General features: G+C 34.2%; 4 pseudogenes; 1 reads left to right on the top strand and 3 right to left on the bottom strand.

Annotated features, from left to right (window-relative positions):
- Window positions 1-14,281: 14,281 nt before the first annotated feature.
- Window positions 14,282-23,016, bottom strand: LOC120135703 (annotated as a pseudogene).
- Window positions 17,725-18,789, top strand: LOC120135540 (annotated as a pseudogene).
- Window positions 23,017-38,515: 15,499 nt separating the features above from the next.
- LOC120135705 lies at window positions 38,516-39,478 on the bottom strand (annotated as a pseudogene).
- Window positions 39,479-40,572: 1,094 nt separating this feature from the next.
- Window positions 40,573-41,148, bottom strand: LOC120135706 (annotated as a pseudogene).
- Window positions 41,149-72,089: the final 30,941 nt, after the last annotated feature.

Genomic DNA, 72,089 nt, shown 5'->3' on the forward strand with positions numbered 1-72,089 from the left:
ATTATAATTTAAAGCTTTGACATATTAAGGTAATATCAATAATATGATAAATGACATAAATATCATGCTGAAATAAACAAGTAGGCTCATCGTAAGTCTTCATGATGATGTATAAAACATCCATCTATAATGTCATGTATGCATTTCACTCACCTTGACACTTTTTATATATAGCAAAATATTAGTCTCACTAAGTTTCATATTTGCTCTTCGATCTCGATTCGCTTCTATCACAAATTCAGTCACGATCTATACAAAGTCACAAATACATATTGTAAACATATGTTAGTATTGTACTAACATAATTAATTTCCAAAAATAACAATTCATAAGGTATAATCGAAACTTATTCGCTATCAAAATACTTCAAGGCTTATGAATTCTTTTAATATTGACACTAGCTTTTCTAATTTGTATAAAATGGCCCTCCACTATTTTACCACTTAAATTTTCAATACCAAAATTTCAACATTGAATTAGTTGCCAACCAAGTACATTTACAAAGACATAATTACATTTAAACACCCCAAACTATTTGAATATTGCATATAAATCACTAAACTTTCCAAGTTTCCATAATAATCCAATTTCACATTCTAACACCCATTTTAATTCCCAAACATTAATTTCCAGCATAGTACATCAACTATTAAATAATTACACAACAATCTATAACTTTTCCAAAATTATCGATTTGGTCCCCTAACTATTCAAAAATTACATAATGGTCTTTAATTTTTTCCAAGTCTTGTAGAATACTTCCTACGTAATTTCCAGCCCCTACATAATTTTTCCAAAATTTCTATCATCCATTAAAGCCAGGGCCAAATACTTTAAATGTTCATGACTAGGGTTTTCATGATTTTGATTTGACCCGAGCCTGAAATCAACCTCAATGCAACTTATAAAATCTCTACAATAAAATACCTAATCAAATTTCATCAAAGCATAAAGTTCCCTTAACTTTAGGGTTTGGCCAAAACTTTAGGATTCATTTCTAGGAATATTAAACATATTTTAATCATCAAACAAGCTTGGAAATGAATCTACAACCTCAAAAATCTCAAGATGTATCATCAATTCCATAAAACCCAAAAATTTAGGAACTTTGAAATCAAACAAGATTATCATACATAAATGGTACCAAATGACAATGATTTTCGAATATAAAAATTTTCTATTTCACGGCTCGATCCAAAATCCAACGAAAATTGCTCAAAAATCAAAAAGAAATTTTCTCTTAGTTGAGATGGCGTTCACGATTGAAATGGAGAAAATAAACCAAGTTTACATGAAATTTTAACTTAATTTCATGCTAATTTACCTTTATTTAAGCTTAAATGAATATTAAATTCATTTAATTGGGAAAAACATTTTACCCTTAATGAAACCTTATAATTACAAAACTATTCCACATAACCCTTATCATCTTTCAAAAGTCAAAGATGAACAAAATATTTCACCCTTTACCATTTTATCCATGCAACCTTTCAAAAATTGTAATCTTGTCACTTTAATCTAACGATCCAAATTGAATATGGAAATAAATTCTCAAATCCAAAGGTTTATATTATTTTCCATCATTTTAAAATATGGAAATAATATTTGTAAGCTTAATTTATCATCCTTCAAATTTTCCCAAAATTTATCCGATTTACTAAATTTTACTAGACTTTAACCTTTTCTAGTTTTAACATAGTTTCCGGATCAAAAATCTGATTTATATAAAACCCCATTCTCAAGACTAAACTATCAATTTATGGAATAAAAATTCTTTTTGGTAAAATTACCATTTAGGTCCCTAATTTATTCCCCAAATTTTATCCTTTGGCCACTAAACTTTCAAAATTTACATTTTGATCACTAACCAAAATTTAGGGTATTACAAAGAGGATGTCCACAATGCTTTTCACCAGTTTCCAAGCTTACCACTATTCTATTGATTTTAGCTCTTGCCTCCATTTTTTACTGGCCTTTATGGCAAATGGATGTCCACAATGCTTTTTTGCAAGAGGACTTGGTTGAGGAAGTTTACAAGCAATTACCTGAGGGATTTTGCAGCCAGGGGGAGTGTATGATTTGTCGTCTGCAAGAGTCCCTTTATGGGCTTAAGTAAGCTTCGAGACAGTGGAACAAGAAGCTAGCTAAATCACTTATATCAGTTGGTTTTTTGCAAAGCATGTATGATTACTATATGTTCACAAAACGAGTAGGAGATAAATTGGTTCTCATTATTGTTAACGTTGATGATTTATTGATTACTAGGTATGATGTTGGAATGATATATGAGTTAAAATTTGTTTTGCATACTAGTTTTAAAATGAAAGGTTTGGGAGAAGTGAAATATTTTCTTGGGCTTGAGGTTATGAGGTCCAAGGATGGGATTATTTTAAACCAACACAAATATGCTTTATAGCTTATAGAGGATATTGGAGTGGGAGGTGCAAAGACTTCATTGACGCCGTTAGAATAAAACAGTAAATTGTCTAGTAATGATGAAAATTTGAAGCATATGGTGAAGACTTGGTTGACAAAACAATTTTTCAAAGACTCATACGGAGACTAATATACTTAACCCACACTACGCCTGATATAGCATATTTAGTGCAACACTTGAGCCAATACATGCATGGTCCGAAGAAGTTACACTTAGAGGTAGCCTTGAGAATTGTTAGTTATGTAAAAAAAAAAACCCCAAGGCAAGGGCTTTTTTTGGCAGCATCAAGTGCTTGTGAGTTAGTAGCCTTTTGTGATTCGGATTCAGCTTCTTGTCCTTTGACAAGAAGGTCAATTTCTTCATTTTGTATTAAGCTAGGTGATTATTTGATATCTTGGAAATCAAAGAAGCAAAATATTGTGGCTGGTTTTTAGGCAGAGGCGAAGTATAGGAGTATGGTTGTAACCACGACTAAATTGGTTTAATTGAATGGACTGTTGAATGAATTAGGAGTGGATCAGAAACAACCAGCCAAGTTATTGAGTGACAGTAGGACATCATTACAAATAGCTCATAATCTCGTTTTCTATGACAAAACATATCGTGATTGATTGTCGTTTTGTTAAGGATAAGATACAATAAGGCTTAATTCAGACAGAGCATGTACATACAAAAGAGCAGCTTGCAGATGTCTTCATTAAAGCTATGGGGACGTTACAATGTGAATATTTAGTGACCAAGTTGGGAGTTGCAGATGTGTTTCAACCGCTAACTTGAGGGGGGAGTGTTGGAGTATTAGAAGTTAGAGTTTAGTTAATCTGTTAGTAATTTGTTGAGTGGTTTGTTAGGAACAGTTAAATTAAAATGTTTGTATATATACGCATTCCCTTATAAACTTATGATTATGATTGGACGAAATATAAGTTCGATGTATTCTTTTATCTTCCCTCTTAGTTTTAACAGTAAATTATATCAAAATATCATATTAATAAAAGAAAATTTATAAATCTTTAAAACTTATTTGTTCACATAAAAAATTAAAGAAACAAAATGCATTGATAATAATATTATCTACGTTTGTGTCTAATTTTTTAGATATAAAATTCATGAATAAATATAATAAATATAAATATTTGAAATAAAATCATAAATATAAATTGAATTGAATTTTTTCCTTAAAAATTACATTCAACTAAAATAAAATTAAAAAATGAATATTTGATATCTTGATTAAAGTCCTCAATTTAAATCAGAATAATTCAAACAATAAAAAACAGAAAAAAGTGTATCTTAAAATTTTAAAATAGGAAAGGAAAATATATTTTTATTCATTTAAAAAATTATAATACAAAATATAGAGGTTAATTTTTTTAATAAACTATATTTAAGTTGTTTTTCAAAATCTAAGTAGTATTTACATTTTTTGGTAAACTACACGGGTAATCACTCAACTATTATCCTCTTTCCTTTTGATGACTTATATTTTAATTTCATCAATCAAACTATCTAATAATTTAATTGTTTCAATCAAGTCATTGACCGTTAATTTTTAACGGGAAGATAACGTAGCAGTTGATAAAATTAGTTTAATAACATTTTGATCCATAATAATTATATATTTTATTAAATTGATCCTAATTTTAATTTTAATAAATTTAATCATTTAATCAAATCATAACGCATCACCATTTGATTGACAGTTCTTTTCTTAATTTACACCATGTAATCGGAGGAAAACAAAGCATAAAGATACGAGTTAAAAATGATTTCAGAAAGATTTAAACCTAAGTGGGAAGAAGGGTGGACGCCTCAACCACTAAGCCAACCCCATCCACTTACTTTTATTTTACAAAATAAAATATACTACAATTTATACTGAAATTAATGCCAGAAAACAAGCAATGAAAAATTGACATTATGAGATTTGACTTGGGCCAAATAAAATAAGTAAGAGCACTTAACCACTGAAATAAATTTTATACTTTGATATTAAATGAATAGAGTTTATACATATTTTAAACTCTAATTGCTACAATATCAAAGGAAAAATTAGGTTGAAGATTTTAACATTTATAAATTTTAATTTAATATTTCTTGTCTGACATTTATAATTCATTGGTTATATATATAATCAATAAATTGAGTCTTTTAATAATAATTATTTTTTATTAAAAAAATAAAAGTTTTGAATCATTTATATTTTAATGAACCTTTTATTGAATTGTGTAGTTAAAAATTTGTAATTTAAGTTATAACATTAACATGATTAAAACCGATTTTAAATTACACATTTAAATTATGTAATCTATTAAAACTTAACAAAAAATATAACTAATTTGTATATTTTATTTTTTAATAAAAATATATAAATATTAATTAAATTAAAATAATAATAATTATATATATAACCAATGAATTATAAATGTAAAAGGGAAAGAATTGTTAAATTTACTTTATAAATATAAAAATCTTCAACACGTCTTCTCTTTTAATCTTGAAGCAATGAGCGTTTAAAATATGTATAAACTCTATACATTTAACATCTAATTATTTGATTTATTTAAGTGGTGAAGTTCTCTTTAGTAATTTATTTGACATAAGTTCAAATTTTATTATCACAATTTTTCATTTTTTTCATTTTTTGCTTTTAAGATATATGAGTAATTGTGCAAAATAAAAACTAGTGGCTGGGTTAGCATAGTGGCTCGGGTGTTCACTGTCCTTCCCATCTTTACTTTGGTTTCATTTCTTGTTGAAACTTTTTATAACTCCTTTCTTAATGTTGTTTTGTTCCTCCAACTAGATATATGTCATCGTCTAAAAATAATTAAATTTAAATAAAGTAAAATTAATAAAATGTTTTCAATCAAATGATGACTCGTGTCATTAGGGGTGGAAATCGGGTGAGGAAAAATCAAAACCTGTGGAGATTCGAACCGAAGGGAATGGGGAATAACCAAAATCTTCACCTACGGGGATGGGGACGGGGATTGCTATATATGAACCGTAGGGATAACTGAACCGTACCCGTGTGAATAATTGTGGGGACCCCCGAAAAATAATCATAGAGATCACCGATATTTTACAAAAATAACAGTGGGGAGCCTCGAAAAGTATCTTTGAGATTACGTGTTGCCACTGTTACATCTCAAAGGAACTAAAATTAAAGTTTAGATCTTTTCTCATTTAATATACATTGATTTGTTGAGATTGAAAATGGTTAAGATTGTACATATACATTGGGTGTTACATGAATATTAACGTTTGAAACTTTCATATTATAGATATAGACCAATTTGAGACAATCTGATATATCTTAGTGGTTTTAGGTGTTGCATTGATTTCAAATATGTTTGTTTATTTTTTGGGATGGGGATTAACCGAAACCCGCAGGGATCTGTAAATGATGGGTATTGTAACCCCCTCAGACCGATACGGATAGCCCGATCTGATTTGGAGTGTAACATTAGGGCCACCGGAGCGATCCATTGTAAAAATAACGGAAAATTTAAAACTTTTCTTAAAACATGTAAACTCATAAAATCATTTATGAGTACAAAATAAAATTTATCAGTATTCGAAATAAAACATATTTTTAGACTCGTATATAAAACAAAATACAATTACATGCCCCCTAATCACATGTACCATACTCTGTAACAACGCCGGAAGAGCTCCCTTACTGAATTCGATAGATGCACTGGTACAATTTTTTTAACCTGCAATGGTGAGTAATTGAGTGAGCTTCGAAAAGCTCAGTAATACAGAACTACCAGATGATGCTACATGACATGCAGATAAATGGGAAACCATAATTTCGTTATTGAATCAAACGTATACCAATTGCGGAATAATCTGGAGTTCCATTAGTAGTTCATCAAGTAGAAGCCATGAATCTCAGTTCATAAGAAATCTTTCATACTATCACGTTTTCATGAGGTCGAAAAAGATGTCTAGTGTGTTTCATCAGTACGATAAAATCATAATAGGTACACTAATCAAATGATAGTTCAGTAAAATCCCATAAACCATACTATAGTGGAGCTTTTTAAACTCGTATTTTAAAACCATCTTATAAAGAGTTATCCTAAGGGAACATCTTAGGGCCTGAGAGCCTACCCAAGAAAGTTCGGGGCCACGAGGCCTACCTAAGAACATATCTTAGGGCCGCAGGGCCTACCCGAGAATGATCTCAGGGCCGCAGAGCCTACCTAAGAGTCACATTAGGTCCATAAAAAAATTTCAGCTTGATCAGAGCTGTACTTTACAAATCTGTATCTCCAAGATACAGTTTATACAATGATACAAATCCATAATCCATCATCGTTAAGTCGGTGCATCCATAAAATATTAACCATATATTTCAGTGTACCACATGTTAAAACAATAAAACAATTTTTCAAAATATAAGGAACACACTAGAGAATCCAAATATTTTTCAGATGCATTTTGAAGTTATCAATAAGGATAACATGAACTTGTGCAATTTGATCGGATTCCAAGAAAAAGATCTTATTGAAGAGAATCGATTTCTAACCGATCTAATCAGACATTTCAGATTGATACTTTAGAATTCCACTAAGTTTTCATATGCATCAGGAAAACGTTCAGGAACCTTTATACATAATAATTATAAATTCAGATTTACTGCAAGTCATTCCATTACTCAAACAATCAGGGGTATTCAGGAATATACTTTGAATTCATAGGATTTCAGTCCAATTGAACCAAATGAGGTATTCAGAATCTTTTCATTCTACGTTACTTGCGTTTTCAAACTTGACCGAAGTAATTTTAGATGAAAATATAGAATCGAAGATTCAAGACAATTACAATCTATGGCTATCGATCGTATTATCAAACAACTCGAGTTACACAACTCCCAAACTGATGCATGTCAACAAGTCAATTCATTATCCTTCCAGTGTATTCACTCTTTAATACCATAATACAGATCCACAGATCATCCCCATAATCAACGTTGAATAGATCTTCCAACGGTCTTTATTTCATTTCCACATTTCAATGATATCAGGAAATACGGACGTACTTGATTTATGGTTCATAACCCATAAGGACAATTCATCATGTAATTTTAACAGTGTTTCCAAACTCATCCAATCACCTATTTAATCCTCAATCATTGAGGTTACTTAGTTCGTTTAGTAAGAAAGTCTATCTCAGTTACTTTAGAGTTTTCCAGAATAATTCAGACGTTTCTGAATTTCAAATACATGTATTTCCGCTCCATTTAATTTGGTCTTCGTGGTTGATTTGTCGAACAAACATCCAATTCTTAGTACTGAATGTGATCTAGAGTTAAGCTGAGCTGAATACTTCCAAAATTTATCATCGAGCCAAACTTGAGAAGACGAACACGTATTCTAGTAATATCTATGCCATTCAGGTATTGATATAGCTTTAGGGTTGATATATTCACTTAAATTATGATCCATTACTTTTAAAGGTAGTCCAATACCTATGCTTTTTTGGATTCCTTAATTAATCCAAGATATTTACTTAGTTTAGGCCATAAGGTTATTTTGGTAATTTTTGGTTTTCAATTTTATTCCATTCATTTCAGAGCTCGAGGATATCCAATCATTCCTGAGCTTAGTGATATTCTTAGGTCATTTCCATTACAGGGGTATTCTGGTCATTCTACAGATCCGATGTATTTCAGGTATTTACTCGTAACTCGGATATTGTTCTTCAGGTATTTACTCGTAACTCGGATATTTTCGGGTCAAGTGCCTTCTCAATACCAACGGAATATCAAGAATTTTCTGCATTAAGTGGATCTTAACAATCAAATTCGTACTTAATCAAGTTAAGTACAAATCCTCAAAGTACTTTCTCATTCAGGGTCAACTCAGACTATTTTACCTCTCAAGGGCATTTTCGAAATTTCTTAACCAGATAATTTCAGTATTAACTCTTAGCAAAAACAATATAATATAGAGATCCAATGATTAATTGCTTCCTCGAACATTCTCTAATCTTGAAATGGCTCCTTAACAAACTTCTAGTATCTTGCATAAACCCTCTTGGTGTTAAAAACCGTTTATCCAAATTTTCTAAGTAAAACTAATATTTCCTATGCACATCAATAGTTTCATCAGATCAATATGTCTTTTCATATTTATTAATTCACTTTCAAGGATAATTCTTGTCATTTTCCAACATAAGGGTAATTTTGTAATTTTACCTAATCGAAATATTCTCATAATTTATCATCTAAGTAGCTTTAATGAGATAAATTATAATCTACATATCCATGGTTGATTCCTTTATCACTTAATTCCAGAACTTGTAATTTAATTCTAAGTGTCCTCCAATTTCTTATAATAGTCATCTGAACCATATTCAGTTACCTACTTCCTACCGATTTCGTATCGAATGTAGAACTTCATTATTTACACATATGAGACCAAACATTTACATTCATGTATTTACCAAAAACAACATGTTCTATAAAGCATAAATAGGAAGTAATATATTACCTAGATTTTTGTGCAATACTGATCGACCAATAAATTCCATTTGAACCCCCTCAATCTTGAATTCAACTTCTAATAATTCCTCATATACATATCAACATATATTATATAAAAAACGGAGCTTAATTACGATAAACGGATCGAATCTGGTGATAAATCAGTGAAAAATAGCTTACCCGTTTCGAATTTGGCGAAACGGACTTCGGATTCGGATTCCGGACGTCGAAAGTATAAAATATGACTTTTCGGATTCAGAAATTAATTACCAAATTAGCTCTATTCTGCAAATATTTACGAAACTAACACCCAAATTTTACACAAATAGCACCCAAACATAAATTAATTACAAAATTATCACCCAGACGATGACCACTCTCGGGGGCGGCGCGTGTGGCGCGTGAACAGTTCTACGGTGTCGGAAAATTCTCGAAAAATTCCTAAAAATTATTTTAAGCGATTTCGAGGTACTTACAAAGCTCGGTTCATAATTTTGAACGGCGAAGAGCTCGATTTCAAAACGTCGGAAACTTTGACCGTCTCACCTCCTCACGCGCCGCCGTCGACGGAGACCAAGGATGACACCGGCGAACTCGAAACGATGCAAGTAACACGATGGTGCGGGAGGTGTCGTAAATGGATGACTGGATCATCGTGAATCGACTAAAAACCAATTGAAATCAAGTTATTACCGACGATACTTCCAACTGAAATTAACGACGAACGGCGATGATTCACGACGAAAGGTTTGAGGGGTTTTGTTTCTCGGTTGACAACGAACACGATGGTGGTTTCGGTTCGTCGATCGGAGGTTGGACGGCGAGCAGATCGGAGTTGTAAGGAGGGTTGAAGGGAAGGGAAAATTGAGAATTTTCTGCTGAATGATACGGGAAATGGGGGTTTATATTATCTCTAAAAGAAAAATGGGTAAACCATGAGTTTATTTACTGAACTTCCTGCACTTCTTAAAATGGTCTGCTAACTTTAAGATTTTACAATTTAATCCCCAATTTCTTCCAAAAATACCAATTAAATTATCCACTTTATAATTTCTTAAATTTAGCCCCTAAATTGGGGTGTTACAATTCTCCCCTCCTTAAAAGAATTTTGTCCTCTAAATTCATTCATGTCACAGAAATGCAGAACTGAAACTTTCATCAATTCTTTCATAGCTTCAATCAAAGAATGCGAACGAAAAATTCCTTGAATAATCAATTTAGTATTGGTCATGAGAATAGGCTCATAGAGCAGTAGCATATCCCAATTTCATTTTCGGAGTCGAGTTAGAATTTCTCAGATTAGTAACTCTCACATGGCTCGTGAGGTACTTTACAGCGTTTAAACGGACATTACCGATATTCCTTTATGCAATGGTAGAGTCCAAACGGATAGAAAACTTAGATTTGCTCGTTACAAATAAGGACTCAATCTTGGAGTTCCGACTCAAAGAAGTACGATTGTAGTCTAGGGGCATGTATTGATCAGACATATTTTGACATTCAACCGGCCGGTCTATCTTGAAAAATTTTGACTCAAACCATAGCTATGATACCACTAAATGTAACCCCCTCAGACCGATGCGGATAGCCCGATCCGATCTGGAGTGTCATATTAGGGCCACCGGAGCGATCCATTGTAAAAATAGCGGAAAATTTAAAACTTTTCTTAAAACATGTAAACTCATAAAATCATTTATGAGTACAAAATAAAATTTATCAGTATTCGAAATAAAACATATTTTCAGACTCGTATATAAAACAAAATACAATTACATGCCCCTAATCATATGTACCATACTCTGCAACAACGCCGGAAGAGCTCCCTTACTGAATTCGATAGATGCTCTGGTACAATTTTTTTAACCTACAATGGTGAGTAATAGAGTGAGCTTCGAAAAGCTCAGTAATACAGAACTACCAGATGATGGTACATGACATGCAGATAAATGGGAAACCATAATTTCGTTATTAAATCAAACGTATACCAATTCCGGAATAATCTGGAGTTCCATTAGTAGTTCATCGAGTAGAAGCCATGAATCTCAGTTCATAAGAAATCTTTCATACTATCACATTTTCATGAGGTCGAAAAGGATGTCTAGTGTGTTCCATCAGTACGATAAAATCATAATAGGTACACTAATCAAATGATAGTTCAATAAAATCCCATAAACCATACTATAGTGGAGCTTTTTAAACTCATACTTTAAAACCATCTTACAAAGAGTTAACCTAAGGGAACATTTTAGGGCCTGAGAGCCTACCCAAGAAAGTTCGAGGCCACGGGGCCTACCTAAGAACATATCTTAGGGCCACAGGACCTACCCGATAATGATCTCAGGGCCGCAGAGCCTACCTAAGAGTCACATTAGGTCCATAAAAATTTTTCATCTTGATCAGAGCTGTACTTTACAAATCTGTATCTCCAAGATACAGTTTATACAATGATACAAATCCATAATCCATCACCATTAAGTCGGTACATCCATAAAATAGTTACCATATATTTCAGTGTACCACATGTTAAAACAATAAAACAATTTTTCAAAATATAAGGAACACACTAGAGAATCCAAATATTTTTCAGATGCATTTTGAAGTTATCAATAAGGATAACATGAACTTGTGCAATTTGATCGGATTCCAAGAAAAATATCTTATTGAAGAGAATCGATTTCTAACCGATCTAATCAGACATTTCAGATTGATACTTTATAATTCCACTAAGTTTTCATATGCATCAGGAAAATGTTCAGGAACCTTTATACATAATAATTCTAAATTCAGATTTACTGCAAGTCATTCCATTACTCAAACAATCAGGGGTATTCAGGAATATACTTTGAATTCATAGGATTTTAGCCCAATTGAACCAAATGAGGTATTCAGAATCTTTTCATTCTGCGTTACTTGCGTTTTCAAACATGACCGAAGTGATTTTAAATGAAAATATAGAATCGAAGATTTAAGTCAATTACAATCTATGACTATCGTTCGTATTATCAAACAAACTCGAGTTACACAACTCCCAAACTGATGCATGTCAACAAGTCAATTCATTATCCTTCCAGTGTATTCACTCTTTAATACCATAATGCAGATCCACAGATCATCCCCAAAATCAATGTTGAATAGATCTTCCAACAGTCTTTATTTCATTTCCACATTTCAATGATATCAGGAAATATGGACGTACTTGATTCATGGTTCATAACCCATAAGGACAATTCATCATGTAAGTTCAATAGTGTTTCCAAACTCATCTAATCACCTATTTAATCCTCAGTCATTGAGGTTACTTAGTTCGTTTAGTAAGAAAGTCTATTTCAGTTACTTTAGAGTTTTCCAGAATAATTCAGACGTTTCTGAATTTCAAATACATGCATTTTCGTTACATTCAATTTGGTCTTCGTGGTTGATTTTTCGAACAAACATCCAATTCTTAGTACTGAATGCGATCTAGAGTTAAGCTGAGCTGAATACTTCCAAAATTTATCATCGAGCCAAACTTGAGAAGATGAACACGTATTCTAGTAATATCTATGCCATTTAGGTATTGACATAGCTTTAGGGTTGATATATTCACTTAAATTATGTTCCATTACTTTTAAAGGTAGTCCAATACCTATGCTTATGTGGATTCCTTAATTAATCCAAGACATTTACTTAGTTTAGGCCATAAGGTTATTTTTGGTATTCAATTTTATTCCATTCATTTCAGAGCTTGAGGATATCCAATCATTCCTGAGCTTAGTGATATTCTTGGGTCATTTCCATTACAGGGGTATTCTGGTCATTCTACAAATCCGATGTATTTCAATCATTTCCTTCCATCATGTCTTATTATTTAATTCTAATTTATCATCTATTTCAGCCCATTCGAAAAATTCTGATAAAAGAGCACCCCGATAAATTGTTATTCAGGTATTTACTCGTAACTCGGATATTTTCGGGTCAAGTGCCTTCTCAATACCAACGGAATATCAAGAATTTTCTGCATTAAGTCGGGATATTAAGAATCAAATTCGTACTTAATCAAGTTAAGTACAAATCCTCAAAGTACTTTCTCATTCAGGGCCAACTCGGACTATTTTACCTCTCAAGAGCATTTTCAAAATTTCTTAACTAGATAATTTCAGTATTAACTCTTAACAAAAATAATATAATATAAAGATCCTATGATTAATTGCTTCCTCGAACATTCTCTGATCTTGAAATGGTTCCTTAACAAACTTCTAGTATCTTGCATAAACCCTCTTGGTGTTAAAAACCGTTTATCTAAATTTTCTAAGTAAAACTAATATTTCCTATGCACATCAATAGTTTCATCAGATCAATATGCCTTTTCATATTTATTAATTCACTTCCAAGGATAATTCTTGTCATTTTCCAACATAAGGGTAATTTCATAATTTTACCTAATCGAAATATTCTCATAATTTAGCATCTAAGTACCTTTAATGAGATAAATTATAATCTACATATCCATGGTTGATTCCTTTATCACTTAATTCCAGAACTTGTAATTTAATTCTAAGTATCCTCCAATTTCTTATAATAGTCATCTGAACCATATTCAGTTACCTACTTCCTACCGCATTCGTATCTAATGTAGAACTTCATTACTTACACATATGAGACCAAACATTTACATTCATGCATTTACCAATACCAACATGTTCTATAAAGCATAAAGAGGTAGTAATGTATTACCTCGATTTCCATGCAATACTGATCGACCAATAAATTCCATTTGAACCCCCTTGATCTTGAATTCAACTTCCAATAATTCCTCAGATACATATCAACATAAATTATATAAAAAACGGAGCTTAATTATGATAAACGGATCGAATCAGATGATAAATCAGTGAAAAAAAGCTTATCGGTTTCGAATTTGGCGAAACAGACTTCGGATTCGGATTCAGGACGTCGAAAGCATAAAATATGACTTTTCGAAAATTTGGAAATTTTGTTCAAAATCAAAGTCAACGGGTTTGATTGCTAATATCGAGGTCTTCGGGTCCGAATTTTGAAAAACAAACTGCGGAATCGGATTTGGAACGTCAAAAAATGTCAGGATAGGTATACTCGGTCAAAGTCAAGGGTCGTTTAATGCCAGGTCAAAGTTCTGGTCAACTATGGTCAACAGTCGACCATTTTACACAAATATCATCCTAACAGAAATTAATTACCAAATTAGCTCCATTCTACAAATATTTACTAAACTAACACCTGGATTTTACACAAATAGCACCCCAAACATAAATTAATTACAAAATTATCACCCAGACGATGCCCACTCTCGGGGGTGGCACGTGAACAGTGCTACGGTGACGGAAAATTCCCAAAAAAATTCCTAAAAATTATTTTAAGCGATTTCGAGGTTCTTACAAAGCTCGGTTCATAATTTTGAATGGCAGAGAGCTCGATTCCAAAACATCGGAAACTTTGACCGTCTTACCTCCTCACGCGCCGCCGTCGACGGAGATTAAGGATGCCACCGGCGGACTCGAAACGATGCAAGGAACACGATGGTGCGGGAGGTGTCGTAAACGGATGACTGGATCATCGTGAATCAACTAAAAACCAATTGAAATCGAGTTATTACTGACGATATTTCTGATTGAAATTAACGACGAACGGCGACGATTCACGACGAAAGGTTTGAGGGGTTTTGTTCCTCGGTCGACAACGAACACGATGGTGGTTTTGGTTCGTCGATCAGAGGTCGGACGGCGAGCAGATCAGAGTTGAAAGGAGGGTTGAAGGGAAGGGAAGGGAAAATTGAGAATTTTCTGCTGAATGATGCGGGAAATGGGGGTTTATATTATCTCTAAAAAAAGGGTAAACCATGAGTTTATTCACTGAACTTCCTACAATTCTTAAATTGGTCTGCTAACTTTACGATTTTATAATTTAATCCCCAATTTCTTCCAAAAATACCAATTAAATTATCCACTTTATAATTTCTTAAATTTAGCCCCTAAATTAGGGTGTTACAGGTATGGGGACAAAAAAAATCCCCGAAACATATAATGGGGATCCCCAAAACCATACCCACAAGTGTTGGGGACAGAATGGGTAATGTAAAGTCATCCCCGTCCCGGCCCGTTGCCACCCCTACGTGTCATAATCTAATTAGAGGATTAAATTTGTTGAATTAAATTAAAATTAGGACTAAATTAATAGAATATATAAGTATTGAAGACTAATGATTGATTTAAGCATTTAAATATCTGAGTGGTTTGATTGACGAAATCGAAACATCGATGATCAAAATAAAAAAGGAACAATAGTGGAATGGTCACTCGTGTAATTTAGATAACCAAATTTAATATCTTATTATATAATTTATTTAAGGGTTAAACTCAATATATATATATATATATAGAGAGAGAGAGAGAGGGGTATGGTCCACTTATAATGTATAAAATTCTTTTAGTTTTATAATATTTTAGAATGGTTGGATGGAGAAAAATCAAAGATAAAAATTAACTTATTATTTTTTCTTTTTTAGTGATTATATTTTATTTTTTACTGTTAATCTCAATATTTAATCTTAGTCTTTTAAAATCGTTTGAATCATGCCCATATATAATATATATCGGAGTCATATCCCCATTAATCTCTTTTAACCTCCGCCATCAATCAAAGTATAATAGTAAATAAAGCACATAAGTATAATAGTAATATTTATTATATATCAGTTGGTAGAGCACAAAGCTCTTAATCTTGTGGTCGTGGGATCGAGTCCCACAGAGGGCATTTCATAATTTGGAGGTCTCCACGGAAGTTGCTCTCAACCTGACGTTGGGGGCAACCTACTATCATATCTCCCCCTTATCCCATTACATATGAGAAAAAGGGGTCAGCTAATTATTCATAAATGCAATTACTCAACCACATCTGCCTTCGCTCAGTCGGCTGTTATCTAGTTTTGTTATCTTTACTTGTTTGTTATCGTTGATATTTGGTTCATGTACTGAACTGAATGCTCTAACCATGTGTCATATGTTTTCTCTCAAAAAAGAATCATCAAGATAATCAAATTGTGGTTATCCTCAATAAATAGAATGCTATCAATTTAATTTTAGGTTAAATTGCATCTTTAATATCCCAAGCATTACATTTGTTTAATTTTAGTCATCTAACTGTTTTTTATTTCAAAATCATACCTAACACTATGTGTTAGTTTAATTTTGGTCATCAACTATTAAAAAATTAGTGGTGATTATGACATGTAACCATAAAATAATACAATTTCATCATTGAACAAAATTTTAAAAAAAGTTACGTTAGTAGTTCTATTAATTTCTTTACGGTGTGTATGATTTTGAAAAAATATATTTGAATGACCAAAATGAAAACAAATTAATAATTAAAATACTAAACTTACAATTTATTCTTACTTTTTTGGACCTACGATGAATCGTGACTTGCCAGGTATGCATTATTTTATTTCTCTTTATTATCGACGACGACTAAAACTCTTTGGCAACTCTCCCACTACAAAAGAGGGTAAATTATACTATTGATCAATTAACTATTATTCTTTTTTATTGTGACCATCATTTTTTTGAATTTTTCTCAATCATATCACCTAATCATTTAAATGTATTCAATCATGTCATCTGCCATTAACATTTGACGGAAATGTTACCGTAACAACTAATAAAATTACATATTTAGACACTCTTATTTATATATTCTATCAATTTAGTACATGTCACCATCTGATTACAATATTAAATTTATTTTAATTTAATAGATTTATTTTCTATCAATTAGAGTAACATATATCACCATCTAGTGCAAAGAAAATCAGAGTGCTAAATCAGGAGAACGTGGGACTTAAACCCAAGTCATTTGGGCGAGAAAGGAAAAGCTCAATCACTAAGCCAAATTAATTGTTTGTTTTAAAGTCGATTACATGTAGTATATATATTATATCTTAGTGTAATCTTAAATTCATAATGTTATATATATAACTTAAATTCACATTTTGAATTTAATTCATACCTTAATATATATATATATATATATATATATAATTTTTATCTTAACTTACTATTTTTTTTCTTATCTTAACTAAAAATATATTTTAATCTTATCTCAACTTAAAAATATTTTTATTCTTACCTTAACAAAAGAATATATTTTATTTTTATCTTAAATTTTAAAAATATATTTTGTTTTTATCCTAACTTATTATATATATTAAATTCTTAACTTCAATAATTAAATATATTCTATTCTTATTTTAAATTATATTTATTATTGATTTAACTTAAAATATATTTTTATTTTAATATAAATATTTTATTTTAATTTTATAAATAATGATCAAATTGAAAAAAAATTAGATAGTCAATAATATAGTAAAAAAAATAAAATAGTTCACATCTCTTTTTTCCAACCGTCCGATAGAGGACATTAAGCAAATCATGAGTAGAGTTGCAGGTGAACTGGACCACACACCAATATTCTCCCATCCAAGCAGGAACCGGTGAATTTATCGAAATATCACCTGACAAGAAATAATTACCTATTAGATATTTTTCTCTTAATTTTATTGATTTAACTTTTTTTTCCGGATAAAACATGAATTGTCGTCCGTATCTTTCATGACGTAATATCAACTCGAATAAAACCCGTAAAAAACACCGTAGGAACCGTTAAAATAATCACCGTAGGAACCGTTAAAAAAAAGAAAAAGAACCCACCTTTATATTCGTGTTACATCTTCGGCAACTTCTTTGCTTCACCTCTTCTCTCCCACACCATCCAATCTTCTCTCTCTCTCTCTCTCTCTCTCTCTCTCTCTCTCTCTCTCTCTCTCTCTCTCATTTTCCATTTCCAAAGGAAAACAAGTCCCTCGCTTTAATTTTCTACAGCATTTTTAATTAAGCTATGGCAGGAACTGAGGTTGTTGCTGTTTATGGTAACGGCGCAATGACCGAAACCCACACCAAATCCCCTTTCTCAGTAAAAGTGGGGCTAGCCCTCCAGGGAGGGGTCATAATGGATGTGGTCACCCCCGGACAAGCACGTATCGCTGAAGAAGCCGGAGCATGTTCCATCATGGCTCTCGAACGAGTCCCCGCTGATATCCGAGCCCAAGGTGGCGTCGCTCGAATGAGTGACCCACAACTCATCAAATAAATCAAGCAAGCTGTTACCATCCCCGTCATGGCCAAAGCCCGGATTGGTCATTTCGTTGAAGCCCAGATCCTGGAAGCCATAGGCATCGATTACGTCGACGAGAGCGAAGTTCTTACCCCCGCCGACGAAGAAAACCATATCAACAAACATAACTTTCGGGTCCCTTTCGTTTGCGGGTGTCGAAATTTGGGGGAAGCGTTTCGGAGGATCCGAGAGGGAGCTGCTATGATTCGAACCAAAGGGGAAGCTGGGACCGGCAACATCGTCGAAGCCGTTAGGCACGTGAGATCCGTGATGGGAGAAATTAGGGTGCTTAGGAACATGGATGATGATGAGGTTTTCACCTTCGCCAAGAAAATCCAGTCCCCCTATGATTTGGTCATGCAGACGAAGCAGCTGGGAAGGTTGCCGGTGGTCCACTTCGCCGCCGGTGGAGTAGCGACGCCGGCCGATGCTGCACTGATGATGCAGTTGGGTTGTGATGGAGTGTTTGTGGGGTCTGGGGTTTTCAAGAGCGGTGACCCGGCTAGACGTGCCCGGGCCATTGTTCAGGCCGTCACTCATTACAGTGATCCTGAGGTCCTTGCTGAAGTTAGCTGTGGTCTAGGTGAGGCTATGGTTGGTATTAATTTGAATGATAAGAATGTGGAGAGGTTCGCTGCTCGCTCTGATTAGTATATTTCAAGCTTCTTTGGGGTGAGAGATTCATTTTTTTTATCTTTCTTTTAATTAACATTAACATTATACTTTGATTATATCTAGTGTATTTGATTTTGTGGTTGAAGAATTTTATCTTGATTTTCTGGTCTTCTGTTATTGGTTTTTCTTTTATATCAAGGGTTTGGTCCCTGTACTATTAAATGTAGGTGAGAAGAAAAGTCTGCTATGCTTTGTTATAAGTTGAACAATTCTTGGCTTTCATCTTCTTTTGATATTGTTTAAGCATTCATCTCTTTGGTCTACCCCAATTTCCAATTTTTTAATACAGTTTGATGATGCTTTCGATTGAATCATTTTGATTATGGTCAAGCGTTTTACATTAGTTGCAGTTTGATGCTATGTTGTGTATTCCTTTGTTGTAACTTTCGAGTAATTTGGAAGTAGTGATTGATAGCTAAAAGCGGATATATCATAACATGCTTTCAAAGTGATACTAGTATAGTTTGATCTTAGAAATGTGAACTCATTTGACGATGCAAATGTTGTTTTATGTTTTAAGAAGTTAAAACAAAAGTCGTCTTCAACGGAATGAGTTGTTGAAGAACACTTGACTTTTCCTGTTTCTTAATTTCCAATGTTCAACAGAATTTGATGATTATTTGGACTGCATCTTTTTTTTATCATGCTTTATGGTAAGACATTCATATTAGTTGTAGTTTGATGTAAAGTCTTTCGGTTGGGTCCGGAATTAGGTTTCGACTTGAATAATTGAGTTAGAAGTCGCCACCGATCATTTATTTTAAAACAGATAGGTTGATCGGATACCTTTATTTCTGATCTGCGTTTTACCAGAAATATGTCGGGCTCGAGAGTCTGTTGTAGTCAAGGAATGATTAACACCCTTGAACTGCCCTTTTGGTACCATTTAATTTGTCGGTTATCTTTAATTGTGAATTTTTAAATTTAAATTTAAAAATTCAATTCAAACAAATTACCTTTGATCGATTGAAAGTATTCCTAAAAAAATATTAGATAAAAACTAATAAATAAAAATTAAATAAATTAAAGGAAAAAATATAAAAAAAATATACATGACTGCATCATAATATTTATTTGGAAGTTCTCCTGAGATATATTAGCAATTGATTCCAACGCAGTCAAGGCACCTTCTTGCACCATTTGCTTCCCATTTGAAGTTGAACACGGCTGAAGCAGCATGGGCCCGTACTCTAGGATTTTGGAAATCATCTATAGCAACATCTAAGGCAGGCAACACTCTCTGGTGATATTGGTTCTGCAAGTCTGGACCCAAGTCCGTAGATAACTAACTGCCCGATTGCATTAATAACTGCCCACCTCACACGGGGGTGTGAATCATTAAAGGAATTCAAGGCCATGGAAACCACTTGTTCCAGATTTTTAACCATAACCTTGGAATAACCCTCGGCAATTTGAGCAAAGGCAATCAAAGCAGCATGGTGCTTTTGCCACTCAGGAGCACGTTCCCTCGCTTCTGTCAATGTAATCACAAATTTTATTGCCAAGTGGCGAGTACCTTCCTCGAGTGATTTGCTCTCTGCAATCTGCAGCATAGAGCCCACCACGTTAACGAGCTGTCTCCTAAGAAACTGGGGCTCAGTCTCTGCCAATTCAATCAGCAACTCCAAAGCCTTCTGAGCAGTAGCCTCGTTACCGTTATTCAGATTTTAACATCCTTATTCGAACTTTCACTCAAGCACTGCAAAAAGACAGCATGCAGATCGTTTACAAAAGGAGCCAACACATCTCCAATACATTGACTCAGCAGCGCAAATATGAGAAAAGCAGACTCTCGTAATCTAGGAGAGTCGGAAGAGACGCGTTGAAACATAAACGGCCACAGCTCAGGCTACCCGTTCTCTGGCAAAATACTGGAAGCAAGCTCCGCGATTGTATCACACAACTTTTTAGACAAAGTTTTAGTGGTTTCCCTGTTTGGATTTGGGACCAAAGTAAGTGAAAAAATGCACAAGAATCGACCTGGGACCGACCATTATTTGCGGTGCCAACCATTTTCTCGAATCCAAGCCTTTGTCCCTTCTCCTTCTTTGCATACATCATCTGCAACAAGAATAAAACCCAGGTTAACAGAACACCCAAAGATCCCAAAACAAATCAACCAACAACGAAAGATGAAGAAAAGAGAGCGAAAAGGCCAATATGGGTTGCAAAAGAGGGGATAAAAAGTCAGTTTTTAGCAATGTTGAGGTGCCGAGGGTTTGAAGGGCGAATGATAGAATGAGAATTCAGATTCCACGAAAGAGAAATGGCCTGCCTATTTTATCTAATTCGTAATCTCCCCCCATACTTTCTGATGGCCCACCTTAAAAAGAAAAAAAAATGGGATTTTGTTTTTTAGTAAGTGAGGTAGTGGGTTGTTGGGTAGTGTTTGTGAGAAACGTGGAAATGAGGTAATGATCTAGTGGGATAGGGGTTATTGTTTTTCAACTTAGTGAGGTGCAAAAATAAAATAAAATAAAATAATAATAATAATAAATAATAATAATATAATTTTTTTTTAGATCCGGACAATAATGAGTGTTTACCGTTCCTATAATTTATCCTCCTGATTGCCTATGACTCTTTGCAGGAATCATTTGATCATGGAACTACAATTACCTGCATCACTTGCACTCTTTCCAGATTATACAAGTTCAGTCTTTCTTACAGTGGGATGTCGTTTTATATCATAATTTTCATTAAGTGACATATTGTTTTGATAGATCTACCTCTTTCATTTTCTAAAATTAGATCTCTACGATTGCTAGGAATTAAATAACTAAATTTTGATTGTTTTATTGATTAAATATTAACAGTTAAATTACTTTGTTGACAATTTGAAAATTGGCTGTCAGAATTAAAATGATCGGTTGATATTAGTGTATATTGAAGGAATTGGCTAGAATGCATTAATTGTAAAACCGAAATCTTTAAATGGGGATTAATACAAAATTTTGTAGCGGAACCTAATGGATAACTAGAGTAAATTAGACAAGGAAAGGCCATCTTCCCCATTTTCCCTTCTCTAACCTAAACAAGAAAAAGAAAGAAGCAAGGGAGCAATTTTTTCATTTATCTTGTCGCGACCGTCTTTCGGTTGGGCCCCGGAATTGGGTTTCGACTTGGAAATGGGTTAGGAGTCGCCACCGACAATTTTAAAAATATTTAGGTAGGTCGGACACCATCTTACCTTATCTGCGTTTCACTAGAAATATATCGGGTTCGGGAGTCGGTTGAGGTCAAGAAATGATTAACACCCTTGAACCGCCCTTTTGGTACCAATTAATTTATCGGTTGTCTTAATTTGCGAAAATTAAAATTAAAAATTAGATACCCAATTCAAATTGCTGACCTTTGATTGGTTGGAATTCTTCTAAAAAAAGTCAAAAATGTTAGAAAAAATATATTAAATAAATAAAAAAGGTACAAAAAATGAATAAAATAATAAAATAATAAATCAAAATGAAGAGAAAAAAATGCAAAGGACACAAAATTTTTGTCTATTTTCGAAAAGTCTAGAAAATATAAGGATTTTTGTTTTGGTTTACCCTTTTCTTTTTAAAACACAAAAACCCTTGCTCCAGAACGCTTCGCTTTTTCTTTTGCTTTCCACGCAGTTGCATTTTCCTTTCCTCTCTTCTCTCATTCTGGTCGTACCATTGTTCTAATACCTCAACGATTGGCCTTGGCAACTCTTTCAATTTCGTCCTTCTTCTTGATGGCATAGCTATTAGACGACCCGAGCACCCTTGGTCAGGAGATAGATAGTCTGATTCACACGGCGAAGGGGAGAAATATCAACAGCCTGTTGCCTGACAACATCGGTATAACATATACGTGTAGCATCTTCACGGGGTCCACTGTTGATAACAGCATCAACTATGACTTGAATTGGATTCTGATCAGTCAAAATATATATGATTTCCATTGCATGCTTTACAATCCTGGTTGCCATAAGTTTCTTGCCGTTGTTTCGACCATGCATCATGAGTGAGTTTGTAAGCCTTTCAACAATAGGACACTGAGCCTTTCTGAATCGCTTAACTGAGTACCTCCCAGCAGTGTGAGGGACATAGGTGGCATGCCTGGAAGCTTGGACACCAATATAATCACTCAAGGAGATATCAGCAACCTGAACTCCCTCGAAGCTCCAGTGGTTGAAGAGATTGACTTCCAATTGAGCTTGATCTCTGGCGGGGGCTGCTTCTGCTGTCTCCATACCGGGAAAAGGACATGTGGGGTTTCGAGACTGAGGTTAAAGGCTTAAAGCTGTTTCTGTTTTTGGTTTCATAACGAGGAAGCAGCTCGGCGTCACAGGTACAATCTGCAGAAACCATGGAAGGAAGAGAAAGAAGCCAAAGAGAGAGAGAACCGAGCCCCCCCAGTGTGTTTTTCCTTTCCGCCCGGTCCCCTCCCCCATTCGTCATGGTAAAGTTCGATGCAAAATTCAAACAATCGCAACATAAAGCATGGGCAGGGGTGCTTATTCATAACAGTGAAGGTGTTATAACGGGGGCATGTCGTAGAGAAAGTAGGAGAATTACCTCAACAAACGCTGCATAGGGAGGAACATGCAGATCACTGCACCATTCGGGTTTCTCTTCTGTTTCTTCGTGAACTTCACTATCATCCCTTCTCTTTGTCATTTGCCATGTTAACCCTCTATTTGGCTCCAGACCAGGCTGTGAAATTTCCAGTCCATACTTCCTCACCAGTTTAACATACTCTTCAGCGTTAAAATGCTCAACCCTGAATCAACCCTCCATTTCATACGTTGGTCTCTTGGTAAAACGCCCGAACGCTGCTCCTCGAAAAACATAATCGATTTTGATAATGCGTCGGAGTAATTGTGGCGGGTAGAATGAGCCAAAGGTAAAGAAAAAATAATAATGGGAATGAAGAGTAAAAAAATGGAGTTTCATGGCCTTTTGAGATTTTTGGATTTGGAGTCTCGAATTTGCCTCTTGATAGCGATATATGTATGTACTGGGGAGTCACGAGGGGGAGTTGAAGGCTTGGCTTATAATGTGAGTAGCGTCAAAAGTAATTTGGGTGTATTTGTCAGTGAACTTCACATGCCTCGCAAAACGTGAACGCACAATTTGATGGTAAACCGAATGAGGACAAAACAGAAATGGAGGAGGCCCTGACCGCCCTTTCCTTCTTGCTACCATTAGTTTAAATAACATTGGTGAATAAAAGCCTTTCCTAATTATCCTATCACGTCTCTAAGAAATAGGATCATGGTAACAAACAAAACAAAATAATAACCAACTAATAATGATAACATAAAATTAAATCAAGCTAGTGGACCCACGACTTGTACTCCTTCCTTGATGACTCCTACATGGGTGATACATATGGTAGTGGTGGGGTTTTATATGAGGCCTACAAAAAATAAAAATAAAAATATTAATAATAATAATAATAATAATAAATAATATAATAAAATTTTTTTATAGACCAGACAAAAGCGGTTGTCTACAGCTGCCCCTATTTGCACATTTTTGTGTTAACAAGAATAGGGCAAAGATGAAAAAAGACAATCAGGTTTTGTCCGGTCCTCTCAAATGTGATTGGGCTTCCTGGAATTGGGCATTTGTCTTCTTCTCGGTTTAAAGATTTCGGCTTGAAAATTCTTCCAGAATGTAGTTCCTCTCTGTTATCGAGCTGGATGATATCGAACTCATCAGTTTTTGTTGACAGATAACCCTTCTCGCCTTGAGCTATACTGTAATTTTGATATGCCTCTGGGCTGAATGTAATCGAACTCGAAGGTCTTTGGCAGATAGCCCTTCTAGCCTTGAGCTATACTGCAAATGATGTGCCTTTGAGCCGAGTGTAGTCGAATTCAAAGGTCTTTGGTGGGCACGATTCCATTCGTCGTGAAGTTGAAACCGTGGATGGCCCTTTCGTTATGAAGTTGAGCCTCAAATTGGATATCCTTCGTCGTAAAGTTGAAATCCAAATATTTGTTCTGTTTCGAGGCCAATATCCTTCGCCGTGAAGTTGAAATTGACTCTGAAACTGGAAAGTTGTTCGTTGACAGCTAGTCGCCCCTTCGCTGTGAAGTTGAGCTTGTGTTGTCTCGAGTCCAATATCCTTCGTTGTGAAGTTGAAATTGACTCTGAATGAAACTGAAAGGTTATTTATTGATAGTCAGTCGCCTCTTTACTGTGAAGTTGAGATTGTGTTGTCTCGAGTCCAATATCCTTCGCTGTGAAGTTGAAATTGACTCTGAATGAAACTGAAATGTTGTTTGTTGACAGTCAGTCGCCTCTTCGCTGTGAAGTTGAGCTTGTGTTGTCTTGAGTCCAATATCATTCGTTGTGAAGTTAAAATTGGCTCTGAATGAAACTGAAAAGTTGTTTATTGACAGTCAATCGCCCCTTTGTTGTGAAGTTGAGCTTGTGTTGTCTTGAGTCCAATATCCTTCCCTGTGAAGTTGAAATTGACTCTGAATGAAACTAAAAAGTTATTGGTTCACAGTCAGTCGCCCCTTCGCTATGAAGTTAACCTTGTGTTATCTCGAGTCCAATATCCTTCGTTGTGAAGTTGAAATTGACTATGAATGAAACTGAAAAGTTACTTGTTGACAGTCAGTCGCCCCTTCGCTATGAAGTTGAGCTTGTGTTGTCTCGAGTCCAATATTCTTCGCTGTTAAGTTGAAATTGACTCTGAATGAAACTGAAAAGTTGTTTGTTGACATTCAGTCGCCCCTTCGCTGTGAAATTGAGTTTGTGTTGTCTCGAGTCCAATATCCTTCGCTGTGAAGTTGAAATTGACTCTGAATGAAACTGAAAAGTTGTTTATTGACAGTCAGTCGCCCCTTCACTGTGAAGTTGAGCTTGTGTTGTCTCGAGTCTAATATCCTTCGTTGTGAAGTTGAAATTGACTCTGAATGAAACTGAAAAGTTGTTTGTTGACAGTCAGTTGCCCCTTCGCTGTGAAGTTGAGCTTGTGTTGTCTCGAGTCTAATATCCTTCGATGTGAAGTTGAAATTGACTCTGAATAAAACTGAAAAGTTGTTTGTTGACAGTCAGTCGCCCATTCGCTGTGAAGTTGAGCTACCACCATCAATTTTCGAATGCTCTTTTGAATCGAGTATCTTTCATTTTGAAGTTGAAATTTGACTCTAAAAACTGTAAAAAATTATGTGTGTTAAAAATGATAAATGTGATGCTCTTAAGTATGTCTAAGATGCATGCAACATGAATGAGTTATGTTTTATCTCTTGGATTGGAGTCCCGTGTTTTGTCTACCAAACTAGTCCTTGGAATCGATCGTGCCCCATTTGCTTCTCGAGCTTTGGCTTTACAGACCTTTAATATTTGAGATTATCCTGTTTGAAAATGTTTTTCTCCTTTTTCTTGTTTTAGGAGGGAAAATGATAAAAATTCTATAAAATATTGTTCGCAATTGAATTAAATTGTAATAATGAGTTCAAAGTATATCAAAGGAATCAATAGCTCTTTTTAATGCTTTCAGAGTTATAGCTCTTTGACAAATGTTCAAATGGAAGAGTTGACTTCAGGTTGACCTAAGGTTTCAGCCATAAAAAGGTCATTTTTTTGTTATTGCAACGTGCTTTTTTTTGGTTTGGCATTTTAATTGGGTGCGGACAAAATGACGCAACTAGCATTATCAATTATTAGACCCTCTATTTCGATTCTCTAAAATCTTCCATTTGTTCAAGTTTTGTAAGCTCCTCAAACAAAGGTAGTGCAAAAATATAGGTCTAAAAATGAAATCCTTGAGTGCTCATGTGAAATTGACTATAAGAGGTGTTCATTAACTCCCTAAGTCCATTTTTACTGAAAAGTTATTGCTTAGATAAATTTGATTTAATTTGCTGTTATCTGCTAGTTGAATCCATAAAGCCGGTGTGTTTAACCAATTGCTTTAGAGGGACAACTTAACATTATAATCAGTTTTATCAAGTTAACTGAAGGGTTCATCTCATCACAGAGTCTTCAGCCGGACAATAGCAGTGGAGCAAACACCGAATTACCAAGTGTTCGAGCAATGTCATGATTTGAACGTAATCTACTCATAAGTCAAGGGCTTTCAAGTTTCCTCTATAACTAATTGCCTTAGTGGAATAGCTTAGCTTTACGGATTTAATTTCTTAAGATTGTTAAGAATAACCTGTTATAGTCTAGGTGTTATTGAAAGTAAAAAATTTCATCTTTAGAATTCAGTTTTCAAGCAACCGACCTAAACTAGATTCACTTACTCGACTATTCCATCTGTAAAGATAATGATCATCGTTGAACGTCTTAAACAAAAAGTATAGTAATTGTCATATGCAAATGATACCCCATGTTGTCCGCACTTTATGAAAGGAAAATGTTACATTGGTTAATTGCAAGAGCAGGGTACGATGTTTTAGTGTATATTCTGGGTAAGGTCAAAGTCCTTGTTTTAAATCATGTTACTTTTCAAAGATCTGTTACTTTGAACCATTTACAGATTTTCTTAATTCAGTTGATATTCAAAGAATTGCAAATTTGATTCATTGCTCATCGTCTTTAAAGTAACAAAAATTTATTTAAAGGTTCAAAAAGAAAAGTTCAAAAACAAGTTACACCCAAAATATGAGAAAGTTCAAAAATGAATTAAAAAAGGATGCCACAAATGATGAAATGATCTTCTTCCTTATTTGGATGCCCCTGAGTTGTTGAAGTCAATCCAATTCTTGTTACATATCTTCTACACGATTCTCTTGAATGCATAGCAGTTCTCATTTGTGTGCCCCGGGACACTATCGTGATATTCGCAATGGGGACTCTCATCATACCACTTGGAGTATAGGGGCTTCATGGGTTCCACTAGATATGGTGACACTACGTGTGCATCAAACAACTGTTGGTAAAGCTCCTTATATGTCATAGGATAGAAATTTTCTCATTTTTATGAGACATGTGAAGAAAAGTAATGTGAAACATGCAGGAATGCATGATGCATGTAATGTTCGAGGCATTGATACAAAAAATGTGTCTGTTATTAGAAATAATCCTTATTGGGGACAAAAGTGTTTTATCTTTTAAGAGACAAAAAATATCCTGATAGCTTCCGACATGTTGACTAGTCTTCTGCCTTCGTCTATCACGGGTTGAATAACCTGTCGAATCGCTCTGGCTTCTCTGGATGAACCGTGCAAATGTTGAGTTGCTTTTTGTATTGGCCCAAGAAATCTTGAATGACTGCATTTCTAGCATTTATCTTTTTTTGAACCTGTTCCCAAGGAATACATCATTGAAGCCCTCAATTGATAGGAACTATGTGAAGTTCATTTGTCTGTTTCTTGAATTCGTCAACAAGGGTCTCCAATTTCAGCTATCGGTTTGCCATTGTTGTCTTTGAAGGGACTCCCAAAATCAGTAATCTTCATCTTGCCCTTGCAACCTCTACCAGTCAGTTCTTCAAAGATAGACTTTCATTGTGCTTGATGTAGACCCAGTTCATTCTGAGTCCTTTATAATGCAGCAGAGTGATACACTCTTCAATTGTGGGTACCACATCTTCTGGATTGAATGTGACACATAGTCGCCTTGTTGACTGTCCTCTTCATTTTCATCTCTTATATTACAACCCTTTTGTCCATTAATGCAGATTATTCAGGTTTAACAAACATGTTTTTGGTGGATCAACACCTCTTTTAAATTATGCAAGTGATGAAAATAAAATAAAAGAAAAAAATGAAAAGAGTCAGTGAGGTGAAAATAATAAAAAACAATCATGAAAATAAAAGTCCTACCCTACATGATATCTACCCCACATGCTTATTATTCCTACTCGGACATGATCCCTACCCCGCATGCTAATTTCAAACAAATCCTAACCGAATATTTGTCTAGTTCGCATGTTTTGAACAGAAAGTAGAGCAGGAAATAATTCAGGCATCCTAGGGTTTGAAATGAGGTTTTGGGGTGGGCTCTAATTCCCTGCCGTCTCCAGGTTTAGGTTTTAAAAAGGTACCCGAGTTCTCCTGCTGGTGCCCCCTTGGGCTTGCCCGACTCTTAGTCCTAAGCTCATTACAAGCTCATGTGGACTAAGTTAAACTCGAGGGGATACATTCCCTTATGCCCGCACGGTGAATAAATTCACATGAAGACATAAGGTATATGAATCCCGAAGGTTACTTGCTAGGCCTGTGCGGAGAATAAATTCTCACGAAGGCATCGCTTTCACCCCCACTTAAAAGGATTCAGAGCTCGGGTATAGAGCCAGAGATAGAAACTTTTCAAAAATCTGAAATTATTGGAAAAAAAATGTCAGTACAACTATTTATTTGAAAAATAATCAAAGGTAAATAATTGAAATCGAATAAATGAATTAAAATTTACTATTTTCGCATAAAAAGACAACCAGAAATTAATTTTGGACTGACTCACTTACTTGTCCCCAGCGAAGTCGCCAAGCTATCGCTGCCGTCTTTCGGTTGGGCCCCGAAATTGAGCTTCGACTTGGAAATGGGTTAGGAGTCGCCACCAACAATTTTAAAAACATTCAGGTAGGTCGGACACCATGTTACCTTATCTGCGTTTCACCAGAAATATATCGGGTTCGGGAGTCTGTTACGGTCAAGGAAGGATTAGCACCCTTGAACCGCCCTTTTGGTACCAATTAATTTGTCGGTTGTCTTAATTTGCGAAAATTAAAATTTAAATTAAAAATTATATACCCGATTCGAATTGCTTACCTTTGATTGGTTGGAATTCTTCTAAAAAAAGTCAAAAATGTTAGAAAAAATATAGAGAAAATAACCTCAATGACCGAAAATGCCTTATAATATATGATTTTAACAAACTTTTTTTGGATTTGCGAAAATGACCAACAAATTTTCAACGCGATCTCAAATTCGCAACGCGAACTCCAATTTCACAAACCAATTTCCAAATTCGCAACACAAATTTAGAAAATCGCAACAAAGATGTCAAATTCGCAACGCGTTTGCTAAATTCGCAACACTGAATTTCAAATTCGCAACTGAATTTCAAATTTGCAACTGAATTTCAAATTCGCAACTCGATTTCCGAATTCGCAACACGAATTTAATTTTGCAACAGGTTTTAGTTTCGCAACACAAATCTTTTGGGTATATAACTACGCAGCAACAACAACTCATAACCTAAATCCCTAAATCGCAACTCATTTCATCTCCATCTATCACTCTCTCCGGCGACATCCGTTCCTATATCCAAAGACATCCTTCCCCATCTCTAATTTTTTTTTACATAATTTTATTTCTATATAAGTTTTCAATGATTTCTCTCCCAAATTATCAACTATCAACTTAGTAAAAGTATGTTTTCTCTAAGTTAGTGCTGATATATAGTTTATAGCTCGTTTGTTTATTAAATTAATTTACAATTTGTAGAATAAAATCATCTAATGTTGATCATGTTTGGATAGATTTGTGTTTTGGAGGGTCATGGGAGAATGTTCATGGTGTTTTACAATATGTGCCTTTACCCATGAATCTTTAACTAAAATTATCATTAAAAAAGTTAACTTATGAAACTCTAATGTTACGTGTTGTAAAGAAATTGAATTTAGAGCCTCTAAGTGGATTTAGGCTATCTTATCAGAGAAAAGGTAAAGTTTATTTGTTAACCGACAATGAAGATGTTGAACGATTCATTGCTTACATTAGTGTTTCGCAAGAAGATGATGTTACATTGTATGTTGTTGAACTTAGAAGTAGTGAAGTTGGGTCAGTAGCGGGTAGTAATCAACTAAGTTCTTCAACCCTAGTTTATGGTGCTCACAATGTACAACGTTGTTATCAACCTCAAAATTTAATAGTTCCACCATAATTTCATCACCAAGAAAATTTTGTTTCACCACATTTCCAATACCAAACACAATATCAAACATAATCTAAAAACCCACAACCTTTCCCTAACCCAAATCCCAATCAACTTTCAGCACCAAATTCCGGTTTTCGTATTGACCAGTTAGACGATTATGAGCTAACAAAAAAATTGTGAGTACTAGTTAGTATTCGAAATTTGATCTTGGTCAATACCCGAACTTTGATCTTGGTCAATACTCGGATTTTGATGATGTTTCAGAAGAAGAAACAGACCCTGCGTGTAATGATTTTGATATTGGTCAATACCCGAATTTTGATGATGAAACAGCCGCTGCCGAGGAAGATGTTGTTGATGATAATGAGGAGGAAGTTACGACTGTGAATGAACATGTTGAACATCCATTCTGTAATTCATATAACCCTGAAGAAGAAGAAGTTCCCGTAGAAAAGAAAAAGAAGAAAATGCCATAGGAGTATAACTGGAATATGCCATAATTACTTCAGATACCGGAAGAAGAGTTGGTAAAGATAGTAGTTGATTGTTACACAAAAGTTATTCGTATCAAGAAAGATGATTGTTTTGATACAAAGGAAGACTTGAAGATAACTTTGTATACGAAATGTGTGGAAGATGGCTATCAACTAAAAGTTAACAAATCAAGCAAAGATCGTTTCGAAACAAAGTGTATGATTGACAAAAACTGTACGTGGTGCATGATAGTAAAGAGGATAAAAGATTGCTAAATGTTTTAAGTTAGGAATTTTATTGATAAACATACATGTTCAAGAACCCAAGTTTTTCCTCACCATAGATAGGCAAACAAAAAGGTGTTGGGTGGTTTTCTGGCTGAGTTAATGTTTTTGAATGGCAGAGTATATCGGGGACATGAAATTATGATTGACATGAATGCTCGGTTCAAGATTAGTATCTCATATTCTCAAGCATGGAGAGACAAATGTTATGCCTTGGAATTGTTGAGGGGGTCTCCAGAAGCATCGTTTGCCCAACTGCAGGCTTATTGTCACAATTTAAAGCTGAAAAATCCTGGGTCGGTAACTCATATCAAAACAGATAGAGATGGACGCTTTGAGTTGTTGTTTATCGCCATTGGTGCTGCGGTTAGTAAATCAATATAGTTTTGTTGACTCATTTTTGTTAGTTACATGCATTTCACATTTAAATGATTATATGTCTTGTGTATATTATTTTGTATATTCGTTCGTTTATTACTTACATGCGCCCGGTTATTATAGTTGACGGAGCATATTTGAAAGGTCGATACCTTGGAGTAAACTTATTAGCAGTAGCCATGGATGCTAACAATGTGATACTGCCAATAGTTTACGGGATTGGCAAATCTGAAACCTCTGATTCATGGACATGGTTTATGGGGCATCTTAGGGATTGTATATGTCCTATTAGCAATCTGACAATCGTATCCGATAGGGCAAACTCAATTGACAATGCTATTAGAAGGTGTTTCCCAGATGCTTTTCATGGACTTTATGATGTTCATTTGTATAGAAATCTAAAATCAAGGTCTGCTAGTATAAAAAATCACAAATGGACATACTAGAAGGCTGTAAAAGCTTATCGGGAAGTGGATTTTAATAAGCATATAAATTGTTTAAGACGTGTTTTGCCTCAATGTGCTCAAACACTAGAAGATGTCAGGTTTGAAAGATGATCAAGAGTACATCAACTTGGAGCAAGATATGGTTTCATGACGTCTAATAGTGCAGAATCAATCAACACTCTAAGTCATCATTCCCGGAAATTACCCATTACTATGTTAATGGAGTTTTTTAGAGCCTCTATTCAACAGTGGTACTACAAGAAAAGAAACCATGCAGGTATTATTTCTTTAAATTTGTAACTTATCATATATTTTACTAAGTATTATTTATTTAAATTTACAAGAACATTGGATTGTCGTGTTACACCATCGACTGAAAAAAAGATAACGAAACGTGTTGTGAAGTAAACGTCATGGAGAGTTGAACCATGTTCAAAAACTTTGTTTGAAGTTTTGGATAATAACTTAAATGGGCTTGTCGATCTAAATGCAAACACGTGTAGTTGTATGAAATGGCAAACATCTGGTTATCCGTGTAGCCATGTTATAAAATTTTCTCTTCATATAAACCAAGATGATTCAAGCTCATACGCTATGGATTGCTACACTACAGAAGTATATCGACAGACTTATGCCGAGATTGTCTACCCTATTCCACATCCTTTTGAGTGGGACATACCAGATAACTTACAAACAGTTTTGCCACCAGTCATGGACAGCAGGCTACCTGGCCGACCAAAAAATCACGATCGTATACCGTCTAAGGGTGAAGAGAAGAGGATATCGACATGTAGTCGGTGCAAGAAAAGTGGTCATACAAGGTTGACCTGTGGATAACCAGTGCCATCACAATCATCTTTTCCTCTACCAAAATATGGATCTTCATCAAAATCCAAAGCTCATATGGTGCCAAGCAAGAGGAAATCAAAATCGCAATCAAAATCCAAATCCCAGTCACAACTGGCTTCACCTTTTGGGACTTATTAACTTAGGTGATTTTTAAATGCAAACGTTGTATTATGTGTATTTTATATGTGAATGCATACATTTTCAGTTAGACATTCATTAGTAATTTGAGTTTGAACATTGCTATGATTTGTTCAGTTGTTATCACTTATCAAATTGTTGTCTGTTATCGTTTTGAAGGTGTTTTCCTTGAATTCGCAACGCGAAAGTCAAATTCACATTGCGATTTTTTGTTGCGATTGATGCGAAAGTCAAATTCGCAACGTGAAATTCAAATTCGCAACGCGATTATCGCGTTGCGATTGCTGCGAAAGTCAAATTCGAAACGCGAAATCGCAACGCGAATTTGACTTTCGCGTTGCAAATTTGACTATCGCAACGAAAAAATTGCAATGTGAATTTGACTTTCGCATTACAAATTTGAGTTTCGCGTTGCGAATTTGACTTTCGCGTTGCGAAAATATACCTTTAACAGGTATTCTTTGCCTTCAACATAATGCAGATTGAATAAACAACAAATCAACTTTTACAAATCAATTAAACAAGAAAAAAATAATTCTTATTTACACATTAATTAAACAAATCAACTTTTACAAATCAATTAAACAAGAAAAAAATAATTCTTATTTCCTCATTAATTAAACATATCAACTTTTACAAATCAATGTAAAATTCAATTAAACAAGCAAAAAAAGTGTACCCCAGACAGTTGTTTATGCACAAATACATCAATTTCACGCAGTTCACTTCAGGATTAACCTGCAGAAACCAAACATTTTCTCAAAGAACACTTTCTACACATCTAAAACCAACAAACAACAAATTATTGAATTCTAGGTACTTAACCAAACATTTTCAAACCAACAAAGAGTATATATGTTAACAACACTTGCTCAAACTTACCAATTGTTTATGCACACTTTTAGCACGTAGATGCAGGTAGGCAACGTCTCGCATATATCGCTCTAGCCATAAAATACCGAAACCACAAGCCTACTACACATCTATCTCTATCTGTGGGAGGTAGAAACTATTTACTTCCTTTCGTCAAACGTTCCAAGCACATGCATACGAGAGGACCACAATCCCCTCTGGCTCCCTCCGTTTGTTGTGGCGCGATCTCATCTCTGATCATTGTAACTTTGAACTTTTTTGGCTTTTTGTTTCCAGAATTAGTCCAATAATCAATTTCATTCAAGTATTTCGCCAAATGAGAGCTCCATCCCTTACAAATAATATCTCTCAAATCAGACAATGGTATGTAATTTAACATGCTGTCATATACTATTTTCTTCAGGGATGTGAGTTGAATATCGATGAGAAGCTAATGACGACGTTCCAAAATAGGGATAAACACCTGCAATCATAAATAATTGCGTACATCAAATAAAAGACGTTCCAAAACAGGGATAAACACCTTTAAAACATTCAAAAAATAAATACTAACCTTATCGACCTCCCACCACGCATGATAAAGTTTAGCTTTTCCATTACCCAACATATATGAAGCATCTCTCGGATCCTTCAAGTGAGCTACGTGAAAAGACGTCGACATAATAGTCCATCGAGTATTTTTTATTTTCTTCAAATTCCTTATTATTAGAAGACGTGACACCCATGCATCAATATGCTGTTTTATAAAAAAATACATATATTAGTGAATTTATTAATAAATTTTAAAAAAAATAATCAAAATGCAATATAAGAATAATATAAGACTTACCACCCCTTCGAGATAGCCATTATCTTCAACCCCTAATAAAATACCCCACCAAGACCGATCAAGAAACAAATGAATAACATCGTCGAGTTTGCATATGTCTGAATAACACCCCTTGCTCCGCTCATGTAGATAAAAATCAACTGCGGTCTTAGCCCAAAGGGTATTATCCGTAATTGTGTCCGGTAGTGTTCCCTTCTCCTGCTGAGGAATGGTACTGGCCGATAATACATACGAAAGCCAACTCGTATCCATTATATCGGGCACGAGAGGGGGTTTATCAATATGTCGACATATGACGCCATGTGAATCGGGCTCTTGAACGGTGGGAGGGACCTCTTGAACGATGACAGGGGCCTCTTGAACGGTGGGAGGGGCCTCTGAAACGATGAGAGGGACCTCTTGAACGATAGAAGGTGCCTCTTGAACGATGATAGATGCATCGGGCTTCTTCTTATGGAGTCTTGGCACTAGTGGGGTGAAAGGAGACGTAATGGCACGTGTACGACGTCTTATGCGTGAACCCCGTTGTGCAAGACAAACCGGATGTAAACCATCTACCTCATCGGGCCGCTAAAAATAAATTAATACATAAATCAGTAAATAAATAAATAAATAATGCTGAAAAAGGTTATTTGTATTTTTAGTATAGTATTAAACAAATTTACCTCATTGCATAGAGTTTGAACCTCATTCTATAACGATGAAACAATCTCACGTAGAGCGGCTACCTCATCACGTAAAGTAGATACCTCACCACGTAGCGCACCATTTTCATCGCCTAAAACATCCACCTAACCACGTAAAGACCGTACCTCATCACGTAGTGCACTATTTTCTTCACGTAAAGTACCGACCTCATGACGCAAAGCACCGACCTCATCACGTAACTCCCCTAACTCATCCCGTTGAGGTGGAGAACAGGGAGATAAATGTTGTGGCCTCTTTGTCGGTCGCCTATAATAAGGTGATAGTGGAGAAAAGGCTCGATGATATGATGGAATCAGTGATGGTGGAGGTAGAGAAGAGGCTCGATCAGGTGATGGCTCCGGGTGTCGAGCTATAGAATCGGCCCGATCAGGTGATGGCTCTCGAAGTAGGGGGTGCTCATCATCTGTCTCATTAAAAAACCGCTTACTAGCTTGCCACCAATCAGAGGCAAGCTCAGCTCTGTAATGGATAGTTGGCCTCCTAACAATATAAAAACGCAAACAAAGTTAAACGCGTACTAGTAATAACTTGTTTATATATGGTAGTATTTGTGTGTTAACTTACATCATTCATCGTCGTATATGGTAATAACTCTTCCCAATCCAACAGGCGGATCCTCCTCCAGGTAATAGCCCTAGGAATATCATTTGAATTTTTATCGCATATGGCCCGCATGCTGGGGAAAGCCTCAAATATCCAAATCTACAAACAATATAATACACAAACATCAGTAATTGTTAAATAATTAATTATAAATTTGGAAACATTATATAGAAATTCTTACCTTAAAGGCCCAAATAAAGCCTGCCAAAGTGTATTAGAACCATCGCCCCACAAACTTTTTCGGTCCTCAAAGGCAAACGACAACTTATTCCAGGTAGCTTTCCATAGATATGAACCCCACTGAAATAGGTTCCATGCATTTAGGTCCTCTACCAATAATATTAGGTCCTCAGAAATAGGTTGTCTGCCCTCTTTGCCTAAAAAACTGGCATGCAAAAGTAATAAATGGCATACTCGGACAACATCAAGGTCATCCATCCGAGTAAAACCATCTTTAACAAATAATCTCTTCAAGTCATCGACGTGTAAACTCGGCTTCGACTTTGCCAGCTCAGGAAAAACCCGAGATAACCATGATGGGCGGGAGATATGACTAGTGTACCGGGTTACTTCATCGTGTCCGATGCATAGACCAGTGATTAAGCAAAACTCCTCCCGCCCAAAACAAGTATACGCCGGAGGAAAATGAAACCATATCTCTTCATCACCACGTTGTATCCTCTCGGGTAGATCGTTAGTCATGGTCTGAAAAAACAAATGTGTCAACATAGCATCTCCACCTGGATGTTGTACTTTCAGTCATGGCCCGAATCAAGTATCCTCAAACAATTTTCTTTATAGAGGTGTAAGCGTCGACACAATTTTAGTGGCTAGAATTAATTTATTCCTTAAGGTCAATTGAGCCGAAAAATATTTCTACAAAAACAATAAACATACCAAGTTAGATATACCAAAAACTACAAATTATACACTATGAACAGAAATGATACTAAACAGTGAAAACAAAGCCAAATATAATTCAAACTAGCACGGTATTCACCCAAGTCATTATTCCATCATAGTTCACAAAATGGATCAGATAACATTCCAGAAGCAAGCACTTATAAAACATTTAAAAGGACAACATATAGGTTTAGTGTAGGTTCAAGGACAACATAAAGAGTAGTAGTTTATTCTTGAAACTTAAATTCGCAACACTGTGAAGTTAGTATTTGTATTTGTTTTTTGGTTGAAGTAATGCAATTCATTCAAGTTTCAATTTGCAGAAGAAGAGTAGTTTCTGAAACTTAAATTCATAATGCGAAAATGAAAATCGCAACGCAAAACTAAATTCGCGTTGCAATTTTTGTGTTGCGATTTTCATTTTCGTGTTGCGAATTTAAGTTTCAAAAACTATTCTTCTGCAAATTGAAACTTGAATGAATTGCATTTCTTTAACAAAAAGACAAAACAAAGACAAATACTAACTTCACAGGGTTAAAAACTAAACAGTTTAGCAGTATTGGCAATAACTGAATGAATTTACTAAGCAATCTAAGTGAAATGGTTAACCTATATATTGAAATTACTAATAAATTTATCATCAATATAAGAAAAATATAATAATAATACAAAAAATTCAAAATAAAAATAAAAGATTAAAAAAACTAACCCTCGGTGGTAGATTTTCCATTTCTGTCCGTGAATGGTTGTGAGGGTTGCTATGAGAGATGGAGATAGACGGATTTCATCGGAGATGGGGACAGATTATGTCAGAGATGGGGACGGATGTCGCTGTAGAGAGTGAGAGATGAAGATGGGACTGAGTTGTGATTTAGGGTTTAAGGTTATAATTTGCGATAATAATGTTTACATTTGTGTTACGAAATTAATATTACGAAAATAAACACGCTTTGACTTATGTGTTGTGAATTTGACTTTTGTGTTGCTATTTACAAATTCGCGTTGCGAATTTGGAAACTGAGTTGCGAAATTGGAGTTCGCGTTGCGAATTTCTTGGTCATTTTCGCAAATCCAAAAAAAGTTGGTTAAAATCGTATATTATAAGGCATTTTCGGTCACTGAGGTTATTTTCTCAAAAATATATTAAATAAATATTAAATAAATAAATAAAGTACAAAAAATGAAAAAAATAATAAAATAATAAATCAAAATGAAGAGAAACAAATGTAAAGGACACAAAACTTTTGTCCATTTTCGAAAAGTCTAGAAAATATAAGGATTTTTGTTTTGGTTTACCCTTTTCTTTTTAAAACACAAAAACCCTTGCTCAATGCTTCGCTTTCTCTTTTGTTTTCCACGCAGTTCCATTTTCCTTTCCTCTCTTCTCTCATTCTGGTCGTACCATTGTTCCAATACCTCAACGATTGGCCTTGGCAACTCTTTCAATTTCATCATTCTTCTTGATGGCATAGCTGTTAGACGACCCGAGCACCCGTGGTCAGGAGATATATAGTCTGATTCACACGGCGAAGGGGAGAAATATCAACAGCCTGTCGCCTGACGGTACCGGCATAACCGATACCTGTAGCATCTTCACGGGGTCCACTGTTGATAACAGCATCAACGATGACTTGAATTGGGTTCTGATCAGTCAAAATATATATGATTTCCATTGCATGCTTTGTAATCCTGGTTGCCATAAGTTTCTTGCCGTTGTTTCGACCATGCATCATGAGTGAGTTTGTAAGCCTTTCAACAATCGGACACTGAGCCTTTCTGAATCGCTTAACTGATTACCTCCCAGAAGTGTGAGGGACATAGGTGGCATGCTTGGAAGCTTGGACACCAATGTAATCACTCAAGGAGATATCATCAACCTGAACTCCCTCGAATCTCCAGCGGTTGAAGAGCTTAACTTCCAATTGAGCTTGAGCTCTGGCGGGGGCTGCTTCTGCTCTCTCAATACCAGGAAAAGGATATGTGGGGTTTCGAGACTGAGGTTAAAGGCTTAAAGCGGTTTCTATTTTTGGTTTCATGACGATGAAGCAGCTCGTCGTCACAGGTACAATCTGCAGAAACCATGGAAGGAAGAGAAAGAAGCCAAAGAGAGAGAGAACCGAGCCCCCCCAGTGTGTTTTTCCTTTCCGCCCGGTCCCCCTCCCCCATTCGTCATGGTAAAGTTCGATGCAAAATTCAAACAATCGCAACATAAAGCATGGGCAGGGGTGCTTATTCATAACAGTGAAGGTGTTATAAAGGGGGCATGTCGTAGAGAAAGTAGGAGAATTACCTCAACAAACGCTGCATAGGGAGGAACATGCAGATCACTGCGCCATTCGGGTTTCTCTTCTGGTTCTTCGTGAACTTCACTATCATCCATTCTCTTTGTCATTTGCCATGTTAACCCTCTATTTGGCTCCAGACCAGGCTGTGAAATTTCCAGTCCATACTTCCTCACCAGTTTAACATACTCTTCAGCGTTAAAATGCTCAACCCTGAATCAGCCCTCCATTTCATACGTTGGTCTCTTGGTAAAACGCCCGAACGCTTCTCCTCGAAAAACATAATCGATTTTGATAATGCGTCGGAGTAATCGTTACTTTGTTGACAGTTAAATTTTGATTGTTTTATTGATTAAATATTAACAGTTAAATTACTTTGTTGACAATTTGAAAATTGGCTGTCAGAATTAAAATGATCGGTTGATATGAGTGTATATTGAAGGAATTGGCTAGAATGCATTAATTGTAAAACCGAAATCTTTAAATGGGGATTAATACAAAATTTTGTAGCGGAACCTAATGGATAACTAGAGTAAATTAGACAAGGAAAGGCCATCTTCCCCATTTTCCCTTCTCTAACCTAAACAAGAAAAAGAAAGAAGTAAGGGAGCAATTTTTTCATTTATCTTGTCACGACCGTCTTTCGGTTGGGCCCCGGAATTGGGTTTCGACTTGGAAATGGGTTAGGAGTCGCCACCGACAATTTTAAAAATATTTAGGTAGGTCGGACACCATCTTACCTTATCTGCGTTTCACTAGAAATATATCGGGTTCGGGAGTCGGTTGAGGTCAAGAAATGATTAACACCCTTGAACCGCCCTTTTGGTACCAATTAATTTATCGGTTGTCTTAATTTGCGAAAATTAAAATTAAAAATTAGATACCCAATTCAAATTGCTGACCTTTGATTGGTTGGAATTCTTCTAAAAAAAGTCAAAAATGTTAGAAAAATATATTAAATAAATAAAAAAGGTACAAAAAATGAATAAAATAATAAAATAATAAATCAAAATGAAGAGAAAAAAATGCAAAGGACACAAAATTTTTGTCTATTTTCGAAAAGTCTAGAAAATATAAGGATTTTTGTTTTGGTTTACCCTTTTCTTTTTAAAACACAAAAACCCTTGCTCCAGAACGCTTCGCTTTTTCTTTTGCTTTCCACGCAGTTGCATTTTCCTTTCCTCTCTTCTCTCATTCTGGTCGTACCATTGTTCTAATACCTCAACGATTGGCCTTGGCAACTCTTTCAATTTCGTCCTTCTTCTTGATGGCATAGCTATTAGACGACCCGAGCACCCTTGGTCAGGAGATAGATAGTCTGATTCACACGGCGAAGGGGAGAAATATCAACAGCCTGTTGCCTGACAACATCGGTATAACATATACGTGTAGCATCTTCACGGGGTCCACTGTTGATAACAGCATCAACTATGACTTGAATTGGATTCTGATCAGTCAAAATATATATGATTTCCATTGCATGCTTTACAATCCTGGTTGCCATAAGTTTCTTGCCGTTGTTTCGACCATGCATCATGAGTGAGTTTGTAAGCCTTTCAACAATAGGACACTGAGCCTTTCTGAATCGCTTAACTGAGTACCTCCCAGCAGTGTGAGGGACATAGGTGGCATGCCTGGAAGCTTGGACACCAATATAATCACTCAAGGAGATATCAGCAACCTGAACTCCCTCGAAGCTCCAGCGGTTGAAGAGATTGACTTCCAATTGAGCTTGATCTCTGGCGGGGGCTGCTTCTACTGTCTCCATACCGGGAAAAGGACATGTGGGGTTTCGAGACTGAGGTTAAAGGCTTAAAGCGGTTTCTGTTTTTGGTTTCATAACGAGGAAGCAGCTCGGCGTCACAGGTACAATCTGCAGAAACCATGGAAGGAAGAGAAAGAAGCCAAAGAGAGAGAGAACCGAGCCCCCCCAGTGTGTTTTTCCTTTCCGCCCGGTCCCCTCCCCCATTCGTCATGGTAAAGTTCGATGCAAAATTCAAACAATCGCAACATAAAGCATGGGCAGGGGTGCTTATTCATAACAGTGAAGGTGTTATAACGGGGGCATGTCGTAGAGAAAGTAGGAGAATTACCTCAACAAACGCTGCATAGGGAGGAACATGCAGATCACTGCACCATTCGGGTTTCTCTTCTGTTTCTTCGTGAACTTCACTATCATCCCTTCTCTTTGTCATTTGCCATGTTAACCCTCTATTTGGCTCCAGACCAGGCTGTGAAATTTCCAGTCCATACTTCCTCACCAGTTTAACATACTCTTCAGCGTTAAAATGCTCAACCCTGAATCAACCCTCCATTTCATACGTTGGTCTCTTGGTAAAACGCCCGAACGCTGCTCCTCGAAAAACATAATCGATTTTGATAATGCGTCGGAGTAATTGTGGCGGGTAGAATGAGCCAAAGGTAAAGAAAAAATAATAATGGGAATGAAGAGTAAAAAAATGGAGTTTTATGGCGTTTTGAGATTTTTGGATTTGGAGTCTCGGATTTGCCTCTTAATGGCGATATATGTATGTACTGGAGAGTCACGAGGGGGAGTTGAAGGCTTTTCTTATAATGTGAGTAGCGCCGAAAGCGATTTGGGGGTATTTTTCAGTGAACTTCACATGCCTCGCAAAACGTGAACGCACAATTTGATGGTAAACCGAATGAGGACAAAACAGAAATGGAGGAGGCCCTGGCCGCCCTTTTCTTCTTTGCTACCATTAGTTTAAATAAAATTGGTGAATAAAAGCCTTTCCTAATTATCCTATCACGTCTCTAAGAAATAGGATCATGGTAACATTGGTGAATAAAAGGGTTATTTAGAATATGATTGGGTTGGCATTAAGCAAGTAAAGATGCTTGTAGCGATACATGCTTATGTTTTGATTTTAACGGTTAAAATATATTCAAAGATCAACCAAAAGATAATTGTAATGATTTATTTATCTTATCTTGTTTATTAATATAAGACATTACTATAATTATTTTAATTTCTTTATTGTGCATACAAATAAACTATTTTATAATAAAATCCTAAGAATAATATGATTATTCTTTAAAGGTTTTTATAAAAGTATTATTGTGGAATTGGACAACAATAATACATTAAAACTAATATGTAACAAATTGATGATAAAGTGTTGTCATTGACATAAAAATGTCAAAATCAATACCTGAATACGTGCTAGAGAACAACATATTGGACTAACATGTTATGAGTACGTTTCTTGAGTTATTATATAATAGTCACAACATCACTCATAGTGATAACTATGTATATGATCCGAAAACTTGAGATCATCATTATCCCAATATCATGAGTCGTATATTTTAATACAATCAAATGTATATCGTAACTGATTGTACCATAAAAATAATGTTGGATATATCATAATTCATGTAATGAGATATGATTGATAAATATAGGATTTATCTCTCATGCATAATAGGAACTGTCGTAACCAGTTTTCGTCCGGGTACGAAATTTTTATTTACTTGGCGGGAAAAGTGATGTGAATAAATGGTTTTTTAAATAATTTGGGAGTCGCCATCAGCCTTTTGGGTCAGGTAGGTCGAATACCTAAAAATCATCTTTTAAAAGAGTTTTTAATAAAACATCGATTAAAAGATAAACTGATCTGCGTTTTAACCAAAAATTCATTCTTTTTAATAATAAAAGGGATTCGTGGTCGGTTACGTTAAGGGAAGGACCCTACAACGCCCAAAATTGGTACTTTTTAATTATAAATTGTCTCTATTATTTTAAATTTAAAAATTCAAAGATATATTTAATTTAAAATTATGTTATTTCAAATAATTTAAAGAAAATATATTAATTTGTATAAATAAAATATTTATTTATTTAGAAATATCAGAAAAGGACTTCTAGGTGCTTTAAGACAACCTTTTCTTTTGATATTAAAAAATAAATACATATCAAAATATGTTTATTTTTCTTAAAAGTAATTTATAAAATTAAATTTATAAATAGGATTTTTATTTAATAAATAAATAGAATAAATAAATAAATATTATATAAATATATTTATATAACTTAATAATAATAATAAAATAATCATGAAGATAATAATTTAAACATATATCAAACGTAATAATAAAATAAAATAATAATAATTAAAATGAAAGAAATTAAAAGTAATAATATTAAAAACTAATGGATCATATTTATAAATATATGAATTTAAAAATGTAAAAATAATAAAGCTTATGGTTAAAATTAAGATTATATAAAATTTAATGATCAAATTATAAAAATATAAATATTTAAGAGACATGGTTAGAATTATCATAAAATATAAATACTAGTAGTGTAATTAACCATTATTTATTTAATCGGTGATTAAAATAGAAATATTAAAATTATTAGAGACTAAATATGATATTTATCCTAAATATATTATTTAATAAATAAAATAAAATTCGAAGACTGAATTAGAACATTTAGAAGTTAGTTTCAGTGACTAAAATGAATAATTACAAAACTCGGATGGCTACGGAAAGGGTTTAGCCATACATGTAAATTACGCATATACCCATTCCCAAAACGACGTCGTTCGGGAAGGGATATATATAACCCTTCATAGCTGGCCCGAAGGGCCAGCAGCCTTATTCTTCTCTTCTTCTTCTCTCTCAAAAACGAGAGAAGAAGAAGCTCTCTCTCGGTTCTCTTTAGCTTCCCTCATCGGAGGGAAGCCGGTTACCGGGCGGCAGCCGTCTGCCGCCGTAATCCCTACCGCCGGCCACCGCCTCCGGTGGCCGAAAATTTCCAAATTTACCTAAAATATAGATCTAAACGCCCTAAGACCGAATCCGGTCTTTGTTTTCCCTAAAAACCCTTGGTTCCTATAGATCTAATTTTTTTGCCTCCGAACTTTTGATTCCACGGTGGTTCGACAGCTCTTCGATGGTGAGTTTCTTCTCCGTTTCTCTCCTTCTGTCTTTCATTTTCTTTGGATATGGTTGCTCTCATCGTTACTGTGTTGTGTCTTGTTGGGTATCTTTTTTGTTCCGTTTGCTATCGATGGTTTTCTTTGCAGATGTTTGATGGCTTTTATAGCCATCGCCGATGTCCTCTTCGGACCGGTCTCAAAGAGGAGTTTCGGTGAGTCACTAGACTATGGTGGTGACTCACCATAGAGTGAGCGACGTGGAGGGGCAGCTGGCTTCTGGAGGCTTCTGGCGAGGCATCATCTTCGTGGCTGTAGCGGGTTCGAGCATCTGGCAGCTGACTGTCGGCAATGGTCTTTGGCAGCTGGAGAGGCGGCTGCGGCGCTAGGGTTAGAAACCCTAGATGAAACCCTAAATGTTTAGGGTTTCATTTTGGTCTGGGCCGGTTGATTAGGCCTCTATGTTTGGATTTGTAATAATATATTTAATAATAATAATAATAATATTTATAATAATAATAATAATTTTAATAATAATAATAAAAACAAAAAATGGAAAAAAATTAGTGTTTACAGCTGCCCCTCTTTGCTAATTCTTGTGTTAACAAGAATAGAGCAAAGACGGAAAAACAATAATTTTTTTCATTTTTCTTCTTTTGAGTAAGACTGAAATGTTGAAAACATCATTCTAGAGGTCTTAAAAACATCATGCACTGCAGGACTTACAGATAACCCTAAGGCTTTGAAAACATCAAAAAGCTCCCGAAGGCTTTTTGGAAACATCATGCACTGCAGGACTTACAGATGACCCTAAGGTTTTGAACACATCAAAAAGCTCCCGAAGGTTTTTTGGAAACATCATGCACTGTAGGACTTATAGATGACCCTAAGGCTTTGAAAACATCAAAAAGCTCCCGAAGGCTTTTTGGAAACATCATGCACTGCAGGACTTACAGATGACCCTAAGGCTTTGAAAACATCAAAAAGCTCCCGAAGGCTTTTTGGAAACATCATGCACTGCAGGACTTACAGATGACCCTAAGGCTTTGAAAACATCAAAAAGCTCCCAAAGGCTTTTTGGAAACATCATGCACTGCAGGACTTATAGATGACCCGAAGGCTTGAAAACATCAAAAAGCTCCCGAAGGATTTTTGGAAACATCATGCACTGCAGGACTTACAGATGACCTGAAGGCTTGAAAACATCAAAAAGCTCCCGAAGGCTTTTTGGAAACATCAAGCACTGCAGGACTTACAGATGACCCTAAGGTTTTGAAAACATCAAAAAGCTCCCGAAGGCTTTTTGGAAACATCATGCACTGCAGGACTTACAGATGACCCTAAGGCTTTGAAAACATCAAAAAGCTCCCGAAGGCTTTTTGGAAACATCATGCATTGCAGGACTTACAGATGACCCGAAGGTTTGAAGACATCAAAAAACTCCCGAAGGCTTTTTGGAAACATCATGCACTGCAGGACTTACAGATGTGGGAAATAGTTTACTAAGTAAGAAACTATGAAAATCGTTTTCTTACTTTTCAACAATTTCATTTTTAGAAAAGATTGAATGAGAAACTATGGAAATCGTTTTCATTATTTTTTTAAAATAACATGTTGATTGGGTAAAATGCCCCAATCTCAAGATAATGCTCATTTTTGTGGATTGCATCCATCTCTTCTTCAGATGTTTACATGATTCCTGTATTTGTGGTTTTGAATACCTTCTTTGGGTAAGGTATTTTTTACCATGAATCTTCTTGTTCTTCCGAAGATCTGTAAAACTTCATGTTTGAATGCACTCAGATGTATCAATGTAATGCATTGTCTATTATGTAAATGATATTCTTATGAATGCATGAATGTTGATGCAATCTTCATTTTGACTTCAAAGTGGTGAACTTGGTCTTTCTTCACTTCATCATTTATTGCCAGGGTTACCTCTGGATATCAGTGTAGAAACTTATGCTATCAAGCTTGCATTTATGTAGAATCATCTGATCAACTTGTATCTTTTTGTCTTCTTAACTTCATTTAAGTCTCAGAAGAAATGTTTCATTTGTGGAACTCTTGCCGTAGTCAGAGCTATGACCTTGATATCCCATTTTGTCTTTGCTAACACCGACTTTCTTTGTCTGGACTTGTGTAGAAATCCCATAAAGCTTTCATCTTTGAAAAGGGAATCTATCATCTTTAAAAAGAGAATCTTTCATCTTTGAAAAGAGAATCTATCATCTTTGAAGAATGTAGATGTAGATATGCCTGACTCAGCAGGGATTAATTAGGGGAGTAGAATCTGTTCTGATTTGACTCTTGAAACACATCATAAGGAGAATTTATCTCAATTCCTTTCATATCCCCATATTTAAATCAAATCTCGAATAAGGCAACTTGGACCATATCATGTCGAGATGCTTAACAACAACCTGTAGTTCAACCTTAGTTTCTTGTTTGTTAAAATTTCAGCTCTCCTTTTGTGGAAATAAATCTTCATCATATCTCAACTTATAATCTTGAAGTTGAAGAAGACAAACTTCATCTTGGGTCAATAAATGAAAACCATAGGATAACAACATTGGTTCAACACCATAATCACTGGTTCGTAAAACATTTGACAACACATTCATCATCTCATGTGGCTTCTGCTTGGATTGCTGGTCAAGAAAACTCTTTGCACAGTGTTTAAAGCTTTTGTATGATGTCATAAGACCATTTGAGAACAAAACTCCATGGGGATTCAAGTGTGATGTTGGTATGACCAAAAAGTTGGTCAAATTCACAAGATATGTTAGTGTTGAATTGAATAGGAGACACTAACTGATCTTGATATCATCTCAGGCAAAGGCAAATGTGATACTGATCATGCTTTCTTTCATAATGAGCATTGTAGAAAGTAGAAACACATCCGCTATAGGATCCATGTACAGAAAGAGGTTCATGGAATTCTTGCTGCTGGGGATAAAATGCACATTATAAAACCCAATAGATGGAAAATCAGTTCATCTTGGCTGGCAATGATGACCCCAGTAACAACGGGAATAACAGTAATGTAAATGAGTTGAGTCTCCATTCCAATGTCATTAAGCAAGTAAAAACTGATGTGAAAAACAGCTTCATAATCCCAACAGTATGGTTGAAACTAACTGCCAGGAACCTCAAAGAAAATATTTTCAATTATCACTGACACACAAAAGGCCAAATTCAAAGCTGAGATCATAAGGATTTGAACCCTGGATCGAGTAGTTTTCCTGGGGACCATCCTTATCCCTGTTGGGTAGATATTTGTTCAACAACATGACCCTGATGTAAGTGTTTGATGAATGAAGCAATTATGTATAGTCAGCTCAACTGTCACTGTTTCATCATTTTCATTCTTCATACATTTCTGTCTTATTGTAAATATTTGTTCAAGTTAATGATCTTGACATAGGATGATATGGGCCTTCAGCATGCCCCAATATTTTCTGATATGAGCGTTCAAAATACATCAATATTCTTCATTCTGATTGAAAGGGGCTTTCAGCATGCCCCGACATTTGCCTATTGCTGATCTAAGCCTTCAAAATGCCCCACATGGATCTGTCTGAAAGAACCTTTAAAATGCCCCAACATTTGCTGATACATATGTTAAAAGTGTGCTCAACATTACTTCTTGTTGAGATGAGCCTCCAAAAATGCCCCAATATTCTATTTCTAGTTGAAATGGGCCCTCAAGATGTCCCTCTAGATCTGTCTGATTCACTCTCAATGTATATTTGACTTGAATATCATGATCCTTATGAGGTCCAATTTTGACAATGCACTGTGGTGCTTGTAGCTTTATTCATGCCTCAAATATGTTTATCTTGAATACTCTCATTCTGGTGTCACTAAACAGCAGTTGTTAAGTAACTTGAGGAAATCTCTTCATGTTGTCACAAACTTAAGAAGTGCTCAATCAATCTGACTGAAATGACTGAGACATGTGTCTTTTGAATAAGGTGACCATTTTCTGTATCTGGAGGGATCTAATCAGACAGAGTAGTGAAAATAGCTTGGTAATCCGTTCCAGGTTGACACAGTGGCTTATCATATTTCAATGAAGGTCATCTCTGAAATATACTTTTTTGTGGGAGAGAAACCAATTTATGCAAACAGTAATCTGATACAATAACAAGACTACATATACAATGATACAGGCTCATCAAAAATCCACACCCATGCAACACGTTGATTCTGATAACAACTCATCTGATTATGAAGCGATCTTTCAGGATGATTTCACAGATATTGATAGTTCTTCTGATATCGAGGAAATCTTGAATTCTGATTCTGATGAGGAGAGTAAACTGTTATACTTGACAAAAATGGGATTCTCAGAGGCTGGGGCTTCAATAGCCATGAAGAGATGTGGTTCAGATTCATCAATTGCAGAATTGACAGATTTTATATGTGCTGATCAAATGGCTAAGGCTACTGACGCACTTCTTATGGTAGAAGATAGGAAGCCATTATGCAATGATCCCAATTACAAGTAAAGGCGAAACTTGGGCTATGATTTTTGAAAAGGAAGAAGCAGAGGAAGCTTGAAAAGAAGCTTCTCAATGAAGACAATCATGCAGTTCATCTTTCAATTCTAATGATTGATTCTGGGGTTCCTACCGAACCAGATCAGATAACTCAAAGAACACTTCCAGAAGATGCTATGGGGTCTCCTTATTTTTACTATGAGCAAATTCATCTTTCAAATCTAATGATTGGTTTTGGGGTTCATACCAAACCAGATCAGATAACTCAAAGAACACTTCCAAAAGATGCTATTGGGTCTTCTTATTTCTACTATGAGAACGTGGCACTTGCTCCAGTTAATGTTTGGACTGGAATATCACAATACTTATTCGATGTAGAGCCAGAATTTGTAGATTCGAAGTATTTTTGTGCTGCTATAATGAAAAGGGCTATATTCATAATCTACCAATTGAGAACAGATTTCCTCTTATCTTGTTTTCTCCACGCACTATACATGATATTTTTCCATTGACAAAGAAATAATGGCCTTCCTGGGATCCAAGAACAAAGTTGAACTGTTTACAAACATGTACAGGAAGTGCCAAATTGACAGAAAGGATCTGTAAGGCTCTTGAAGCTTATGACGATGAGCCACCTTCGAGTGTCCAAAAGTATGTTCTTGATGAGTGCCGAAAATGGAATCCGGTATGAGTTGGAAGGCATAAAACTTTTCCATTTGAACATGATGAGGTGGAAATGCATCTAGTTTTCCCTAAAAACCATACACGAGAAGGAGGATCTGCATAGAGACATGTTCCATGGGGGTATCAATGTCCTATCTCTTTTCTCTGGGATCAGTGATGCACAGGTCGCCTTCTACTGTCTTGGCATATCTTCGAAAACAGATGTGCAAGAACTGAATGATGATTGGTTGGAGCAATTGATGAGTAGATTTGGCGGATTCAACCTTGTTGTCGGTGGCATCCAGCGTAACAACCTTACTGGAAGAAATAAATATCATCATGATGAACTAGAAGATTTTTGTTGGTGTATTTTCTTGCAATGACTGCTACGACAACTATCTCTTCTATTGCTCCAAATATGTACTGCAATATCCCACTCTTCCCGAACCATGGAAAGGTTTGGCTGATAGTAAAACTGGTTATCTCATCTTTTGGAATCATGTAACCAATGTTACCCAATATAAAAGGCCTATAAGGGTAGATTCTGTTCCAATGTCTTATTCTGTGCCATAAGTCCTCAAATTCAAATTCAGCAATCTTCTGAAGGACATAATGAATATCATCTTGACAAAGAAAATGATCGGCATAGAAGAAGCAGCAATAATGTGTCAAGACTTGAGTCAGCATCACGGTATAACCAGAATGCAGCTAGTGACTTGTTCATGGCTTTATGATGTAATCTTCTAGAGAACATGAATTGATGGTTGGGGAAAATAATCTGTCTGGTGATGCTTATCGCCCTCAGCCTAAGATAAACGATAGTCTTTCTTGATGAGCTGCTACTAATATCATAGGGGAGTGTCACAAGTTCAATTCTCCAGACTTTCTGGCTTCTTGGACCACTTGCCTTCAAAAATGTGAAGTACTTCATTATTCTAGCCTCGTTCATTCTTTTTCTTCAACAGAGGTAGAATAAGCAACAATTTGCTTCAAGGACCTTCTCCATTTTAGACTGTCCTGTTTGAAATTGTTTTTTCCTCATTTGTTTATTGAAGAATGAAAGAATTTTACAAAGTATTTCCCTTCTCAGGTTCACAATAGAATCAGATCATAAACAATGAGTTTAATAAATATCAAATAAATCAACTACACTTTTAAATCATTCAAAAATCATAGTCCTATGGCAAGTGTCAAAATTATTGACTGATTTGAGGTGTAGGTTGATTCTGGTAAAGTAAGGTCTCTCAGGTTCTTAGGTTAGTCCAGCATATATGTCTCTTTGGGCTTCCATTAATTTGAAGAAATGGTTGTTATGCTCATCTTGTAAATATGCTTCTCGTTTCCAGACTCTCATGATCGTCTTTGGGATGTGCGGTGTTTCATTAAGATCGTCTCTTATGTCATTGTTGCACCATTCATTATTCGAGCCGCCTTTTTTAGGTTTTCAACTCGAATCCTCCTTTGGTTTCAAGATGTTATTTAAAAATTTACATCTTGAACCCCCCCTTTATCATTTTTCATATCATGCATTAAAGATTTTAAAAACCAATTTTTGCAAATAAAAATCAATCTTGGGAGGCGGAATGAATTCTAAAGATATCATCTTTTACTTAGAAATCCATGTATGATTAGAACAGACTTTTCAGGTACGTAACGTAGGCCATGGCTTATGGTTACGAAAGAAAGTGATAAAAAGGCCCAAATAAGTGTTTAAGGGTAATCAAACCAAGGATCAATTCATTCTGATGCCATCAATCTTGCCTTGCTTTACTTGGATATGCTTTGTTGGGGATTTTTCCATCATTTGGATCCCTCTAGACTGCCAAATTTTGGATTCATTTCCAATTTCTCATATCTTCAGCATTTCTTGCTCTTCTTGTTCGTACTTGATCAACCTTGTAACTTGAGGCTCAATAAGTCACCCATCTTGATTCAATTTTCCTTTTTTTTTGGATGAGTATAATACTTCAATTGCTTTTAGCACCTCCTTTTCCTTTTGCATTTTGGAGGTTTTCCATTATTCTTGATTGGATTGATCTTCAAGCATTCTGTATTTGACATACTTTGTAGTTCGAAACTTTCATGACTTCATGGAAACTTGTCTTCGTAATAAAACTGTATTGACAATCTTTATTCTTGTGAGCCAATATCCTTTACCTTGCCCCCCAATGTAGAGGGTGATCCTTGGTTAGGATTGAATTATAAGAAAAATTATTCAGGCTCAAATGGGGACAACAAAGGATATATATATATATAAATATATATATATATATATATATATATATATATATATATATATATATATATATTAAAGGATAAATGAAACAATGCCGTTCATCATCTCATACACAGAAACCTTTGTAAAAAGAGGTACTCCAGGGGGATGAATATTCAAGATTAATTTTACTTACATGAAAAATGTAATTAATGCATGATATATTTATTTCAATCAATCACTTTCCCCTTCTTCTTTGAGTATGTCCTAATCACTCGAAATTATCATCAATAAGTTGGTCCATGATGCCTCATCTCGTCTCTTCTTGAAGTAAAATTCACGGATAATTGAAAGTTTGGTTCTTTTGAGGTCTTTTGGTTTATGATGGTTTTGTGTTTGGAAGGATAAATGTGTGACTCTTAAAGTCATGTATATGGTGGAAGGTAATATTATCAATCAACTCTATCCGATAAGGTAAACATCTAGAGTTGGTGTCTCAAAAACAGGTAGAGACATTTCTTCAGAGTCTCAGATGTAGTGTCAGGATTTGGTTTTGGTAAGGGTCGAGTAATTGGCATTGGATGGGATATTAAAGATATAATTTTACCACTTGCCAATAGATTTATAACTCTTGAAAAATTAAAAGAATATTTAATCTACTTGATACTCAATAATCTCAAGATTAAAATTTGACTCCTTGCTCATAACCATAAAAGAAACACATATTTATTTATTGCACAAAAGGCGGAGAAAGGAACAAAAAACATATTCAAACAGGATGCTGAAAGTATAAAGGTACTACAGTGGTAGATATCAACTTCCACTTGTTTATGCATCATGCCTCATTATTCCTATGGTGTTGGGTATGTAATAGGATCAGGGTTCTTTTCTTCATTTACCCCCATTTCTTGATCATTTCTTGTGTCAAAACCCCTTTGTCAACAAGCATCTCAATTTCTTTCAACAATGGCCTACAATTGTCAATAGAATGCCCATTTACCCCCAGGTGGAAATTACAAACACTATCTTGATCATAGCTATGAGCAGAAGGGTTTGGTGTCACTTTAGTTGGTCTTGGTATGATGTATTAACCTTTAACCAAATGAGGATACAAGTCTAAAATGGAAGTTTGGAACACTTCCAAAGTTTTTCTTGATCGCATGACTTTCTTTGGTCGATTCGAACAGTTACTTGCTCTTTTTCTTTTGCAATTGCGAGGACTCTGGATGCGACACTCATTCACATGATCAGTTTTTGCTTTTTGATCCGTTGGGCTCCTAGATGTGACTTTTGAGTTTTCTTCATTGATTACATTCTCAATTAAATCTCCACTTGTCACAAGATTCTCGAATTCCTTTGTCGGATTTGCCTGCATTAACTCGAAGAAAGGCGATGGAAGGGAATCACGAAACATACATGATATTTCTTCTTCTAATATGGGAGGTTAAACTTGTGCTGCCACTCCTCTCCATCTTAAGGCATATTCTTGAAATCTTTCATTGGTTTTCTTCTTTACTCTTCGAAGATCCATACGTGTTGGAGCTAAGCCTTTAATATACCAATATTGTCCCAAAAATGCATCAGCTAGATCTACCCATCTCTTGATCTGTTCTTGGGTCAACTGATTGTACCAGACTACTATTGGGCCAACAAGGCTATCATGGAAAGAGTGAATTAACATATCATCAGAACTTAAATATCCTTCCATTTTTTTGCAAACATTCTCAAATGGATTAAGGGACAACTGGTGCCATCATATTTCTCAAAATCAGGCATTTTAAATTCATGGGGAATAATCAATTCTGGAACCAAACTAAGTTCTCTTGCTTCTAGTTCTTTGTGGTGGGTACTAACATCTTTCATGTTTCTGATTGCTTTCTCTATCCTCTTGACTCTCTCCTCATATTGTGAATAATTAATGAGGCTATTCTTTGGGTTTGAGTGGGATGCCCCAGGGTATGTTATCTTTCTCGACTCTTCAATCTGATAGCATGGTTGCTCTTTAGCAGTTATCTTTTCTTTATCAGATGTCACACACTGAATAATTTGATTTGATCCATCTGGTACTGAATCTGATGTTTCTTTCCTTATATCCTGAGGTAACCCTGTCAATTGTTCTAGCCACTGATCTTGTAGTCCCTCATAAGATTGCTCCATTGTTTTCATGATGATGGTAAAGTAAAATGAATGAATGAACTTGGTTTTACTGTTACAAAACCTTTCATTAATTATTAACATGTTTTTATAATTAATGTATATAACAATACTAAAAAAATGTAATGTAAATGCGAAATGCATAAATGCATAAATGCAAAAATAAGAATGCAAATTGTGTAATGCAAAGATGTAAAAAGTAAGAATACAAAATGAAAATGCACTGATACAAAATGTAAATGCATGTATGAAAAGGTGTTACTCAAGAGTGATCATCTTTGAACAGATTTCATTGAACACAAAAGTCTCGGTACATCAAACAAAACTTTTACATGTAGGGAATAACTTTCACTCCTAATTTCTCTATTTCACTTAAAAGCCAAACTAACTTCCACTCATACTCAGGTGTGGAGTTATCCATCTGCTTTAATTCTCTTGTGAAGCCAGCTAAGTCCACCAGCTTATGAGCCACATTGTTTGCTTGAGCAGCAGCTTTATTCATGACATTTTCTTTTTCCTTCATCCTTTGTGTCAATTCTCGAAGTTGTAAACAATGTTGTTTATTTTTTCTTGTGAGAGAATCTTTGTGTTCAAAAAGTTCTCGTACAAGATCTCCATAATCATCTAAACATTTCTTCAATGTCTTGATCTTGTCTATAGTGGCTTCTAATTCAGTATCAATCTCATGCTGATGGATCTGATATGATGCTTCCATGTTGGTCATAGCACTATTCAACACTTGATTTTCGACTTGATATTTTCCCGATTCCATGAAAGTTGTATTGAGTCTTTCTTCTGCAACTCGTAAATCATGAGAAAACTTATTGGCTCGTCCTTCATATATGTTACAGTTCTTTTTCAGCTTGGTGACCCCTGTGATCCACTCTTCTAGGGTGTTTCCTATGCCAGCATTTCGAAAGGCTTAACTGATCTTTTGGAAATTTTCATGCATGTTTTTCATTTTGCTGCTCAATTCCTTATTTTGATCCTGCAAATGACATATTTGGGCTTCGAATTTCAGCAAATCTTCTTCCTTCTGGACGTCCTTACTGATGCTATTACCTTTGAATATATTTGGTGTTGATCTGACAGGATCTTCAATTACCAAACTAGGTTGATCATTTATCATAAACTGCAAGATTCCCTGATCCAAAAGACTTTGGACTCGACGTTTGAAGGCAAGACAATTCTCAATGGTATGTCCTTGAGCTCTGGCATGATATTTACAATAAACGATGATGTTATACCAATTCAGATACGGAGGTTGGAACGGTTTTATATAATATGGATCCACTTCTCGTGCTTCAAGTAGCTTCTCATACAACTCTTTATATGATATGGGGATAGTATCAAGATGAGAACCACCTTTTGTCTTGGATTGAACCTGAGTTTTAGACATCGGGAGCAGACCAAACTTTGATGATTTCTAATTACATGATTTCTTCTCATCTCTGAGAGCTTTTACAGTGCTCACCATTTCTTTGGTATCTCCAGACGATTTGTGAATACGAATGATGACTGTCTGTAATTTCTCAAGTTGGTTAAGATCAGAAGTCCCTTGCATATCTGAAATTGCAGGATTATCTTTATTAAGCTTTCTCTCTTTCTGTGCAGGAATCTCTTCTCTTTTGGCCAAAACAGATATTCTATCCATCATCTTGGACATCTGCTCTCTTATTTCTCGTATCTCCTTTTGCTCTTTAATGGGCATACGATATTTGGGTGCATAGCTCTCCTCTATTCTTGGAATCCCCTCAGGATGCCATTCCACGGTTACGTCATATTTTGTTCGATCATAAAACTTTTTGTCCATTTATGATTTCTTTCCAATTTGATGAACAGTCTTTTCAGTTAACACCTTTTGGTCATGATCATGTAATGAAAACAATATAAACAAATTAGAGCAAAAATAACATGCATGGGAAAATAAGAAAAAATAAAATGGTTAATACCAATTAATTGAAAGAAAAAAAATTATTTATCATGGTATATAATAAATCCTAACCTCATGCTTTCTAGTTTCATGCTTTGTTTAGAGAAATTACCCAAACTGCATGATTTCTAGTTTGCATGCATTTATTCAGGAAAAAAGAAAAGGAAATAAAATAAATTAAAAGCTAGAGCTTATTTCTTCTTTGTGTATACCTACTGAAATGGTTTCAAATCGGGAGAGTTTCTAGGGTTTATTATATGCAGGTTTTCAGTTCTAGGAGTAAAGGTACTTGAATAGTCCTTGTTGATGCCCCCTTGGGCTGTCAAAACCCTCAATCCTAGTCCATTACAGACTTTAAGCGGATCGAGTTCAATTTGAGGGGACAAATTTCTTTATGTCTGACACGGAGAATAAATTCTCACGAAGACATAGAGCATATGAACCCCGAAAGCTACTTGCTAGGTCTGACACGGAGAATAAATTCTCACGAAGACGTCGCTTTCACTCTCACTTAAAAGGGACAAACTCAATTATAGAGCTTTATGTAATGCAAGTGTTGTGTGTGAGGAGAAATATTCAAACCTTTGACAAATAATAAAATAATTAATACCTGAAAAAAATATTAATAAAATAATATAAAAATAATAAGTAATAAAAAATTTGAAAGAAAATAATTAAAAATTAAATAAATGAATTTTTAATTTCTAATTAATAGAGACAATTTATAATTAATTTTAAAGTTTGACAAGTCCCCAGCGGAGTTGCCAAGCTGTCGTAACCGGTTTTCGTCCGGGTACGAAAGTTTTATTTACTTGGCGGGAAAAGTGATGTGAATAAATGGTTTTTTAAATAATTTGGGAGTCGCCATCGACCTTTTGGGTCAGGTAGGTCGAATACCTAAAAATCATCTTTTAAAAGAGTTTTTAAGAAAACATCGATTAAAAGATAAACTGATCTGCGTTTTAACCAAAAATTCATTCTTTTTAATAATAAAAGGGATTCGTGGTCGGTTACGTTTAGGGAAGGATTAGCACCCCTACAACGCCCAAAATTGGTACTTTTTAATTATAAATTGTCTCTATTATTTTAAATTTAAAAATTCAAAGATATATTTAATTTAAAATTATTTTATTTCAAATAATTTAAAGAAAATATATTAATATGTATAAATAAAATATTTATTTATTTAGAAATATCAGAAAATGACTTCTAGGTGCTTTAAGACAACCTTTTCTTTTGATATTAAACAATAAATACATATCAAAATATGTTTATTTTTCTTAAAAGTAATTTATAAAATTAAATTTATAAATAGGATTTTTATTTAATAAATAAATAGAATAAATAAATAAATATTATATAAATATATTTATATAACTTAATAATAATAATAAAATAATCATGAAGATAATAATTTAAACATATATCAAACGTAATAATAAAATAAAATAATAATAATTAAAATGAAAGAAATTAAAAGTAATAATATTAAAAACTAATGGATCATATTTATAAATATATGAATTTAAAAATGTAAAAATAATAAAGCTTATGGTTAAAACTAAGATTATATAAAATTTAATGATCAAATTATAAAAATATAAATATTTAAGAGACATGGTTAGAATTATCATAAAATATAAATACTAGTAGTGTAATTAACCATTATTTATTTAATCGGTGATTAAAATAGAAATATTAAAATTATTAGGGACTAAATATGATATTTATCCTAAATATATTATTTAATACTGGTAAGGATTAAAACATAATAAAATAAAATTCGAAGACTGAATTAGAACATTCAGAAGTTAGTTTCAGTGACTAAAATGAATATTTATAAAACTTGGATGGCTACAGAAAGGGTTTAGCCATACATGTAAATTACGCATATACCCCTTCCCAAAACGACGTCGTTCGGGAAGGGATATATATAACCCTTCATAGCTGGCCCGAAGGGCCAGCAGCCTCATTATTCTCTTCTTCTTCTCTCTCAAAAACGAGAGAAGAAGAAGCTCTCTCTTAGGTTCCCAAATTTACCTAAAATATAGATCTAAATGCCCTAAGACTGAATCCGGTCTTTGTTTTCCCTAAAACCCCTTAGGTTCTTGTAGATCTAATTTTTTTTACCTCCGAACTTTTGATTCCACGGTGGTTCCACAGTGGTTCGGTAGCTCTTCGATGGTGAGTTTCTTCTCCGTTTCTCTCCTTCTGTCTTTCGTTTTCTTTGGATATGGTTGCTCTCGTCGTTACTGTGTTGTGTCTTGCTGGGTATCTTTTTTGTTCCGTTTGCTGTCGATGGTTTTCTTTGTAGATGTTTGATGGATTTTATAGCCATCGCCGATGTCCTCTTCGGACCGGTCTCAAAGAGGGGTTTCGGTGAGTCACCAGACTATGGTGGTGACTCACCATAGAGCAAGCGACGTGGAGGGGCAGCTGGCTTCTGGCGAGGCGGCGGCTTCGTGGCTGTAGCGGGTTCGAGCATCTGGTAGCTGACCGTCTGCAATGGTCTCTGGCAGTTGGAGAGGGGGCTGCGGCGCTAGGGTTAGAAACCCTAGCTGAAACCCTAAATGTTTAGGGTTTCATTTTGGTCTGGGCCGGTTGATTGGGCCTCTATGTTTGGATTTGTAATAATATATTTAATAATAATAATAATAATAATAATATTTATAATAATAATAATAATAATAATTTTAATAATAATAATAAAAACAAAAAATGGAAAAAAATTAGTGTTTACAGGAACAATATCTTAGATCACTTGTGTAACACCCTAATCCCAAGGATTAGAATATCACACAGAATCACCAAAGTTACTAACCCTTTTTTAAACTATTTACTCAAACATTTTAAAACAGTTAAACAAATATGAAAAATATACATTTTAGAAAAGCATAGCTTGTTTTTTGAATATCCAATACATATAAAATATTACAACTTGATCAAAATACCAACCACAATCTCTACACACCCACTAAGTCATCCCCATTGTACAATGATACTCCGTTGAGACTCTTATAATGATATCGTTGTCCATTGCAATCCAAGAAACATATAACACGTGGATGAAAACATTTAGAAGGCAGAGCTACCACGCTTAGTGATTACACATATACTCTACTATATTTCATGAGATTCATAAACATAAGAATGCATATCAAATATAAATATAAAGGTATCAAACATAATATAAGTCTTCCCTAGTTAGTCGTCAAGGCTAAAGTATTTCCTCCAATCTAGGGACTATTATAAGTCATATCATTCTCATTTTATGAATATCATGACTGTTAATATTTGTTTATACTTTATTCAAGAGTGTTATCAATCATCTACTGATTTAATAACTCTATCCTTATACTAATAATTCTTTTACTAATAATAAGTTATTTGATGCCACCCAAAGTCAGGTAATAATCATATATAGTACAATATTTCATCTAGCCTCAAGCCCTACAATAAAATACATTATGAAGCATCACAATCATAACACACAAGTAAGCATCATGATATAGTTTGAGGTCACCTCAACATCATGAGACTTACACTCCTCCAGCCTATGACATAATTACACACATAAGTAGACATTATGATTTAATTCGGGTCACCTCAATATCATGGGACTCACTTGTAACAACCTAATTCGACTCGACCCAAAATTAAGAGGGTTAAAATTTTATGCGAAACCACTGAAGTGGCTAGCCATTTTTTTTCTTTTGAAAACAGTAATCAAATTCATGATTTAGACCATAATTAAAACATAGTAAAATCTCAAAAGGTAATAAGTTTATAAAACATGGGGATCTCCTATAAGTGTATCCAAAATACATAAGTTCAAATAGATTTTATGACTTAAACATTAACAAGGGTCTATGACGGTACATGCCTAGTGCAGTACTCGAGAAGTAATCTAGTAGTCGACCAAGTTTAGAAAACTTGCAATCCGGTGACGAGCTCTTGAATTGACACTTAAGAACCTATGCATGAAGTCACATTCCGAACGATAAGTTTACGAGCTCAATACCAAAAAAATAATATATCTATACTATATGCACTCAACGAATTAGGATGCCACAAGTATAGTTATGAACAAGAAGGTACATCCAACACAATTAAATAGCAAGCATCATAGTGTAGCTCAGGTCACATAGCATCATGGAACTCACACCCCTATTTACTTACAAAGGGTACTTCAGGAAAGATTTGTGTCACACAACATAAACATCTTCCAAATACCCTAAGTGAGGTCTGAGTCACATAGTATCAGCACCTTTCTTAGCTAGCTTACTCTTCTCGAGTACTCAATATGTGTCTATGTCACATAAAATCAGTAAAGAGTCCAAATAACCATAAGTGCCCTTGCACTAAATTTGGATATATTTGGATAATCTTTTACTCATCTAGACGATCATCATGTACAAGTAACTCGGGTGTCCTTATTCTTTCTCGAGCATCAAACAAGGCACAAGTCTTATGGAACCTAACCTCATAATGATCTTATGTTATCACATAATTGTTAATCATACTTACAATCTTTTAATGAGGTTTCCTATTGATCCTAACCCCTTCTCGGGTCCCTTGATCAAATCAAGGCTTATGGCCTTCACTTTCACGATGGTATTGGTACTTAATCTTATGGTATCAATACTAGTTCTTCTTAGGGTATCGATGCTACCCTGAGTATCGATATCAATTTAGCACACAAGAATTTGAGACAATGCTTAGTATCGATACCCCTACCTAGAATATCGGTACTACCCTCTTGTGGTTTTGAGACTGCCTAGAGTATCGGTATCAAAATTGCATTCGATGTTTATAAAAATACATGGGTATCGATACCCATACCTAGAGTATCAGTACTATCTTCTATGGTATCAGTACTTATCTAGGTATTGATACCAAATCAGCTGGCTAGAATTTGAATTAATTCATTGTATCGATACTAAGCCTTGAGTATCGATATCCCATGAATAGTATTTATATCCCAAGAAAAGGGTATTGATACTGCCCTATAAAATCTTTTGATTTTAGCCTCATCAAACGAAAAATATTGATATTGTTCATATAATATCGATACCCTAAATCCAAAAAGCCTTATTTTCACGAGTAAAACTCCCCAAATCACTTCTAAGACCCTCCCAAGTCCCTAAATGTTATTTAAATCTTATATAGGGTTAAGGGATCATAAAATGTCATTTCTTTATGCATGAACAACATCAAACATCTTATTTCATCCTATGAACCCAAAATGCACTCAAACGTTTCATAAACACATATAGGCAAACACACTATACATGCTAATCTAAAAGTGTTATAGGAGTGTTAGAGTGTGTTATCTTACTCTACTAAAAGCTAGAAAATCAATCGCAAGCTCACCCAAGCACTAGCTTTTCTTTTTTTTGTTGCTTTTGGAGTCTTCATCCACTCCCTTCATTGAAAAATCAAAGAAACAAATTACCAACTCATCTAAAAGATTAAAAGGGATGAGAATGTCATTTCTAAGGGAGAGAAACAAATTAGAGCATCCCAAAAGCTATAGAATTCAAAACTATTCAAAAACCCCCATTTGGCCACCGTAACCAAACCTTGAAATTAAGAGCTTGAATAGAAGCTCAAGAGATGAAGATTACTCTTCTTACCATATTTGAAACGTCCTAAAAATGAAGAATAATAAAAGAGCTTCATTTATTCAAGATACAAGAGAGAAAAAAGAGAAGACAAGAAAAAACTTGGTTTTCTTCTACTGTGACATAAGCTAGCATAAATGGAATTCATCATTTAGAAGGCTTTTGGGGTAATTTATAACTTTAGTCCTTCGTCATTTATTTTCAAATAAAAATTATCCTTTTTATCTCAACTTGGGCTCAACTCAAGCCCTAATCAACCAAGGCTTCATATAAGGCTATTGGGTTTATATAAAATCCTCTCGAGTCAGCCTAAAACTACTAACCTAGAAATTGAGGTGTTACACTTACACTCCTCTAGATTATGACTTAAGTAATTTATATGAGATCTGAGTCATATAACATCAACATATTACATCCAAATGACCTAAATTACCAAGTACCTCGAGTGACATCTTAGTCACACAACATTACCATCATACGCTAGGCTAGCCTACTCTTCTAGTGTATCAAGATAAGTCTAGGTGACCTCAACATTAGAGCAACACCCGATCGGCATTATAAGTGCCACAACATTAACATTGGGATATTTAAATACTCCTCACACAACCAAGATTATCATAATACACAAGTACCTCGAGTGACCTCATTATTTTCCGAGTGTCAAACAAAGACATAAGTCTTATGAAATATTACCTCATAATATTCTTATGCTTAATCACAAACATTTAATCAAGTTCACATTATAAATAAAACTTATTAGTCATTCTCAATCACCATTAAACCTCCTCACTCAAGCCTTGCTAATGTCAGAGTTTAATAGTAGATTATTGTAGCTGGAATAAGTACTCTTACATGAGTAGTAGTACTACGTCTAGGATTATAGATATTTCTTTCGAGTATCGTTATAAATTTAATTTCAATGTTATTAAGGTATTTCACAGGTAGCGATACTCACATTTGAGACTTAGCACAAAAACTTGAGTGTCGATACTCTCCTTGAATATCAATACTAAACTCAATCTCGGTATCCTTAATTTTTTGCTAAATGTCTTATGGGTATTCTATTAGCTTTTCTCAAAGAATTTTAGTTGTTTTTAATGTTATTAGTATTTTACACATTTTTATAAGGTGAATAAAATATCTCATTTTTTGAGGAGTTACTAAATATTTAACCCAAAGGGTATTTTAGTTATTTTGGCCCATAAAGGTGATTTAGTCATTTCATCCCTCTTCTAAGGGCACTCTAGTAATTCACCTCACTCAAAAGTATATCAGATGTACAAGAATTATGGAAAGAGTACTTAATTAATTTTTGGAGCCTTAACACATTTTTTATGCATTCTATTTATTTTCATATCACTTATTAAGACCAAGAGTATTTTGGTTATTTTATTCATCTAAGGGTATTTGGGGATTTCATTAAAGCTTAATAGGCAATCACTAACGTCTAACAAGATTTCTTGAATTCTTATGCTTTCAGAGATATTTTTTATCATTATAAGACATTATTCATAGCTAGGGAAAGTTTAGTAATTTTATTCACTCCCAACTCGAATAACACATAATGCATACATACAAAATATGTAGATCATCACATTTATAAAAATCATGAAACACTTTAGAATTCGAAGGGTACACACCTTAATTTCTTGAATTAAGTAAGCAACAAAGAAATGACAAGAAAAGTTTGACAGTGTCATGATATCAAATAAATTTTAAAATTAATAAGTGTGATAAATGTGTATATATAAAAAAATGTCTATTGATGGACATGTAATCCTATACATATATGTTGACGATGCTGGGATTGTCGACTCACCCCATAGCGCAGTGGAAACAAAATTCGATGGTCATACCAGCGATCCAAGTACGATAAATCAAAATCTGGAGGAAAGGATGAAAATACTTACAGTGGGTTCCTTGAAAAATAGCAAGGACAACAACGACTAATGGTGGTGTCGATCAGTTCAAATCGTAAGCCTCCACGAAATCACGTCTCGGCCTCTATTCAGTTCACCCTATTAAGAGCAATATTTGTTTTTCCCAAAACTGTTTTTTAGAAAAACAACTGAAGATTATGTGTGTTAAAAAATGGCTGCTAGACCTTACACCTCATTTTATATTCAAGTTACCCTAATCATATTAGGGATTTTATTATTTCAAATTAATTAAATCTTTATTTAATTAATTGAAATTAAATATTTGGGATTATTAAAACATATATATATCAAACATACATATATTAACTCTAGGTATATTTTAGTAACGTACAACAAACTGTACATCTTTGCTCGTTTTAATCCTAGGGTGTGACCCTGTAGGTTTTTGTAACGTTAGCAATAATTATTATAACAATTCTAATATTACATATAATGAGTGACATCTAGCAATATATCATTGTCACCTAAGTTACAAGAAAATATGATTCGACATATCATCTTGGTGATTAACTCTTTTATGTATTATATCCTTTTGTCCTTTATATCTAGAATAGGCACAAGTCTTGGAATAGTCACACTTGTATAGCCCATCTATTATTTCTTGATATCTAGTGTAGACTTCAATTAACGAATAGTTTGTGATATCTCATATAAACTTATTCGAGCATGGCTGTACGTTTCTAGTCTCACTCAATCAAGTGGCCTGTGATATATTTCCTATTATGTAGGAAGGACAAATCCTATCTTAATCATAGACACCCACTACATATATTGAGATATATTCAATAATAGTCTTTATAGAGCAACCATTTACAAAGCTTGTTTAACTACATTAAAACATACAACAATATATGTTGGGATACTATTGATCTCAAGTCTGAGTATCATACATATAGACATCACCATGAGCAATTTTATGACTGTCACATAATAATCCAAGACATATGCTCATAGTGGGTCAATCCAATACATTGTTCTCTAACAATATAATCATGTATCAATTCTGACATCTCTATGTCAATGAAAACTCGTTGTCATCAATCAATAACATGTTAGTCGTAAGCATATTATTATTGTCCATGTCCGTAACAATACTTGACTAGAGATCTTTTAATAATAACAATTATGTCATTATATGGACTTTATTATCTTCCATTTTATGTTAAACATATATATATAACTGAGAATAATAGCGGCAATGCCTTTATTCAATAAAATCAGTAAATAAATGTATTATTATAATCATCATATGATTGGTCTTTGGGCATACTCTAACAGACGACATACTCATTATTATAAGTAACAATGAAATTAGGGGTGTTTAATCAGTTGGTTCGATTAACCCACTGAATTAAACTACCCAAAATTCATTAATTGAATTTTTTCCCGTTTAATTCTTAATTGAACCAAATTTTTTCAAAAACTTTTAATTGAATCAAACAAAGCTCAATTAATTTGGTCGGTTAATTGTTTTAATCAAAATTTATAATATATATTATTTATTAAATATTTAATATTTTGATTAATTTGATCGGTTAATTCGATTAAAACCAGAGTTTAAAGACTCTGAAGACCAAGTACTATATAACTAATACATATAATATAATACATAGTGTATATTTTTATTAACTCAATTAATTAGCCGATTTTGAATTAAATTAATCGATAACTAATTTTTTAAAAAGTTTTTAAATATAAACTGAATGAACCTAAAATTAACGTACTAGTTAACTATTTTTTTTGTTTCAGTTGGTTAATTCGGTTAAAATCGAAGATTAAACACCCTAAATGAAATGGTAAAATGTACAAAAAAATGTTAATTCTTGATTTGACATGAAATATATGGGGCTTGTTAACATGATTTAGGACATCCAAATCAATAGATCACATGAAAGTCTCATATTGACTCAGTTACATTACATAAGCACGATTCTTAAAAAAGAGGTAATGATAATTATGGTTTAGCTAGAACTCCGACAAATACAAGTCAATATATATTCAAAAATAAAAGGTGAAAGTGTTGTCTAAATGGAATATGCAAAGATTATAGTCAAGATATTGTACCTTATGAGTTGCACTAGACATGATATTTTTTTTATTGTAATAGTTTAAACAAATTCACAAGTAATCTAGCGGAGAACCACATAAAAATGATTGCAAGGATATTGATATATTTTACACATGCTCAAATCTATGAACTATATTATTCCAAATATCATGTTGTATTAGAAGAATTCTCTGATACCAGTTGAATATATGATATTTAAAATACCAAAGACACAAGTGGCTATATTTTCACATTGAGATGAGTTGTGACATGGAAATCCTCAAGGTAAACAATTATAACTAGATCCACGATAAAATCTAACTTCGTAGCTCTAAACAAATCTGGAGAAGAGGTGGAATTATTATAATTTGTTTGAGGATATTGTTCAATGGTCAATGAATGTGCCCAAAATTTGTATATATTATGATAATCAAGTAATAATTGGTAGAACATAAAACGTAATGTATAATGATAAGTTGAGACACATGTTTCATTGATACAATATCATTAGGCAATTGATTTCAAATGAAACTATATTTCTTGATTTTGTAATATCAAAGATAACATTATAGATTTGCTAACTAACTGGTTGAATCGAGATTGAGTTGATAAAATATCAAGATGAATGTGACTAAAGTCCTTGAATTGTTAGGGCATTATGTGAAGGAAAATCCAACATAGTTGACTAGATATCCCGAGATCTCAAGATCTAGGTTCAATATGACAATCTATTTTCATAAACATAATACAGTCACTGTGAGGTTTTTATCCCAAGTCCATTCCTATGATGAAAATAATGATTAAATTATAGAAAAGGTTAAGGTGTCTATGACCATATGGACATAACCATGAGAACCAAATTCTTGTCAAGACGGTACTTGTGTGAAGTATGCCATCGATTATACAAACGATATAACAGTTCAAGGACATCACGTCTACTAAACAATCAATAAGGCAAACATGTTTTCACAAGGAAAGTTTCAACATGGGCGTTTACCTATCATATGCAAATATAGAATGTAGAATCATCACCATATCGAGACAAAATTTTTGAAGCTTCAATTTCATTTATCTGAGAAATTATTAGAAAAATAATAGATTAATTGAATGATATTGATGCTAATAATAAGTAATGTCACTTGGTGAATAGCCTTATTAATAATAAATAATGTCACTTGATAAATATACTTAATAATAATAAGTCATGCCACTTGAATGGGCTTTTAGTTTTTAATTTAAAGTTGAATCCATTCAATCATATCTATTAACTTTTTAACAATTGACCTATTAAAAATTCAAGTTTCTTCAACAAATAGTCTTAACCTTTCAATTTATTTTCTCTTTATTATATAAAGTCTAGTTGAGACAAAATTTAGACAAAACTTTAAAAAGAAAAGGATTTAAAAAAATTTCTTCTAAATTCATTCTTTCTAGTAATAGTGAAAGAAAATATTGTTTTCAATTTTTCACTATTATTATGCTTACTACTGTGGTTGTTTGTTCTCATATCATAGGAGATTGACGTCCAACATTACTCAAAGCACCAAGGATATTATGAATCTGTATTAAGAAAATTGTTTATAGAAACTTCAATAAAAAATCTTCTTTTATTTATCTCACTTTACTCATCTGGTTCCATGTCTACATATGGGTAAAAAAATTCATTCATTTATTTTAATTTTATGTTTATTTTTCTTCGTTTGATTCAATAATAATATATACTTATTTTATTTTTTAGGATTAACATTTGTCTAATGATTACATGATAGGGATGACTTAAGTTGGGTTTAACTTTAGACTTATTTTAGTATCATATTGAGAGTAATTTTTATCTAATTTGCATTACATGCATATTCGGAGTGAGTTGATAGATTTTGTACTAAAACTGGTACATTTTGCTATTACATTGTTATGTTATAACATGCCCTTATGTTATGAGTTCTTTGAGCTACAAGTAGGATTATTGTACGTCTAGAGACAGTGTTGAAAGCAACGATGAGTCAACAAATGATTAGAAGGAATCTTCTAGAAATTACCAACTGCCCAAAGTTGTTACATTAAAGTTAGAAAATTAAAGAAAAATAGAAATTTTCCTATTGAAAGATGCTTTGAAGGTGAAGGTTATAAAAGGGGCACACATTCTCATCTTTACACCTTTTACACCTTGAATTTTCAAGTCTTCTTTATTTCTTTTACCACCGACGACCACAGAAGATTGAGCTCCTTTGAGAGAACAACATTTGGACGTAGAATAGGTTGCAACTGAGAAGGAGGTGGACACGATCATATGAGCTTCATCTTAGCAAAGTGAATTCGAACTCAAGAAGGGGAAACTTTATTTTGTTTAACTTGAATGTTTTTTTTGGATGAAATGTTAAACTTGAGATATTTTGTTTAAGATATGTTTGATGAAATGCTTGTTTAAGTTAGTTTTTCCTTAGTAGCTCAATTGATGTTACTTGAACTTCATTTATGACTTGTTTATAGAAATATTAATTGCCTAGTATTGCTTCGAGATATGAGTTATATCATGGGTAGCATTAGCATTTGTGAGAGCAACATATAGCATAAAAGAGATTTTTTGTTGATTATTTTTCGTAGTATTCTTAGAAAGCTTATTTAGCTTTATTAGACTGTAAGCTGTTAGGTGAATGCCTTTAAGAGATGAATAATATGCTAGGATAATTTTAGACACATCAATCTAGTTGATATAATATTTTTGATTGCATGGTGATGTTTGAAATTTCATAATCTTGTGCATGAATCAATCATTTGCTTTATTTAATTTTGTTGTAATCTCTTTTACTTTTATTATATTTTCATTTACATTATCTTGACATTGCTCACTATATTAACTATACACAAATTTATGTTTTCCTGCACAATAATTCCTTGAGTAATCATTAATCTATGTGGAAAACAATGCTTAATGCATGCAAGTGCATCCATTTTATTACTTAGTAGACAATATTGTATACTTGCCCTTTTGTTGTTAAAATATTCTAAGCATCAAGTTTTTTCGGATTAGTATCATTACTTTTAGAATTGTTTTTTAACATAATGCTAATTTTTGTAGGTAACTTTCAATAGGACGTTGTCAATACATGACTTGACACAATAACTAGTGTCTAGGATATTTTGATCCCAAAATAGAGAGAAATATTCGTCAATAAAGACAAGAGCCATGATCATCCAATCGTGGATCCATCAGTTGTTGAAAATGACGGGTAACAACTATTGTAATATCCATCTCCCGTATACCTTTCTGTACACGAGATACATATGTCACATCCTTTTAAAAACATTTCCTTGGTTGAATATCTATAAAATTCGTTTCTTTTTATAAAACATTATAATTTAGTGACAATAAAAAATTCATTCATTTTACGTAGGTAAAATAAAAGTAATATTTAAACATTTCATCTTTTTACATCATAGTAAATCAAACACTTTTCAAAGCGGTTTTACTAAGTCCATTACATGCCAACTAAATACATCAAAAGTATACATGAATGTCGTACAATTATTGATGAGGTGACCCTTGCTTTGTGAAGTTAGATGATCTCCCTACTCCACTTGTATTAATATCTATGCATGAAATTAAAACACGCTAAGAAATTTCTTATTGAGGCATATATAATCATAAGCAAAATTCTAACCACCGGTATATCATGAAAATTCTAATATCTATTAACTCTTTCATTTCATTATACACTCTATAGTTTACACCTGTAATGCCAATACAATAATTTCCCAACTTACTATAATTTACATGAGTTGCACACCCACTACCAATATGGAAATTCATAAACTTATTATGAATTTCTTTGTTTTGCACACAAAGTACCCATACAGAAATTCATAAAACCTATTATGAATTTCTTAGTTTTCACGTATAGTGCCATTCGGTAATCACCATACATATATTAATCAACATGCATCTATGATTATCATCACATATATGTACATAATAAATGCACTCACCTGGCTTGCCTCGCTATTATATCCAAAATGCAAATATGATTACTCAGCTACTTTGCCTTTGCCTTTCGTTTTGTTTCACTTAGGAGTTTGATTTCGATCTACTCAAGCATCCATCAAAGACATGTACAATATCAAATGTTAGTATATTCCCTAACATTTATACTTAAACAATACTCACAAGTATTATTATTAAATTTTCTATAACAATCTCAGCCTATCTTAAAATTTCTAGCTCAATAGTATCGATGCCCCTACCATGGTATCGATACTTCTATATTGTGGTAATGATACTCCCCTTCAGTATCGGTACTATTTCTACATTATGAATCCACGGTATCGGTATCTATCTCTTAGTACCGATACTTCTATACTATGGCACCGATACTCTATTACAGTATCGATACCATTTCTACTTTCTGTAAATCAATGGTATCGATACCTTCCTCATGGTATCGATACCCACCTAAGTATCGATACTAATTGTATCAATATCGATACTGTTAAGCTAATTTATTCCAATTTAATCCTATAGTATAGTTACTGTTCTTCCAGTACCGATACCATTATCCAGATTTTCCATTTTCAGCCCGATATTTACCCATATTTGGCCAATTTCCCTTATTTTTACCTCCAACAATACTATAAAACTCTTCTTTACTTATCCCAACTAACTTTCCTTCATTTAGCTACTTATAACATCTACAATCTCTGAGGAACACTTCAATCCAAGAATCATACCACTTTTTTAACATGTTTTTAAACCTATCCAATGCTTATAATCTCTTATTTACTTCATTGACAAGTAAAATATACTAGTAAACATCAATAAAAACTCATATCTGAACAAATCATTCTAAAAGCCGTTTTCCTAAATCTCAAATATTTCATCCATCTCTTAGTTTTAATCTTGTTTAACCCATCCTTAAGCCTCTATATTACTCCGTGATTCAAAAACCAACCAAAAACAAAAGGAAAAACTAGCCAAATGAAACCTTACCTTTGGCTATGGAGAAGAGCTATTACATGAGAAAGAAGAAGAAAAGAGATGACTTTTGGCTAACTTACTTTCCCATTTTTCTTTTACTTTAATACCTTATTAAAATTGAATTTTATATTCATTTTTCCTTTAAAGGACCAAAATGCCCTCTTTATTCATCTATGGTTACAATTTACTCTAAAACACTATTCCAATCATTTTCTCATTCTTTTGTCTTATTTCAAATAAATCCTCAAATTCTTAAATCTTTTCAATAAAGTCCCTGACTTGATATTTGGGGTATTACAACTATTTCCAATTAAGGGATATCAAGATCCATCAAATGAGATAGACATAATGAAATAATGATTCATCATTTGCAAAATGTTTCGATGCGATTAGTTTATCATTACATCGATGACAATAATAGACTAATTCGAGAACACATTGTGTAACATCCTAAACCGATACGACACGAAGTCAACCAATTAGAATGCCACATGTGACCACCAGAGTGGCTAACCCAAAAGTTTTCATTTTATTTTTTTCTTTTCTATATAGCCACTGTAACTCAAATTTTAAAGCCGTTTCAAATAAAGTAATTGGACATAGATAAGTATAAAGTTTATATCGATAACTCCCAAAGTGATTAATACAAAATAATAATTACAATCGAGTATAAAATAGAGTTACAACTTAAATACAATAAGGTCTATGAATAATACATGATCTCTAAAGAATGACTAAAGACATACTCTGCTGCTCGAACAGTCTGGAAACCCTGCTACGATAAGATCCTCAAATGCTCCTCTTAATGAACTATGCATGGAAACAAATTCCAAATGCTGAGCTCATTATCCTAGTGCCACACTATCAACGAATCCATACTAGAAATTCTCAATGAATGCTCATGTTGTCATGTGAATAAAAGTGTGAGTACACTCGTATACTTCACTCTATTATTGGGTAGACATCATGGTGTGGTCAGACAGTTACGCACCTCGTGACTCACACCCCTCTATTCCACAAAGGATGAGGTCCGAGATTTCTACATCGAAAACAACACCCAACTAACCCATCCATCGCGGATGTTTAGGCCTCGCACCCAGGTTAGTCTCAAAGTGCCTCACGTACTACCTAAGGATATACAGACATTGTATACTTCGTTGCTAACTTCCTTTACTAGAGTAAATTGGGTGTCCTGATCATTTTCCCTAGTGTCAATCAAGGCTGTTTTGTATTGCCCTAATTGATATTATTTCTAAGTATGATTTCGTACATATTATAATTCTCACTTATAATCTTATTTTATTGTATATTAGTGTTCTGGGGTCCCTCAACTCTTCTTCTAATTCATTTGGACTATTTGTTCAAAACTGTCCAATGGTACCGATACTCACCTCGGGGTATCGATACATAGGGTTAAAACCAACTGAAAAATGATGGTAGTATCCATAATACTGGGACATTATTAGTACTCCCAAGCTAAGATATCGATACTCTTCAAGTACTGATACCAAAATTCACTTCGATGTTTTCAAAAATACCCTAAGTATTGATACTCAATGAAGGAGAATTTATACTTCTATACTAAAAATCCCTCATTTTTCTCCTCGCAAGAATAATATCAGTACTATTCTTCGAGTATCGATACTTAAACCCAGAAACACCCTGTTTGGGCATATATTTGGTCCCAAAGTCACCCAAGATGTCCTACTGAGGTGCCCAATCTTTATTAGAGTCTTTTATATGATATAA

This window comes from Hibiscus syriacus, unplaced genomic scaffold (genome assembly GCF_006381635.1).
Source record: "Hibiscus syriacus cultivar Baekdansim isolate YM2019G1 unplaced genomic scaffold, ASM638163v2 tig00110610_pilon, whole genome shotgun sequence".
In the NCBI taxonomy this organism is placed as follows: domain Eukaryota; kingdom Viridiplantae; phylum Streptophyta; class Magnoliopsida; order Malvales; family Malvaceae; genus Hibiscus; species Hibiscus syriacus.